The sequence below is a fragment of the Vidua macroura genome, chromosome 3, assembly GCF_024509145.1.
Source record: "Vidua macroura isolate BioBank_ID:100142 chromosome 3, ASM2450914v1, whole genome shotgun sequence".
Classification (NCBI taxonomy): Eukaryota; Metazoa; Chordata; class Aves; order Passeriformes; family Viduidae; genus Vidua; species Vidua macroura.
Genome location: NC_071573.1, coordinates 80,230,026 through 80,302,114, shown reverse-complemented (window position 1 = coordinate 80,302,114; position 72,089 = coordinate 80,230,026). Strand labels below are relative to the sequence as shown.

The 72,089-nt window shown below is 41.2% G+C and overlaps 1 protein-coding gene across 1 annotated transcript; it reads left to right on the top strand.

The window, feature by feature from the left end:
- Positions 1-35,130: 35,130 nt before the first annotated feature.
- LOC128804956 (hormonally up-regulated neu tumor-associated kinase homolog A-like) lies at positions 35,131-69,675 on the top strand. The gene is made up of 9 exons (XM_053973302.1): positions 35,131-35,146; positions 35,368-35,457; positions 40,379-40,632; positions 41,590-41,882; positions 46,083-46,138; positions 47,256-47,394; positions 48,887-49,014; positions 51,194-51,329; positions 69,474-69,675. The coding sequence occupies exons 1-9, from the start codon at positions 35,131-35,133 to the stop codon at positions 69,673-69,675; spliced, it is 1,314 nt and encodes a 437-aa protein (XP_053829277.1).
- The last annotated feature ends 2,414 nt before the right edge of the window (positions 69,676-72,089 follow it).

The following is a 72,089-nucleotide window of genomic DNA, read 5'->3' as shown; positions in this document are numbered from 1 at the left end:
TGCCTTAGGCAGGCTGTTACCTGTCCCCCAGCAAGCGAATTTAAAGCTGGCTTAGCATTTGTGGGTGACAGTACCACACTGTCTTACTGCTTCAATACAAACATGTGCCTAGAAAAACAACGCCTCCCATCTCCCCCACCGCCCAGGTGACCTTGGGGCACGGGCCCTGCACCGCCCAGGTGACCTTGCTGGGATCAGGGTCCACTGTGCTGTGGCAGGAGCATGCTGGCAGCAGCAGAGGGTGTCGCTGTCAGGTTGCAGTCACCCGCAGCTTTCCCAAGTAGCAGCATCATTCGATAATGCCAAAGGCTGTAATTTGAACACTGCAAACTGCAGGGCCTCAGCTAGAAGGGAAACAGTGGAGCAGGAAGAATGACCATCTCTGTACAGATTATGAGAGATAGATTACAGTCAACTGGAAAAAAAAAAAAAATCACAGAGCAGCAGAGAGGTGGCTGGAAACCTTGGAAAAAAACCCAATTCAACAGAACATCAGTATTTTGAGAATCCCAGCCAGGAAGCAGGACACAGATACCATGCAGTAAAGTGCTGCCAGACATGTTGGTTATTGATTTTTCTGAAGATCCCACCTGAACTGAATGTGTGGACTGAATCCCAATGAGAGTCCCAGATGGAGTAGGCAATTGTGGAGGCAATGGACTTATTACTCTTTAGGACTCAAGGGACCAAGATAGGTTTTTACAAGCAGCTAAAACGAAGAAAGAGATCATATGGGAAGGTGCTAGGCTCCTATTGTTTCCGGACACAAGTCCTATAACCCAGGGCAAAAGGGAAGAATTAACTGTGGTTTAAAAAAAAAAAAAAAAAAGAAAAATATTTGAGATATAAAATGTGTCTGCATCAGTCTCTCTGGCTTGCCAAAGTGTACAGTTCACGCAGTGAGAAAACCAGCATCTTTGGAGAGCAGAGGCAACAGAAGTTGCTGTCAAAATCATAGGAGACAAAGAAACTCTGCAACTACTCTCTGCAATGTGCTGGGTCCCCACTGCTCCCCACAGCAGGGAACTAAATACTGGCGCCATGTGGGAGTAGGGGAAAAGCTTATTTCTTTTTCCTTTCTCTTTATTTTATGTCTTGTAGCCTGTGCTTCCATGCTAGCATCTGAGTAGTTAAAAGTACCTGCAACTGCTGCCAGGAGTTTTAGAATAAGCACATCCAGTCCATCACAGAACTGCATCTGGCATTGGTATGTGCAGTGGGTGCAATTCCTGCGCAAACACCGCACGTATGGTTATTTTTTTGGCACTTTCATCCATGTCCTGACTGCGTTTAGTGCGTAACAAAACAATGTCAGTTACATCAGAGCCCCCTGGCTTTTGCAGCAGGGATGAGTTCAAGAGCCCAGAGAGTGTCTGCTTGGTATATCCTAAAACTTAGCCTTGACTATGTCAGCTTAAGTGCCTAGAAAGGTTTGGATTTCAGCATGTCCTCCTCCCTGGAAACCTAGGGGTTTTCAAAGGGGAAAAACATGACTGCTCTCCCTTCCCACGGTACTCTACCTGTAGAGGAATAATCCCAAGTAGCAGTAGAGACTGAGGGCTGACCTGCTGGAGAGCAGCTCTGCTGAGAAGGACTTGGGAGTCTTGGTTGATGACAAGTTTGATGACCATGAGCCAGCAGTGCCCATGCTGCCAGGAGGGCCAGTGGGACCCTGGGGTGCCCAGGAAGAGTGTGGCCGGCAGGTCAAGAGAGGTGATCCTCCCCCCTCTACTTGGCCCTGGTGAGCTCACATCTGGAGTGCTGTGTCCAGTTCTGAACTCCTCAGTACAAGAAAGACAAAAAGCTACTGGAGAGGGCCCAGTGGAGGCCATAAAAATGATTAGGGATCTGGAGCATCTCTCTTATGAGGAGAACCTGAGGAAGTTGGGCCAGTTTAGTCTAGAGAGGAGAAGACTGAGAGGGGATCTCATCAAAACCTAAGTATCTCAAAGATGGGTGCCAAGAGGATGGTGCCAGACACTTTTCAGTGGTGCTCAGTGAGAGGCTGAGGAGCAGTATCCAAAATCTAAACCACAAGAAGTTCCACCTCAACTTTAGGAAGAATTTCTTTACATTGAGGTGGCAGAGCCCTGGAAATGACTGCCCAGAGAGATCATGGCTCTCTTCTCTGGAAACATTCAAAACCTACCTGGATACATTCCTGCATAACCTGTGACCCTGCCTTGGCAGGGGGGTTAGACTGGATGATCTCCAGAGGTTTCTTCCAAACCTAACCATTCTGCAATTCTGTGATTCTCTCTGACTGTGAGGGAGCCTGAGGGCCACTGGTGGCCCTTTGGGGAGATGAAAACCATGGCCTGGGCTCTTGGGGCAGATGAAACTCTAATTAAAAGGCCTTTATGAAGCTGAATGGGTGGTAGGTGGAAGGCCACAGAGAAATTGCACACACACATCCCATTCTCTGGCAGTAGCTCTCCTGGGCAAGGCAGCTGGACACTGCGGGTTGTGAGAGCAGCACAGGGCTTATGCCTCCTTGGTGCCCTGGTGTTCCTGGTAATGACTCTGCTGCTGGCTGTGTGCAGCACCCCTCAAAGCCACCACACTTGAGCTGTTGGCTGGACCCCCCACATCTAAGCAGGACTGCTTCTACTGCTTTTAATCTGTGCATCTCCATCCCTCTCCTGGCAGCTTTCCTTCCATGAACAAGCACGGCTTAAAGCCTGCCAAGAGGTTTGCCACCCCAGTAGCTGCTGCTTCTGAAAACATCCCAGAAGCCACTAACCCTCCCTTAGCCTTTCTCTCCTCCATACATCCTCCTTCTCCTCACAGCAAGAAACAGGCCAGAAGAATAGACTCATTTTTTGATGCTGATTCCGCGGGTGCTCCCGCCTGCGATAGTAGTGCTCCATCATTAGGGGCTGGACTCATGCCCCCAGTTCATGTGAATGCTTTCAAATGTGTAGAACCAAAATAGGAAGAGAGCACTTGCTAATAATATGCATTGAAATACAGTGGCATTTGACTGCCTTCTGCTTAATCCTTTCATTTTCTTCCACAAATGAGACTTGCTGCTGTAGCCCATATTACAGAGCAGTAATGAGTGAGGAAGGAAGCTCCCACATGCAAAGAGAGGCATAGCCAGAAAATAAACAAACAAATCAAATAAATAAAACACCATCCCACATTAGATGAAGTTGTACTGCCACCTCAGGTTTACCATCTGTTTCTACTTTGATTCCAGTGTTTCTTTCAACCATTTTGTCTACTACTTCTGAGTTCAGCTGGCGGCTGTTGTTTCTAAACACAGTGGGGCCCCAGGAGAACCACAGTGCCCCATTCTCCTGGTCCCAGATCCTGGGCTATGATCTAGGAGAGAAAGAGAGAAAGAAGGAAGAAGATAATGAGAGGGTGAAAGAGTGAAAGAAGAAAGAGAGATAAAAAGAAAGAGAGAAGAGAGAAGAAAGAAATAGGAAAGAAGAAAGAAAGTAGGATCCTTCCCACTTTCTTTTTCTTTTTAAAACAACTCTTTGGTTTAGAGGGATATTAAAAATAGAAGAGTGTTAGATTTGGCAATAAATTAATGTCCAGATGAAGGGAAAACAATTACAAATTGGAAACAGATTTATTCACACTCAGTGTATTAATGAAAACGTAAAAAAAAAGCTAAACTGGGTATACTGTGTGGAAAAAAATAATGGCCCAGCAGGTCTACTTTTTATTAACAACTCATCAGTAAGCAGGTTGTAATTCATAACAAAGAATTTACCCCAAGGAACACCACAGGACTGTGAGCTTTTTAGTTTCCTAAGAAAATACATATGTTGTTCCACTTGGTTTCCTTTCAATAAAACCCACCAGTTAGCACTTCATTTTCGAGCTGTTCTGACAAATCAGGTGAGTTAGCTTTGTAGAAAAAACAGAAGCCAACTTTTCAGCTGAGAATTTTAGGGAATTTTTTAATAACTTAAATAAATTTCCCAAACGGCAAGGAAGTATGATAAAAGGCTGTGAAATGAGTTTGTTTGGAACAGCTTGAAAGAATTTTTCTTTTAATTTGCTTCATTAATTTTTCCTGAGGAAATATTTAGGGATACATCCCTTACTGCTAAGGTATGTGTTTGAGACAAAAGGAATTTTTATGATTTTTGTTGTGTTTTTATAGTGTCTTGAAACCTGATTAAAGATACTGATGAAAACCTGCCCACTGGTTTGCAGCTATGTGCAAGGCCTGAAGGAGATTGAGGCGCCAAGAAATGGGTTTTGTGGAGGTCACTCCAATACGATGGGTTTCTTACGAAATAAAATCCTGTATTGTTTCCTTCAGCTGCCCCTATCACCTGCATATAGAAAAGCCCTCTTGAAGGAAGGAAATAATCAAGAAGGCAAGCAGGAAACCAGAGAGAATTATATCAAATGGAAAGAAAGAAAAAAGAACCAAGGTGCAAAATTGGTATGGATTTAAATAAATCACTGCAGTTTAAATTACTACAGTGCAGTGTTGGCCATGACATGCACCATGTCCAGGCTGGGTTCAGTAACAGAGCTGCCACACGTGCCAGGGCCTCCCAGTTGCACCAGTGTCTGTTATATCTGAACAGAATTCTCCATTCAGTTATTTTTCAGAAGGAAAAGAACAGCTTTCCCCATATTTTGTCAGCCTTTCTGGATGGTTTTGGAGAGTGGATTTCTAGTGCAAGGCTCCAAGAGATCACTGAGAGCTTTCCCATCAACTTATCAGTTGATATACACTGCTTATCAAGCACCACTGAAGGAAGAGGAACTACCTGCTCCATGATTTACAAGCATTATACTGAAATATAATTTGAGATGTAGAGGAGACTGTGTTCCTAGTTATTTATCATTCTTGAGTTGATGAGAGAAGCACTGAAAAAACAAAGACTTCTAAGGAGCAGAGATCTTATATGCAAAAAGTGCCTATAGCCAACAGCATATTTACACCGAGTAAATGCAACTGAAAATTCTAAACCTTCTCCAAAAGGAGAAATAATTGTATTTGAGAGTCAACTCTTTCTCTTGCATCTGCTGTGTCTCTGATGACTGTCACTCCCCCGAGTGCAAAGTTCTCTGTGGAAGAGATGTAGGAGATGTACAAAATTACCTGCTTCAGAAACAGTGAGACTTCAGAGTGTGCTGGTTCATGTGTCACTACTGTAACTATGTATGTTCCAAAAGCACGTATATCAAGTGGCAAAAGTCTCTGTGACACACATGTAGATTATAAATCTCATATGAATAAACCCAGGAAAGTTCTCATGCCCAACTGTAACCTTTCAGAAGGACTGACTCTCCATACAGCTGTTTAAAGAAAACTTAAAGTGGTAAAGACTGTGTCTGGAGATAATACTGGAACTGTCTAAGGCAGTGTTCTTAGGTCTTTATCTCCACACCCACTTTGCAGGATCCAGCTGTAGAGAAGGACCAGTCCATCTTGTCAAAAGCAACCTATTATTGTGACTGTTGGGCTGGAGCAGAACATGGACATTGACGTTTCCAAAGCACTTCATCTGAGAAATGCTGGTCAGGCAAGTGGTTAATGCTCAGAGACCTCTGCAGTGACCTACAAATGGAAACAACTTACTCCCTCTTCCATTTCGATAGAAACAGACCAAGGTATCCTCCGTAATTAGAGACACTAAAAGTTCTTAAGGATGCAGCTCATAGCTTGGAAAGTGTAGGCAGCTGAAGCATTTAGGCACATGAAATCACTGCAAGATTAAAATACTTACTGTATTCATCCACTTTCAGCCAATCTCCAATTTGTAATCTGTCCAGAAAAAAATGAGATCATATATCTGCTACTCAAATTATTTTGCTATCTGCCAAAGAATGCTTCTGGGAAGGGTTTTTCTTCCCAGCAGAAATGGAGGAAATAAGTTGGAAAACATTAATTCATATTAATAAAAAAGGCCTGTGAAGACAACAGCTGTTTGATCCTTAGATAAACTGTAGACAGTTTTCACTATTTAAGTCATCATGAGTGATGTACTGTAGCCTTAGAGAGAAAAATAGAGCCAAGAAAAAGAGGAGAGAAAAGAAAAAAGTCTGGAGAAAATATTTGCTTGCATACTTTTCCTAGGAAAATAGAAATGTAGCTAATGAAACAGACTTGTTTAGATACTCCGTAGCACTCCCTGAGGGATCTGCAGGAGATACTTTCCACCTACTCCTGAACTCGCTTCAGCAGTCATGGCTGGGGTTCTGAGGCGAGACCCTCGTGGGCAGGGGCTGTGCAGGCATTTGCAGAAAGTTGTATTTGGGGCACTGACAGTGCCTTTGGAGCTGGAGGATGGCGACGTGGCAGCCACTGATGTTTGACAGGGCAGCTGCTCAGCTGGGAATCCAGCTCAGGGAGGACTCTGCCTGGGGGGAGCCAGGAGCTGCAGGGAGCCAGTAGGGATGGGGTGTCCACATCCAAACAGAGCTGCAGCATGTGAGGGGGAATCCAAAGCATGAGTTAACTTCAATTCTCCTGCCACCTGAGAGGGGCTGTTGGTGCCTTTAAAGGTGGGCAGTGCTCTTGGGCAAACCTTTCTCTGCTGCAGCATTTTTCCCTGTTCCCAGAGGACAGTTCTCAGTAGCTACAATTCAGATACAGGTGACTTTAGATCAGGAAGTATACTGAAAAAGAAAACAGAAACTAGCACATGGTTTCTGCTCCAGAGGCAAGCCGACATGCGTGTGACATGAAGATAACCATGGCCCCTTGGCTGCTCTCCACTGCATTTTGTCCAGGGAAGGGATCTTCTCCCTGATGTGGCATATCCAAAGACAAAAGGGAGGACACTTTCCTCAGGTCCCCTAGGAAAGAAGGTGGCCCAATGCTGTGGTTTTCTCCAGCCTAAGCTCCCGAATGAATACCTGGGCAGCAGGAAATCTTGCTCACTTTCAGTCCTAACCTCTGCTTCTGCTGGTGAAATCAATCTGGGTAATCTCTTTGTGGTTTTTTTACCTGATTGCTCTGGATAGCACATTGGCTGGATGTCTAAGTTTATATCAAATGCAAAAATTCCAGCTTGGGGCGTTGTTTTTTTCCCCATAATTAATATTTATTCCCTGAGGTCCCCATGCAACTCCCTTTCCTGATTGCTTGGCAGATGCTGGGGTTCACTGCAGATGCTCACACAGGGGTGGACCAGGTGACATGAGGAAGCTTTGGGAGGCCTGTTGATACGTGTTTGTCAGTGGAACAGACAGCTCACTGTGGCTCCCATTTACAAGCTTCTTAAACTAGCTTCTAAACTAGCTTTTAACAAAGAAAATGTGTCAAAGTACCAATAAAACTGTTCTAATAAGCCCTCCATAGCAAACTCCTAATTGAAGCTCATAAAGAGAGCTCTAAACAGTATTTAAAGTGCAAAGAAAACATATTGGTCCTCAATGCAAACAAGTAGATGTGGTGCTGATGCTTTTTATTTGACCAACATGAAAGCTGCAGAACACAAAAATGTAGGTGTGGGATGTGTGTGGTTAGGAAACCGATTATTGGACTTAGAGGCAGGTTTAAAACCTCTCCTTCAACAAACAGGCAGTTCAGCTCCAGTGCATTCAACCTGCCTAGAAACTTGAACAAATGCCTATTTCACTTGTACCCTTTCCCACACACATGGATGTACCTGGAAATGCAGGACAGAGCATGCACATTTCATTGAGTACTTACTGATTTACATTTTTATTTCAACTACTGCAAATTATGTTTCACCACTCCATGCTCTTGTGCCACAGTTTAGGCTCTCAATATCAGCACAGAAACTGGAATTATTCTGCATCCCACTGAGGTCATGCAGTCACTCTTTGTGGCTCCTGCTGAAAGCATCTGGAGGGCTTCTAAACAGTCCACTTGGAGATTCCCCCATGAGTGACAGTGGTAAGCCTCCTCTAAATCTATAGGTTTTTCTGCAGCCTAAGGAAAAGAAGCACACACAGATGTTAAAGAGGAGGGAGAGGGAAAGGAAAATATGTCTGAGAATGGTGCAGCTTGGGAGAGAACATAGCATTCATGGTAACCCATCTCACCTCACTGCAACTCCTGCCCCATGAAGAAGCAATATTAAAATACATTTTCCTCCTAGTTGTATATCCAGCTATGAGCTCTACAGAATGATTTTCCCAAAAAAAAGTAATTTCTTTGCTCTTCCAGTTGTTGCAGCGCTTGTTCCCACTGAAGGCAATAAAATTACAATGGCAGGGTTATCAAATGTCCTGCAGGACAAGACACACCCCAGGGTGTGCAGGTACCACTGAAGCACATCAGGGAGCTCCAGCCATGCCTACAGCTTGCATGGCCCTTGGCTTCCCTGGCTGGAAGTGGGAGGCAGATGGAGCAGCTGGGCAGCCACATGTGGAGGGGAGTGGGGATGGGAGTCAGTCTAGGGGGGCAGGGAGAGTTAAAAATACCATGGGATGAAATTTTGGGATCAAAGGAGAGGAAATAACAGACTTTGAAGATGAGGAAGGAGAGAAAAGAAAGACTTAGAAGACACCGTTAAAGTAAAAGTCTTTGAAAAAGCACTCAGACCTTGTACAGCATATTTGGGCTGCGAGGTTGATATACCTAGTGGTGGCATCTCCTGATCTCTGCCTTCCTCAAGCTCTTTTCAAGGAAGAGCTGCATTAAAATCCATTGTGCTGCTGATGAAACACTTTGTGATTTTGCCTCAAGTAATTCACTGGTTTCCAGAAAAAAATAAAGGCATTTTTTATAGGCAAAAGCTGTCATTTCACTGTGCTAAGCTGTTTCTGCCATAAAAAAGGTGTGATTTCACTTCCTGCACATGTGTGAAAATTTAGGATGTGTTCCAGTATAAAAGAACATGTTGCCACATGAAAAGCTGTATTTTTAACAGCATTTGCAAAATCTCACCCTTGACCAAATCTGTCAGTTCTCACAGAATCTTGAAGACCAGGCCATAACCTGGCTTTCTGTGATTGCACAGAAGTGTTAGAATATTGCAGTGATAGGAAAAACAAAAAAGGTGGAAAAGAAGAAAAAAAAAACAAAAATAAGAAGAAAATAAAAAAAATAAGAGAAGAGATGAAAGGGAAAGGGAAAGGGAAAGGGAAAGGGAAAGGGAAAGGGAAAGGGAAAGGGAAAGGGAAAGGGAAAGGGAAAGGGAAAGGGAAAGGGAAAGGGAAAGGGAAAGGGAAAGGGAAAGGGAAAGGGAAAGGGAAAGGGAAAGGGAAAGGAAAGGAAAGGAAAGGAAAGGAAAGGAAAGGAAAGGAAAGGAAAGGAAAGGAAAGGAAAGGAAAGGAAAGGAAAGGAAAGGAAAGGAAAGGAAAGGAAAGGAAAGGAAAGGAAAGGAAAGGAAAGGAAAGGAAAGGAAAGGAAAGGAAAGGAAAGGAAAGGAAAGGAAAGGAAAGGAAAGGAAAACCATATATGCAGGGACTTGACACAATTGTAAGTGTGGAATTTACAAAGAATTTCAGTGGTATGAAGAACATCTACCTCACACAAGGCAGTTGTCCTGGAAGATTAAGACTCTCTTACCCTTCATTCAGCAGGAAATGGGAGCCTTCAGACCTCGAGGGACTGTGGTATGCTAGAGAAGGAGGGGAGGACTCATTCCCTAAGGCACACTGCCCACCTAAGGGATGCTGCAGACTTCCTGTTGCACCCAGAACCTGAAGGATAGAACAGCAGGTTCAAGTGGATGATGAAAGACAAACAAATCAGAATGTTTCCCTAAAATTAGTCACATACTTCTTGTGAGGTTGGACTCAAAAGTCTCTCCGTGTACTGAGAATCCACAGACTGGGATGCATCATGTGGAAAAAGGTTAAGAGAAGAAATGGTTGATGAAAGCTCTGACGCCATCAGTACATCCTATGAAATCATCATGAGACCAAAATAGTTTCTCATTTTCAGCTACAAGTCTAGAAATACTAAAATACAAAAGGTTGATACAATTATTTGGCTACTGAAAACTGAATACTTATGAAGCAGAGAATGGAAATGCAGCTATTTCTCCACACTGAGGGGAAAAAAAAGTTAAATGGGAATTTTAGATATTTATTTACTTCAAAGTAGCCTTGTTCTGTGTGATACCCATGTTCTACATATGGGCTTCAGTATATTCTTCAGTGTCTTGCTAATACTCAGATGTACTCAATGCTTTATAATGCTTCACTGGGAAATTTAAGAAATTATTTAGAACACTGTCAAACAGCCAAGGCACTGCAATAAAATTCACCAAAATCAGCAAGAAATGCTCCTTTTCAGTTGCAATTGTGAGTCCTAATAAATACTAAAGTCAATAGAGAGCTTTGGATCAAGCTGTGAATCAGCTCTTCAAAACAGGTGCAGAACAGTGAGCTGGTCTAGGGCTGAAGTCAATTAGACCCACTCAGACTTGATCAATTAGTCATTCTTTTGATCTGTCAATCTATCAGAAAAGAAAAAAAAATGTTCATTTTTACTCAGTTCTTTAGCTACAGGGATGGGGGATCATCTCTTAGTGTTGAAGCAGAAAAACTTGTCTGGACTTCTTTATCTTTTCTGTCTCACACATTCTTAGGCTTTCTGCAAAAGGACAGGTTTGCAGATGCTGCAATGGAATACTGAGGAACAGGTTCCTGAAAGGCACTGGGGGCAGAGCTTCAGGATATTAAAGGAGAGTAATCTGATGTTAAACCAACATCAACTGCACATGGAATGGCATTGGGCTGGGCTCAGTGATGAGGCACCTAAACTTTCACATACTGCAGCCAGTGAGCTCACATCCTCAGCAAATACTCCTGGGTCCAGTTAAAAGCCCCCACAAAAAGTGTTGCATAAACAGGCTGGGCTTTATAACTGGAAATGACACAGGGAAGAGCATGAAGAAGTGGGTCCAGAGAAAAGGTATAGAATTGCCCTAATGAGTTCCTTGGGGTTCATATCTCCAGGTACAGTCAAGAAAATCACCCCAGCTTCCCTCCCTATCACTCCCTTCCTGAAGCTGCCTGGCATGGCACTTTCCAGCTCCTCAGGGAAACTCTCTCTTTCAAAGTAAAAGTAATTAACTCCAAATTTGCATGTTGAATATTCATTATTTTTAACAAAGTTGTATTTATCTTGCACGGTAAGTAGTTGTACCCTATAAGTTAGTCTTATCCTATGAGAGAATAAAGGAGTTATCCTGCTATTGTTAAATTAATGGAAATGCCCAAGAGAACTGCTATTTTATTTTAGACTAGCCAATTCTGCAGGCTTAGACAAAGCCTAAGACCTTTAATAGATAAAATCAACATAAACATGTTTCCTAAAGTAGAGCTAAAGCACATTCAAGGATTATTTGTAGTAATGAACATAGAATTTTGCATTTGGACACAAAGTACAGTCTGGCTGACTGAAACTGTTGGTAGAACTACGGAATAATTTCCTTCACCCTGGCATAGTATTGTGTACTCAAAACCACACAGACCTGTAACTTCAGACACAGCTATCCCTGTGGAGAACAAAGCAGTGGATGTCTTGAGGATGGCATCAATACAATATTGAGGGCTTGAGCTGCTGGAGACAAGCCAAAGAACATAAATTAAGAAACATTTTACTGTCCAAATATGTTGGAACCTGTGTGCAGAACTGACCCTTTTTAGGGTGATTTGAAAAGCATATGGTTTTAGATTATTTTGGTGGATTAGGAATTTCACTGAACTGTCTGTTTTAGCAGGTTCTAATTAATTTCAAAGACTAAAATTCTATCATATTTAAAATTTTTAAAATATTTGTGTATTGTGGGATAAATGAAACAACTCATAGAGTGAAAACTTGGTCCTACTGAAATCAGTAGGAGTTTTTCTTTTGGAAATTCATGTTGACTTCTAGAATGGCAAAATTTCATCCTTGAGAAAATACATTTCATACAGCATCCTTTAGAACTGAGGAGATGGAAGCCACATTAGCACAATAAGGGTTTCCATATTCCTTCCCCATACAATTTGTTGTAGGAAAGCTGTCACGCAGTATCTGTTGACCTGACAATCACATCATTCAGTTTTTATCTCTGTGTGCACACAACCCTGACAGTCTCAATGTATAATACAGATGACCCTAATAAACTGCAGTTAGTGTATCCATTTTTGGATAAGCAAGAGCTGGTGTAGTTGCAGTGGGCTGGTTGCTAGTGCAAATGTGCATCCTTCAAACATATGTTTGTGTTTCTTCACTGACAATGAGTATCTTGCCATAAGCCAAACAGAAAGGTGGGGAGGGCACAGGCACAGGAAAGTGGTGAAACCACTTTGTGGCAACAAATTGGCCATGGCCCTGCTACCCCTCCAGCTGTGCCCACCTCCCCTGCAGGATGTGGTGGGCTGGGTGAAGGGTGTGGCTAGCTGCAGCTGAAATGGCCCCCTCCAGCCTGAACGGTCCTTTCCTCCATACCATGGCAGCCACAGGGGCCAGCCTTGCATGAGAAAAAACACACCACCTTCCCTGCTGAGTCAGCAATCACTTCTGCCCTTGTCATCTGCCCTTTACCACGCCAGAAAGAAATTTTTCAGGTCAGTAGTGATTTACCAGCAGATGAGAGGCCAGTGAGATTGTCTAAGGGCCCTCTGCACAAATTCATTGGCAAATATATTCCTTTACATTGAAGAAGTCTTGTGTCTTCTGACTTGTGTGCCAAAAATGTGGCTGATCAGTTATCTCTCTGGGATAACTTTGGAATACTATCAGGAAAGTGCTGGGTCTCCTGTGATCTGACCTGATGCCACAGCACTTGACTGCACAATTCCCTCTGGCTTTGGTCAAACCCTAATGGCTCTGGTGAGGTCAGGAAATCCACAGGCACGTCTTTAGTGGTTCTAGGACCAGCTGTGCTGTTGACTCTGGCATGTTTTTATGTGCAAATGCACAGAAAGGCCAGAGCAACACAATAGCTTAAGTACACAACCATCCCATCATATTCTGGAGGTCTGAGCCCAAAATTGATTTCCTGTGAACTGCACTTGTCTGCCCATCCATCCCCTTGGAGACCATGCAGTCTATGTGTCCCAGTATTTCCTGCAGTTAAAATCACTGGCATCCAAGAGCCTGCTGCTAAAGGTAGTGGGGAGTAAGAACAGTCCCTGCTCTGCTACTAGGGACAAATCTGCCCCCATCCGTAACACGTTTCTCACCCATCTGTGTTGGGGGATGCAGATGTTCCCCTCAAAACTGTTGTATGACTAGAAGGCAGGAATGTTTGTCACTAATGTGAGATCCTGGCAGGCAGAGTGTGTAGCACCCATATGAGGAACACACTAGCTAAGAGCTGCTAAGTGGACTGAGCAGCTGAACCTGCAGCTCCTGAGTCTTCTCACTATGAGGGACAGAGGTGGTCAAGCTTCTCATCTGAATACAGAAAGGCTATCTCCATCGCTGCTCCAGGGAAAATGTAGTGTTGCATATTTCAATATTCAGCTGGAGCTTTTCAGTGCCCCCAGAAAATTGAACGGTGGTGGAAAAAATTAGTTAAAGGCAGCAACAATTATTCAAAATCTGAGAGAAGGCAGATTGCTTTTTTCCTCTCTCTACTTCTACTACTCAAAATCCTGAACTGCTTATGAGCTTGTAATAGTGTATAAACTGGTGGCACACACAGCTGTTAGCACTATTAAGGCAGCTGCCACTTTGCAAATGTCCCCATTTGCAAGAGTTAGTGCAGAAACATCTCCCCACCCCTGATCTTATAGTTGTCCTGGAAGGTAGAATTGAAATAAGAAAGCAGCCTCCACCATTTGTAAAACAAATGTCTGTCTTTGCTGTTGCAAGCTGTAGTTCCACTGAGGGTTTTATCAATATACACATTTCCTAAAAGCTACCATACTGCAGCTGACATTACAGCATCAGCAGAAGTCTCTGCACAGAGTCAGTCTCAGAAGCAGCAGAAGTGGGAACTCGCTTTTGCCAGCCCCTGGGGAGGGAGTCGTTCCATGAATTTTGTACATATAGAAGTTGTTGATAAGCCCTCTTGCAACATCAATGCCTTTCCCATAGGCACTGGAGTAACCACTTCCTTTCTTCTAGTTTGCAGCTGCCTGTTTAACTCAAGACAGAGAGCAGAGATTAAGACCAGCTTAATAGGAGAGAACACCTGGAGTAAAGCCTGTTAGCAGCTCCTGCATCCCCAGGAACAGCTCTGTGAAATGAAAAAGCCATGGCAAGGTCCATTCCTTTGACAGGGAACAGTGACATGATCCTAATTGTAATGGGGAATGGAGTGACCCTCCTGGTCTGCTCTACAGAGAGCTTGACCACTATAAATTTTTATTCTTGTGGCATTTTGCTTTCCTGTGCTCACAAAGTTCGCATTTGTTGACTTTGTGTCAGCTGATTAATTGGGTATTAGCAATGCTTTGGGTGAAGTCCTGGTCCTGCCAAGCAGGAGGGGAATTATGCCAATGAATAAACTCAGAGCTTTAAATTGAATTTCCAAACTTTTACTTTATATATGACAGACAGTGTGACAGGATCTCAGGGTAATTCACAAATAGGAATGTACTAATTGTTGCACCCATCGATGGATATGCTAGAAATATTTCACATATTGAAAAAAGAGGAATAATTTGAGGAATAATTTTCCTTGGACGTGAAGATTATGTGACAATGTGCAATGCAGTGTGGAAAAGTCCTTGGCTACCTTCTGTAGGAAGTATGTGTTATTTTATTTATTTCTCAGGGACATGAAAATAGAGCCTAGACCAGGGAGAGCCAGGGCTGCTGCCTTTGTTTGCGCTTGAGTCAGACCTGGCGAGCACACTGCGAGGACTTGCTCTGTCTGATTTCAGTAGCCAAGCTGATGCATGATACACTTCCTTTGGCAGTGAAGTCACATTTTTCCTGCTCCCCTCTACGTGCAGCTGTTCATTTCTGCATCCTGTTTGCCAGCCCTTACCTGAGGAGGCAAGTATGCATGTGGGGACTATGCGTGTTTTAGACTGAAAACAAAAATGACCTTCTCCTGGAAAAGATGTGGTTGGTATTTTTTTTAACCTGGATTGTTATTGTTATTTTGGTTACAGCATGGCTCCCCAGGCCAGCCCCACTGCCAAGGCAACAAGTTGCGAATGGGGAGCAGAAGAAAGCAGCCAGGAACTGCTTTTGTTGCCTCTTCCTGCCAGAGAAAATGTATCCTGAACTGCCTGCAGGCAGGGAAACACCTCATCACTACCTGCTGCAGAGCAGGGACTGGGGATGAGAAGCTGCATATAGCAAAGGCAGAGATGATGTGGGATAAAACATCCCTAGCTTTCCTGAGTACAGAAAATACAGAGTGAGCCTTAACACTTCCTCCCTCATTCAGGTATCCTCCAATTACAGTTTCAGGTAATGAAGTCATATACCTCCAGTTTGCCCCCCCCCCCCACCCCTCAATTCACTTTTGTTTCTGTTTTTTGGGGGCCTGAGGCTGTAGGGTGCCCTTGAATCTCAGGCCTAGAAGGATTGTTTTTCGGACCAAAATGTGAAGACAGTTAACTAACATTCTATCTGGAATTTGGAGTTATACACTAATGCAACACAGGATTTGAAAAATATAAAGGCTAAAATCCTAAGGCATCAGCAGAGGTGACTGAGAAGCCACTTCAAGGGCTGAGAAGAGCACTGACAGGTTACAAATGAATAATGTCAGTATTCCCAGCAAGGTACTGCCAAGGGAAACACTGGACCACACTTGTTCTGTCAGCTTTCCTGATCAGAGCAATCAACACACCACCTGCTAATAATGTTGGTGGGGCTTTCTGTGAGAGCAACTGTCCCACCCAGAAAGATGCAGTTGTTCAGGGCAGCATGGAAGGAGTAAAAACAGAGTCATCAGGGAGCCCTTCAGCTCTACTCTCTAGTTAAATCCCAGTGATGCAATGTTAAGCACATGCTTAAAGAATAACTTAAAGAATAGGTCCCCATAATATTTGCATTTATTTCTTTAAGCCGGATCTTCTATAAATCATCATCACTCTAAAAATTACTACTCAGCTAGGCTCCAGAAATGTACACAGTTTCTTCTAATTGCCTTCCTTCATTGCTTATTAGAAGTAATCACATCTACATTTTCAATCAATGACCTGTGATTTTACTTTGACCAGGTTTCTTCTTTCACCCAAGGATTTCTTTTTGCTCTTGTGTTCCAAGATAGTTTCCCCCTGGAGTTGGAAATTATGGGACTGTTCTTCCAATTACTGTGTGAACTTAAGTTTTTAAAATTCAAAAATATTTGTACTCTATGTGTTTGACAGGCAAGCAAAACCTGGGGAAAAAAAAAGAAGAAAAAAAGGAAAAAAAGTGAAATAACAGCAAGACAACAGTTTCATAAATTTGGAAAGACGGTTTCTTGCCAGTGTGTTTTTATTAACTGTTATATAGGAAATGAGGCTCAAAGTATTGAAAAGATGGTGGGAGAGCAGGATCAGGTAAACAGATTGCAAAGCCACTCCAGACAAATTTAAATTGGTCCATTGAAGAATCAGGCTTCACATGCCTGAGAATCAATAACTGAGAATCACCACTGGCTATAAAAGTGCTCACAACTAACCAGTAATAACCAGTAATGACCATTTGACTTCTTTTTTTCTTCCCACCATAAAACACACTGAAAGAAACAAAGAAAAAAAAAAAATGGATATAGGTTCACGTTGTCAGAGGTCTGCAAGAGTTTCTGCCCGTCAGACCAGTGCTTTGTTGGCTTTCCCTTGAAATGCCAGATCTGTTGGCATAAGCAGAGTTGCAAGTACTCCCAGAGCAACAAGTACAGGAGATATTGAAGGGCACTGCCTCTGACAACTCTATAAACAGCATGCTTGAAAGTAAAACAGACCTAAGGTGGTTTGCGAGGGAGAGGGCATTGGTGAAATCTTTCTTTCTGTTTGGGTTTTGTTACTATGGTTTTAGGACTAGTTATAGTAGTTGGTCATCTAATATCTTTCACAGAAAGTGCTTATTTTTCCAGTTAAATTTACCTTTGATTTCCTTGTAAGCCGTCCTCAGCCCTTCCAATCAAACCCTAATAATTTTGCACCATGAGAACATTAATCTTTTTTTCTGTACTTACTCCACAGAATTTTCATTTGAAATTAGAAGGGATTATTTTGTTGCTTTGTAATTTTTCATCTGAAAAACCCCTATATTAATTTTCTATATGCTATAAATAACAAAACATATTCTTGGATTGAATAACAGTGTTATTATTCAATCTTAGAACTTTTCTGCCATTCATAAAGCCTCAAGTTTTACCCTGGTGGCTCCCCCCATCAGTAGAAGACCGTGATTGAATTCTACCTATGTAGTTAATTAGGGACCACATATTACTCAGGGTATTTCTATCAACAACAGGTTTTGAATGCCTTGAAATATAAAGCAGTTATAGAGGAATAGGATGTTAGTCATAATGAAGATGGTTATTTTTTTTTATATGTTTAATGAGTCTGTTGCATGGCTTGTGGTTTTTTCTTTTTTCCTTATCTTCTTGGGGAAGTAAATCATGACCTGCATGTACAGAAATCATATCTTGTAGATAAGCAAATGCTTTTCAGTTCACTATCAAGGAAGGAATTAGCAGAGAAAAGAAGAAAAGAATGAAGAAAGAAAGGAAGGAGGGAGGGAGGGAATAAGACAGGGAGGCAGGAAGGAAAAATTAGCAATTGAGATGTGAATTAAGCTCTAGTTTTCTGTTACAAAAAAATCTCAGTAGAATTACAAACAGGAAGGCCCTGAGTCGCCTTTTTATTGTTCAAGGTGACAAACATTTTTGCACATCTTTCTAGTTTTCACTGGCTGCTCTGTGCTGCGTGCCCATGTCAGCAGGCAGATTTCAGGGGGACAGTGTATGTATGTAATGGGCTATCATAGAGGGAAGTGGTCAAGTGCTGTCAGATATTTCACAGAATCACAGGAAATGCTGATTTGGAAGGGATCCACAAGGATCATCGAATGCAGCTCCTGGCCCTGCATAGCACCATCCCCAAGAGTCACACCAGGTGCCTGAGAGCATTGTCCAAGTGCTTCTTGAACTCTGTCATGGTTGGTGCTTTGACCCCTTCCCTGGGGAACCTGTTCAGTTCCCAACCACCCTCTGGGAGAAGAAACTTTTGCTAAAATCTAAACTAAGCCTCCCTGACACAACTTCAGGCCATTCCCTCGGGTCCTGTCACTGGTTACCAAGCACAAGAGATGGGTGCTGCCTCTCCTCTTCTCCTCAGGAGGAAGCTGTAACTGCAGTGAAGTCTCCCCTCAGTCTCCTGAAAGCATGAACATGTGCTGTGATGCACAGGTGGGTCCATCACTGAAACTTCAAATGTCAGGGTCTTTATAGGAGCACCTCAATGATTCACAAGCCACGTGGGCTTTCAAATGAAAGCCCTCCTTATTTTTATAGTGGCAAAGAAGATTCACAGTTGTGTTGGGGTAGGGCTGTTTTTAAGAGATTCACAGAAGATTGTCAGATGATTCTTTGAAATATAATCTGAGACATGTTTCTGGGAGCAGAACTATTGCACTCTTGGTATGTAGCAACCTAACTTCAATTTGGTATTGTGATATATAAAGACACATTCCTTTGCTTTTTGTTATTTTGCCCAGGAAAAAAAAAAAAAAAAAAAAATCGTACTCTTTCTGTGGCCTTCAGAAGTGACCTAGTCCTTTTTCGGGATATAATAAAGGAAATAATTAAAGTCCTGGGAAAGGTTTGTTATGGAATCACTGTTTCTCTAGAGCCAGATCAAGTAATAAAGTATTTTACTAGGATACAAAGGGCCTGGTAATTTAAGAGAGGAGCAAACTTTTTTCCAATATAGTTTCAGATTATATCATCTCTCTGGAATCCTTTGTGACTGGTCTTCTATTTAAAGAGAAATAGCCCCAAACTAATAGGATACTTGACCCCCAATTATAAATTGTTCTACTGTCATAGTCAGTACTATTTTTTATTACTGCTCATGTTTTTTTAATTTCTCTTTCAAATAAATCTAGTCTTTCCACTGTTTTCACCAAACATGGGCCAAAAGAATCATTTTTTAATTCCAAATTCTGAAAACCTGATGTCTCAGTTGCTGGTTCCACAAACTCTTCCTCTGTATTATTTTTAATCTTGGGAAAAAGGATCTGTGGCAACAGCCAAATCTTCTGTTTCCTGGGGTAAGAATCTGCCCTCAGTAGATCCCTACCCCTGCAGAGAACTTTAAGTTACTTTCCTGTGTTTATGAAAAGGATTGTGGCAGATTTTTTTGTTTATTTCTGAGTGCTCTGTCAAACCTGTAAGATATGTCCCGAGGCAATGTTCTACTATCACATGGATACATGTATTTATTTGTCTGACATTACTGACCATATTTATGGCAGCAAGAATAATGTCACAAGAAGTTTGTGAGAGCTCTTTGCCTGGGGCCACCCATCCCCTGTAGCTCCCTCCCAGTTACACACACTTTCCATAGGGCAACACAGATGCAGGTCTCAAAATAGGTATTTTGGGGAGGGGCTTGCCTTAAATGTAGTGATTTTTCCTAGCTCTTTGACTTATTTCTTGCAGCATTAACAGTTCAAACCATCTGTTTGTTAGATTTCTGATCCAATTATGATATTAAAGTTGTAATCATGATGTGCACCTAAACCTGACACAGCAGCACAGTCTAAATACCAGCTAGACCAGCTTCAGCTGCTAAATAGGATGAATTCAGTGCAGCACAGTACTAATACAACAATTATTGCTTGTGGTTCAGGTATTATTCTATGTAATTCCCTTATTCAACAGCTTAATTGTGTGTTCTGCATCATGGACTGGCTGTTTCTGCAATACCCATAAAATGTCAAGGAATTTCTAAATGTAGAAGACAGGCACAGATTTTTTTCCCCAAATATTTTATGTTGTAAAATAATAATATTTGCTTAATTTTACCTATGGTTGCCTTCTTCACCACCAAAAGAAGAGATGTATGTTTCTGTTCTCAGGTCTAAACAGAGGGCTGAACCAAGGCCTGTGCCCAGGCAGCTGGGGAAATGCTCATTTTGGGAAAAACACACATTGGGCCTCTGTTGCCCTGTTCTCTTAAAAGTTTTCTATACCTTCTGATGTTTACATATTTCTACTAAGTTCTCATGTACTGTTCATGTAAATAATGATTGTTTTGCATTCTTCTTTGTAGGAGGAGAGAACTGATGGACTGTTGGTTTGACCAGTGTGGTTGGAGAGGTGGCAATTTCACCCTCCAATCCACTGCCACTTTTGGAATCCTATATATTGCAAAGTCAAAAATAAAAGTTACTTCCTTTTACTCTTTTAATCTTAGTGTGAGTGCGTGAGTTATTTCGTGTTGTGGTGCAACAGGCCTCCTCAAGAAAGATCAGAGAGTAAATCCTGTGTCCTGTAAACCAGTTCTGAACCAAGAACACACCAAGTAAAGCAGCTCAGAGCATGCTGCCTTTCAAGGGGAAAAATTGTAGATTCTCATATTTAGTTGCCTTTCCACGTAAACCCAAATTTGACTGTTTTAACCCCATCTTCCCACTTCAACCCATTTAAGCTACTTTGGAGGTTGTTTTTTGAGGATTAACTCACTAGTGTCTCTGCCATATTACAAAAATACAAGGTGGCATTTCACACTCCCTACAAAGGGAATTGACAGGCCTGTCAAGGATTTTTTTCTGCTGGGCTAAAAATATTGTGATCTGAGAATTAGTCAGCACAGACTATTATATACCAATAGTCTGATATTTTATTTTTAATTGAATTGGTTTCAGTGGTAGTTAAGGAGACTCACAGCTATGCAAGAATAGGCACTAAATCCACTTTGCCTACAGAAAATTTATTTTGCTTTGGAAAGCCCCAGTTGAATTTTGAAATGACTTTACAAGTTCACAGGCTGCATTTGTCAGTCTCATGTCTGCAGTGCTTTGCAGAGAAGTCTGCTTCTTGTGTCAGTTTCCTGCAACTGCAATCTCATCTCCTGTAGCATCACTAATGCACTTGATATTAGCTACAACAAGTAAAGTAGTAGCTGCAGCTGCACCTCATCCCCATTGTACTTCATAATGGCTCACTTTACCTAGAAGAACCCTCCAAAGCTTTCACATGAAAATATTTGGATAAAATGTTTCATAAAAAAAAAAAAGAAAAAAAAAAAAGAAGACTGTTTAAAACCAACCTTTTATTGTTGTACCACGTCCAAAACTGAGAACGGCCATTAGCTGGCCTGTCAACCAGACCTTTGTTTGGCCTGGGTTATTCTGGACAGTCTGGAGTGCTCCTCTGATATTTTTGCATGTCAGTATCTTTGATTACACTGTTGTCTTGTCCACATAAATTATCTGAGGTGAGGTATTCTAAACTGCTGTTAAGACTCCATATTCATATTCATATTCAAAGAGCTGTGCAGCTTTAAATGAACTTATCAACACCTATATCAGTTGGGAAAAGATCCTTGTATTACCATCAACATCTCAGAGGTGGCAGAAGTGAAGTCAGAGATGCTAAGACCTGTATTTCTAACACATCTGTCTGAAGTTGCAGAACAAGACAAAAACCCAGAATCTTTAACAACCTTATATGTAAATGGCAAAATAGTCAGTGTTGACATTATGTATCTCCCCTAATTTCAACAAGCATTTAGATAGTGTCTATGAGATGAAGGACTCTCTCTGCATCTGGCATTTGGTATAAATAATAAAAATATTTTTGCAAGGGGCTATTAGAAATGTTCAAGAAATGTCCTAAATCTCTTTCTAAATAAGAAAAATAAAATCATAGTATTCAAACTTTTTAAAGAAACAAAAATGTTTCCAAAAAGAGTTTTCAAGAAAATTTTTATTCTCTGGGATAGAATTACTGTGTGAGAAAACCACCTTTATAAAGCCAAGATCCCCCATCTCACCTTGGATGGGGAGATGTCAGGTCAAGTTCCTCATCTGAACCATTGCCCTATCCTACTAGACTATTAAGCTTCTTTTTAATATGCATATTGTTTTATTTTCTCCTCTCTCCCTTGAAAAAAAGGAAAAAAAAAAAAAGGAAGAAAGATCTCATATTCTTTGTACACTGGAATGAAAACAAATTTTGAAACCACAACATTTTTCACAAAACAGAATTCTTGTTTTCTGGCCAGCCCTATTACTTATTATTATTGACCTTTCAGAGACTCCAGTTTGAAATGTTTAGCTAAGTTTCAGAGGGAATCAGTGCCAGAGCTGCAGTCAGCTCTTCAAAATCCCCAACTGCCCATTCTGCTAGCTCTCTCACACCAAAGATGCCTCCCCTCCCCAGAAACAGCCCAGGAAGAAAAACCACTAATGATCTTCACTCTTGCAAAGCAAACCATCTGAGTATTGCATTTGGGCAGCAGGAACTTCTCCTGTCCTTTCCCATAATAACCTGCTCGGATATTTTTTAAACAGCTGTAGCCGATGCCGTCCTCAATAAAGCAAATGAAAGAGAGGAAAAACGTGCCATGGCACATTTGACAGTCAGACACCTAGAAGAGAAGTTGGTTCAGACCCCAGGGGACACAGCATCGGTGCTTTGCTGCCTGAAACTCCCCACTCTGACTAGAGCTGGAAAGTGTCATGTTTTTTACACCTTTCTCTCAGAAATGCTCCCCTGAGGCAGATGCTGCTGTGTTTAACATTAGGGAAGCTCAGGATGAGCATGACATCATCGTGATGTCATTTCTCCTGTCCCTGGGGCACCCGGGAAGCAGAATTTCCACAGGCACTGCAGCACCCACGAGCGCCTTCTCGGGCGCGTTCTAAGGCAGTGACGCTTTTAAAGCCGGTCTCTCGTCCTCTCACATCCGCAAGGTTGGCGTGAGCATCCGAGCCAGATTTACACTCCCCGTTTTATTAGCACATCGGGCTGGGACATACCCTCTAGCAGAGATGTATGGAATGTAAGTGACTGTGTTACTTGGCAGAAGAAAATTTCTCTGAGAAGCTAAAGATCTGAGGGTTTTTGCAGAAAGCACTTTTTCCCCCCTGAAGAAAGGTCAGAATTGAAGCTTTTGGAACAGTCTAACATGTTTCCCAGATCTGTCTGACATACAGTCCTGTTCCCGTCTTTCTAACCACTAGTCCTCCTCCACCTCATCCCTTGTTGGAAGCTTAAGAACATCTTGTGCATGTACACATAGCTAGAAAGATGCTGAAGCCTTCAAAATAGTCTGTTGACTTGGAAAGGAATAGGGCAGGCAGTGCTTTTTTTCTTGGATCCTCTCCATAACGAGCATTTGATTAAAATGTTCTTGGCACCTCCCTTTTATTCCATCCAGCAAATAAAGTCTCTTTGAAAAAGAGTAGTTTTCCTGTATCAAAACTCAGCACCTTTTAAAGAAAACTTTATTTGCTCCAGCAAAATGGGTCAGGATAATGAAGCACATTAAGGATTGAATGAACAGTGAAACTAGGGGTCATGCCCATTCCTGATGCAATGCAATTACCTGTGCCAATGGTCAGGGGCTGAATTCAACCTCTTAAAACATATATGACTAGATCACTCTTGGGCAAGAGCCCAGAAAATTTCTGCCCTGCCAACTGAAAGCAAAATTGGAGCATGATCTTGTTCTTACTGCATATACCTAAGCATACAGTGAAAAATACTTGTGCCCCTCTTGAGCTGGCACCAGGGAAGATAGACCTGGTGGCTTTTTTAAAACTTTTAAGGGAAGTATTTTGTGAACAACGACAAAAAAAAAAAAAAAAAAAAAAAAAAAAAAAAAAACCTGCCTGCAAACACTCTCAAGGAAACTGAATCCTGGACATTCAGAACCAAATATAGATCATATGTACATGACCAGAACTCCACTGGTATCCGACATTTACCTTGAGTCTGAATGTGTCTCTGTAGGATCCTTGCCTGTAAATGTGGGGCTCAAGACCTGGATGGTTTTAAGTCATTTGCCACTTCTGTAAATGATATAGTTTTGTAGGAGAGATTTCTTCTGTCTAACAGAGTGGCTTTCATATCAAAGGACTACTTTTGGTGTGTCATGCTTTTTAGTCAGTTCAGAGAAGACACTACATGTCTGGCTTATATTTGGCAAAAGAAAGGTAATCCCTGTGACTCACCATAGCTGTTTAGAAAAGACAAAACATTTCAGTGAGCAATGGTCTGTTAAAAAGACCTAATCTCTGGAGAATAGCTTTTCCATAAAGAGAAGGTGGCCACTGGAGAGGAAAAGAGGAGGAGAGGTGCAGAGCACTGTCAGATGTTGAAACCACATGCTGGTTATAAATCCAGAGATATCCTTGGCTGTGATGAGGCTTGGACTCAGAACAATTCCCAACAAGGGGTTCTAGATGCATGTTATTTCAGGATCTTATCTTGACGAATGGATGATGGCACTTCAGTGGATATTGCATTAGCCATTCTGCACTTTTACTGCTAATTGGCTGTAGGGTGAAGACAAATTGTCTCCTTTCCCCTCTGAACAGTGTCAAGATTAAACAGTGAAAGGACATGGAAAGAATAATTGCTTAAGGCTCTGGCGTGATGTTTTCTCCTGTACAAACATACAATTAGGCTGTCTTAACCTCCCAATGTAGCAATAAACACCACTTCACAAACTAATTTACAGGCAAAAGTCAGAGACGGGGCTGGAGCTGTGCTCTGCAAGGCAAGGGCCCTGTCATTCAGCCAAAGGGGCAGTTCCACTAATTTAAGCCAGCAAAAATCTTTGTATGCTTTCCTCCAACTCAAATGCGACTGAAATAAAGTCTATACATTTGAATCATTGAGCAAACTAGCTAATAAAAACTGCTCTTCTGACTGGTCATAAAAAAAGAATGTAATTGGTCATACTCAAGAAACTACTCAGAACAGGGAAGCAAGGGGAGCAAGGTCTTAATAATATTGACTTTTCTAACACTGACATTTTTCTGCCTCCATCACTACCTGTCATTCAGTAACACGTATGGACAGGAACTGCCAGCACACATTTCTTCAGCTAGGCCGATGGCAGGCCTAGGCTTGCATGAGAGACACAGCACTTTTCATGCACCCCACGCTGCCCCTCCTCTCACTGAGGGGTCACTCAAACCACATTCAGTGCTCTATTTGCAAAGACAGGACTGGCTTTTATTTCCTAAGTGCAAAGAGCAGTACAAACTGTGAAATAGGAATGGACCAGCTGTGGCATGGGTTCAGAAGGAATGATACTCCAGGTACTCTCTGGATGGGATGGGGCACATCCATCCCTGTGTCACACTGGGCACCTCTTGCAGCCACTGGCACTGCCTTGACTGTATGGCCACTGAGCCACATACAACTGGACAAAATTCTAAAGAGTTCTTACAAGGCTCCTGGACCCTAAAGCTTTCTGCTCCATTTTCCCTGACTTAGGTGAAAAGAGGCTCAAAGCCACCACAACTTGGAGAGCTGCTCCAGTCTCTTGTATAAACCTGGTGTTAAGACACAGGCATTGCCTAAAACCCAAGTCATGTTGTTTTCCCAGTGAATTCAGATTGAAAGAGCAAAGTTGGATTATCTAGCCAGTGTTAGGAATTTACTTTATTTGGTAATGCTGGACCATCTGTGCTAGATGAAATCTGTTCTGGACCAAGAAATCCACCATGTAAACTTTGAAAATGTAAATAATCCCAGTTGTCACCTGTGAGCCCTGTGGCACAGATTCTCTGTGAACCTGACTGGAATCATAGGGTCACTGGTTACACTGGAAGGAATCCAGTGCATCCAGTCCTTTGGAGTCTGACTTGAGTGTATCTTAGTTTCAGGTTTCGGTTCCTGTCTTAGGTAGCAGATGGAGCTCCCCTCATCTCCACTGCATCTCTGTGCTTGGACTCCACCAAGACCCCAGGTGGAGCTGAGGCTCTTCTCCAATCACTTCTGGGTCACAACAGACTTCTGGGATGGTGTGTGTGGGGAGATGAGCATTCCATTCCCAGAACTAGTATTTCTGGCCACTAACATTCATTTCTGTGGGATCCTTCAGCCTAAGGGGAGAAGAACCTAAGCAATTTAGCTTCCTGTGAAGTTGGACTAAACTCTTTAGGTCTTAGGTTCTCTGCTTAGGAGAAACAAATCATGCACTGTGTAAGGAAGCAACACAAAAATATTCCCTTCCTCAAGGGGATCCTTTCACTGGCTTAGGCAATGTGCATCACGTGTTATTCACCACATTCATCACTGACTATTCACTGCAGTATCATCTCTTTTTTCATATACACAGCCTGCACCATAGGTGTTTTCACTTTCCATGACAAGTCAGGACAATCGATAGTTTTGCCACTTGCAAAGCCATAAAGTACTGACCTTTGTCAGCTCTCTTCGTGTCAGCTTCACAAAAGTATGGGAAGCTTTATTTCATTTATTTCCTCCAATAAGCTGTCAGTGTGGCCCACTGTCCGTTGTCTTTTCTAATGTGTCCCCTAAGGGTAAATATGACTCCAGATGAAAATAACATTTTGCTGAGGCTCCTAACCAGCCCTTTCTGTACGGCTCTGCCTGGTTTTGTCAAAAACAGTATAACTTTCTTCAGTAAAGTATCTTTGAAAAGCAACAGCACCTCTGTATTTTCAAAGGTGAGCCAGCTCTAGCTGTGCTGCTGAGACACTACAGTCTTTCCATTCTTTCACAGCCTCCAACAGTATAACAAACAATAAGGTTACCAGAGGGTATGCAGCTTAATGTGTAAAAAAAACCCTAATCAGATATCTTTATTTCCCATAAACACTTACAGCTGCAGCTTCTCTGCCAAAAATAAAGGGTGGTTTTTCCAATAGGGTTGCTAAATTCAGCATCTCACTGGGAAATTTCAATGGAAAGGAGGGTAAAAGAGCATATGGTTAATGAAGGCAAATCCCAGGAGGAGTGAAGACCTATCTCTAAGTAAAGGCTACCTGTGCTGCTCTGAACTGGAGTTTTACCATTGGGTAAAACAATTGGGTGAGCAAAGACATAACCTAAGAACAAATTTGTTTCTAAGAATTTTAAAATTGATACAGAGGTCTTTTTCTCTGAAATGTGAGTAAAGGTCGTAGGTGATGTCACATCATCAAGGTGGGACAGACCAACTTACTGGTTTTCCCTTTTAAAGACAGCTCCTATCTTCTGGGAATTACTGTTCATCATCAGCTTCCTGGGACTGCAGAGGTTCACCCAAATCACACTTGTGAGGGGTTTCAAGTTTTCATCTCTACTTGTGATAATCAGACGTGTATTTTCTATCTGTTTTCATAGCAAAGGCCTCCTGGTGGAATCCGTATGAAAGGAGTATTTCAGCTCTGCAGGTAAGCGATGCCAGGACACAGGCAGCCAGAGAGAGCTGAGAGCTGTAAGACCTCTGGGAGGACAACCCAGTCAATCTTTTATCCCTGGTGCAGGTGCTGGACATATGGTCTTTCTGAAGAATAGAGCATTTTCCAAAGGGAAACCACAAAGAGACTCAGCTCCCTTGTGTGCCTTCTGCACCCATCTCACCCCACCCGAACATCAGCCATTTGGATGAAGCCATCATGCAGTTGCCTATATAAAATCATTGACTCAGAGGATCTGCAGATTCTTTGAGGTCCTATGCTGAGCTGCTGTGGGAGATGCAGTCACTCAGCTTCCACTGTCTTCCCAGGCTTTGAATTTGGGGGAACGGCATCTTATTCTGGGAATCAGCTTTGCCTGGAACCATGTGCCCTCAGTCCCAGCAGGGCTAGCAAGCTGCTCACAGCACACAGTTTCAAAAACATATGGGCCAAAAGTCAATGAGACTTCTTTCCTGAGTAATAAGACTGGGTTATCCAATATCAACATGCAGCTATTTCTGCAAATGTGTGACAACATGCCACAAACCTACAGAGCAGTCTTCCCAAGAAATGCCACCAATGCATTAGGCTGTCTGCCATGATATTTTGGGCGTATGAACAGCAGCGAGGCAGCCTGGGATCAACTCGAGGGCTGAAGCAAGAGCTGGGGTTTTCCTGTGAGAGACATTCTTCTCCAAATTAAAACTCTGATATTTTATACCGTGGAAGTCAGTCTTGGAAAATTGAGGATTCGTCAAGGTAAGGAACATTTTAATAGTTTAATTATGAGCCCTTTAATGTCTTTTCATAATCAGTTAATAAATACCTTAACAATAAAATTGAATTTAAGCTTTTAATAGGCTGTGTTGGATTGAACCTAAACAAAAGAATTAGCAGCTCCAGGCATTGTGCAATAACTTCTCACTGCTTGGTGCCAGGAGAAACAAAGCATTTCAAGTACATTTTTTTTGTACCTCACTATAATAAACGCTTGTAATATTCCCCAATTTCTGGAGTGCAAGATGCAGATCTTATTTATCACAGTATGTGACACATCTGGCACATGGATCAGGAAACAACTGTTTTACTTCATTTCTGTCATCACCTTCCAACAGATTTCTTTCACATTCCAATTTGGACGAGAGAACTTGGACTTTCTCTCCATAAGTTCTCCATTAACAGTTTCACAGCAACCAGCACTATTGGTTCGTTCTCCTTCCACAGCAATTAGTTACACCAAGCTGCATATTTTGACTTTTACTACAAGCGAACATGTAAAATCGCTGGTATTGACTCCTATCTGCTCCCAGCGCCTCCGTGGCAGGCAGAGAAGAGATATTTGCTGACTGTCATTGCCTCTCTTCAGTTCCTCTTTCAGGCGGCATCGCTGCCTGGGTGCGCCTTGCCGCTTTCTGCCGCCGCCCGTCACTGCTGGGAGCGTGTGTTTTATTTACAGCACGGCTTTTGTTGCGTCGCTGAGCGCGTTTCCCGGCTGGAGGGAGCGCTCTGTCCTCTGCTCGAGCAGGGGCGGGCGTATCAAACTCGCCGAGATGGGAGCTTTGCAAGCTGCACAAACGACTGTGCACTAATAAAGCTTGAAAAGCTTGAATTACACTGGAACCCACAAAAATTTTCAAATTAAAATTCCATATTTAGAGGCCCCCTGTGGGCCGTGATTTTATTTAGTTTAATCCCCTCTTGAGGCCAATTAGGTAGACACTCTTCTGCACATGCACACACTAGCACAAAAAAATAAATATATAAGACTAGTTAAAAAGGAGAGGGTAGTATATCACTCATCCATTCAAAGACCGAAATTCTTTTCCCTTCTGTTGTCCCTGAAAATAGCATGGCTGTCAGAAATCAATAAAAGTACATGCAAACAGTACTCATTTTTTATTTCTAGGCTGTGCTTTAACTTTCCCTTGCTTCTTTCTGCAACATCTAGTAAATTTTCACTGTCGCATACTGTTTCACCAAATGTATAATAAATGCAAAACCTCCAGTGTTACTGGCAGGGAAGTGCTGGATGCCTTGTTTCTTAGCCTGGGAAGTAAAGAGGTGCTGTGAAAATAAATTCCTCAGGCAACTGGTTGAAATTTATCATCGCTGCATAAAGTGCATGCAGAGGGTGGGATGAGGATTCACTCCACTCTCCCTGGCTGAATCCCATTCCCATTGAGTCCAGTAGGTTTCTTACAGCAGGAAGCCCAAAGAAAACCTGACTGCATATGCACAGATTGAATTCACCCATCCCTACAATTTTTTAGGGTTTTTTTTTTTTATAAACAGTTGGGAAGGATCCAGCTTTCTCACTGTCATTCTTCACATCTGAAGTGCAAACTTTGTCTTCTTTGTACCAAGTGGCAGACACAACATGCCCCATGTGAAAAAGGAGTTAATAAAATGCATGCAGAAAGCATAAAAGAAGGTCAGAGGTGATGTTAAGGTAAATGAGGATTTCTCCAAGTGAGGAAAACAAAAGAACGAAGTTGTTGTAACTGTTACAGCTGTCTACAGCAAGGGAAAATAACAACCTGTGCTTTCACTAACAAAGTAGGTTCAGCGTCCAAAATTATAAATTCTTTGATCTTTGTTAGATACTTAGCAACAAAAGCACCTTTCCTGGAGGTAACACACTTGTGTTGAAGTGCTTGCAGGAGAAGGTCTGTCCTGCCTGGATGAAACAGCCACTACAGTGTGCTCTGGACTGAGCAGCCTCATGGCATGGGTGGGGGACTCAGGGCAGAAGCAGCATGAGGGTCTGCAGAGGGTCTTCAGGCATATTTTGGGAACAAACATGAGCTATGACTAGGAGCTGCTGGCTTCCACCATGCTACAGGGAAAGCAACCCCTGGTATGGAAAAGGAAAAGCCAGTTCGTGAAATTCGGCAGCTCAACTGAATTTTCAGGATAAGCAACTTTCTAATCATCCAAGAAACTGCATGAAGTCTGTGCTCAGATACAGTGGCTTAAATCTTTGAGAACAACATAATGAAAGCAAGAGTTAAGGAAATGTGCCTGAAATAAATGCAATTTTATGGCACTTGGAAAGAGATCAGGGCAAAAAGTCTATTTTGTTTTACAGGGGCTCTCATCCTGTGCTCATTGCTACAGCGTTGGAGCAGCATTTCGCTACTCTCACATGTTGATTATTCTCTCATCTGCCACACAGGGGCAATGCATCTGCAACAACAGTCATGTCTGGGGAGGCTTCACTTTGCCTTTTTAAAAGGTTGCATAGAGGCATGGAGGGGAGCACTTCTGCCTTCACAATTGGTTTGGGATTTATGTTTGAGAAAGTCAGGCGCAAAAAAAGAAAGTTTACTAAACAACAACAACAAAAAACCCAACAAAACAAACAAACAAAAAAAAAAAACAAATACTGAATCAAATTCAACCTTTCCCTCTAGACCAAGGCTAAAGCTGCCTGGGAGAAGCCTTATTCAATATGTGCAATGGGTTAGAAAACCTCATCTCATAAAGGGAATAATCTAAAAAGAGTAAAGTTGCCATAACTTTGCAGATGCTTTAAAGCATTCAACAGACATACACAGAAAATGTATATACGCATTGCTGGATCTGAGTCAAAGCCTGGACAAAGATGTCCCTTAGACTCAAACTGAGATATGGGCCAACTGAGGAAAGAAATTCTGCTGCAAAAAATGGCATTTGGGAACTCAGTCACTGTAGTGTAACATAATTTATCCTGGTCTTTCAGGAATCCATCTTTGCAGAGTGCAAGAGGGAGGAAGAGAGGGTAGAAAACATGTCCCCCACACACATACACCTCAAATCAGAGAGAAAATCATGGACTGATTTGTCAGTCTTCTTCTTTTCAGGGTTGGGTTTGGGGCAGTCCCCAGTCTCAGTTTGTGGGCTGAAAGAGGCAGATGCTGCTGTAGTGATATGAATCAACAAATGCCACTATACCAGCACCAGATTAACAGGTAGATTAGATACTTGAGAGAAATTACACATCTCCTCTCTTTGCATATTTCCTCTATATAGGCATAAAGCACACATAATATTAGGAGCATTAAACCCATCTGGCGTAACTTTATGGCAACAATGCAATTTTATTTTATTCAAAAACACAGGAGACCTCACACTGCCTGTTAGGACTGCAAGCACTCAAAGGTTGCAATTTACAGCCAAACACTGTGCTGCTGTGAAGGTCTGCCAGGATGCCTGGAGTGCTGCATGGACACAGAGCTGCCACCCCTCTTGTGCTAATGGCAAGACTGGAACACTCAACTTATTTGCCTGATGTTTTCTGAGGGGCACCTAATGATGACTGCAAAAGCAGTCCATAGGACAACTAACTAGAAAAGATGTTCCGTCTGTGAGTTAGGGAGGCAAATATCTCATTTGTTCCACGGAGAATGCATGCACTAAGTCTTTACCCATCCCCCTCCCATGGAGAAATGAGCAGGAAGCTGCATGCTGAAATTCATTGAGCTTCCTCTACCCTGCATGTGTTATTCCCCTGGAGGGGAGAATGGGGCCCTTTATACCTCCATAGCTCTGGGCTCTTTGAGTAATGAAGGGAACACATTTATTGGTACAAGGTTTGGTGTTTATTGATGCTACCCATTTTTCACCAGATTTAGCACTCTGTGGGGAAGGCACATGGACTTTCCAAAACACATTTTATAATCAAGCCATTTCAAGGTTTATGTGGCATAATACGTTTAACTGTTAAATTGTAAATAAAAGCCACTTCCCAATACTAAGCTTCCTTCAAGACATTAATAGTCAGCTACATCTTAATTATCTGATTTATAAGCAACCCTGTCACATGTGTTACATTCACGTGTTATTTGTCTGACAGAGGTAGTGTGCAAGATTATCCTTCTAGAAGAGGTTGTGGGCTTAACGCGCCTCTGCCTTACTGTCCTGAAAAAGAGATGCCCTCAGCTGCATGGTGTACTGTGTCCCCATGCCCTCCCCAGCCACTGCCCTTCCTCTTGTGACAGCATAGACCCCAAGGAAACCCCACAGCACAGGGGATTTACTCCAGAGAGCAGTCAGGAATACAACACAGCTCTGGATACACGGAGGAAAGGTGTTCCAGGAGGCAAAACTACATGCATGAGCACGAAAGCACCCCCGCCCCGCATCAGACATTCCCAGACTGGATTCCTGATATAAATCAGTGGGGAATTACCTTGCTGTGTGTAAAAACCTTGTGCTGTAGTTGAATGGAGGAGAGCCTGCTGCCCATGGCCCAGCAGGGAGCCCTCTGCACACCCAGCAGAGCTCCCTGGCTCTCTTTGAGGCCGTGCAGAGGGGTCCATGAGGAGCATTAACCGGGTTCACGAGGAGCATTAACCAGGTCCATGAGGAGCATTAACCAGGACCATGAGGACCATTAACCGAGTCCATGAGGAGCATTAACCAGGTCCATGAGGAGCATTAACCGGGTTCACGAGGAGCAGTAACCGAGTCCATGAGGAGCATTAACCGGGTCCATGAGGAGCATTAACCAGGTTCATGAGGAGCATTAACCAGGTTCATGAGGAGCGTTAACCATTTCCAAAGTTCCGCATCCAGTGTCAATTTAGTAGTCTGGGCCTGGCAAACACTGCTAGCACAAGGGAGGTTTACAGGAGTTATTGCTCTGCCCTCAGCTGCCCTTTGCCTGCCAGTTTAGCACTGCCTGCTCAAAGACAGTCAAGTACTCCATCTGTTTACTTAGTGTGTTATTTATTCTCCCTCAAAAAGCAAACCCTCTAATGAAGGAAGAAATTAATCAAAACATACCATCTCAGATTAAGGCTGAGAAACAGGTATCCCATCAGTTTTAGCTAGTAAGTCCAAAACCCAATCAATTTAATGGAAAGGCGTTAAGGGCACAACCCTTAAAAAACATAGAGAATGGGTTAATATTTTCCCTTTTTTTAAACCATTTTATTGTTTTAGTGTTGTTCAGAGATTACAATTCCATGCATGTGAAGCTTAGAGCACAGTACAAAGGATCCTGAAAAATGAGGAAAAGGATCCTGTAAAACACTTGAAGAAGTGTGAGGATAGAGATTTCCACTAAGGCTGTATCCTCTACAACATTCACAGAAAGTTTAGTCTCATGCTGTTATTTGGGGTATTATGTTTTCTCCTAACCACTCAAAAAGTATTGACATCTCTCCTTTTCTCATCTGGGAGCACGGGCAACAATAAGAGTTGTCTCCCTCAGGACAGATTAACCCTCAGTAAGGAGAAAACATGAAAGATGCGCACTCTTTTCTCATTGCAGGAACCAGATGTTGGTAAAATCAAGGGATACATCCTTTCTCCTATCTTCTTACCCTTCAGCCAGGTAAAAGGGACTAGACTCCAGCTTGGTTTAAAAATCATACCATGGCAGAAGCCTGGCTATCACCTGAGCAGGATCTCTTAATTTGCAAGATCACAGCAGGGAACTCACCCTTGCAGAAGTTGTGCAGCTTGCAAAGACAAAGATCTCTGCAGTTTTCATTTTTCCCTGTGCTCAGTGACCATGAAGGTGGTGGCCATCTGGCCTTGAAACAATGCTGCTATAGAAAAGCAACCTGTAAACAGCATATTGCATTTCTTGCAAACTACAATTCAACAAAGAGAAGATGCAATTCAATATAGAGCTCAGCAGCAGATGGACAGCCAAGACCACGGATACTGTAATATAATTCTTTGTAGTGTTGACATCACAAAAACATTGATCTTGTACAATTTGGTACCTTTACATATTTAGGATGTCAGTAATCTTGGGTGCTGGGCAGAGGGCATCACTCCTACTCCTGCATGCCTGAAATCTCTGGATGGTGAGGACTCAGAGAGCAGGAAACCAAGGAGAAATCTCACAAATATATGAACTAATGGCTCCCATTTGTCTCTTTTCTGCCAGCAGGATATTAAACCTCTGAACATAAACAAAATATCTAAGAATTTTTAATAATTGTCCACCCTCCTCTTGGTCTCCAACGCTCACTACTAATTGAAAGTCCAACATATGTTTGCATTAAAGTCTATCAGGAAATGGTATGATCTCCGCCCATCTTCAGTGGGATTTCATGACTATTTATCGCCATGATTCTGCTCCCATTTCAGTGAGAGGTAGTTTTTCATTTACTTGAGCAAGGACAATGTTAGGTCTATACTGAGAGTTTTAAGGGAGAAAAAAAATAGCTGATTACAGCAGGATCCAGACAATAATAGTATCACTTTCTTATATTCAGAGAAGTAAAGCAAATATAAAACAAGCAACAAAAAACTAACAAAAAAACAGAAGTTCATTCTAAGTTCAGTTCATTAAGAGTTGCTGTTTGATACTCTTGATTTCCCCTGAGTTCAATAAAGACAAACTCACAAAAAAAAAAGAACATATCTATCTTTTTCCAAAAGACATTAATAGAGAAAGGTAATAATGAAATCTGACTTTATCTAATCAGTGAATAAATAGCCCCAGCAATACAACTTCATCTCCCTAAGTCATCAAGCTGCTGACAATCATAACGTTACATGTAAAACTTCACAATGCTGCAGTGATAAAAGCCACCTTTAAATTAGCAGGTTATCAAGGGTAAGGGATTATCTTCACACGCACACACTTAGTACACCGAGGAGTGGTTACTGTCTGAGATCAAATTTCCTACATGGAAATTCCTACATGCAAGAAGAGGCTCAGAGTTCCTGCTGTATTCTGTGGAGATCCCAGTACAGTTGGAGAAACCCCAGTGGTGATTAATCTCATCCTTATCTTGGCACTGAAAGATCAGCCCCATTGTCTAACATAGCTGTCTAGCGTCACTTAAGACACTGCATGGTATCCAACACACCCCCTGGGGCTGGCAGATGTGACATGGGACCCTGGGAATAACCATGTCTATCTTAAGCAGAATCTGAATGCCGACAGGATATCTGTGGGTAATTCAAACACCACTAAGTGCCTAAACTTTACTAACAGACCCCCTTTACTGGCCCCCATGAGGACACCTAACTGTAAATGAGCAAGTTAAGCTGTCTTATTCTTGAACTTTTTTCCACCAAAGTTAGATGGAATTACTACAGGTCAAAAAGTAAATAATCCTAGCAAATAACTAGACTTATTAGGGTTATTAATAACTAAATAACCCTGTTTCTGAATGCATGATAATTGGTCCTTCCCTTCATTAGGCTACAGGCAAACAAGTAAAACAACCCAGATGCTATAGTATTTGCAGCCACCTTGGTAAGTATCTTGTCCCAGTCACAAAAAAGCCTCAACAGACCCAGCTCTTCACAATCTGCACTAAATGCTTATTATTTGGGGAGTAAAAATAAATTGATATAACAGGGGGAAAAAATTATATAGCCGAAAAAAAACCCCTCCAGTTTCAGCAAAATCTTTGATACTCTTTACTTCTACCAGCAATCTGAGTCCACCTTATACCTCTGACCACACTTTCTTAAAACCTTAGTGAGAAGAGCAGGATATCTCAGTTCAGTTTCTAAAAGATTCATATAAACGTAATCTATGGGCACTTCTGGAGGCAGATGCCAAATACAATTTGAGTTTATTTGGGAATTTGGGAAATTTACTCTTGCCTCTACCACCACTGTTCCCTTCAAACCAAATTGGAAGTAGATTGCAGAGATACTTCTGCCGTTCCTGGTCCATGCACAAATGAAGGACTAGCACTTCTCATCATAGCATAACACTGAAGAATATGTTGAATTTAAGGATAAAAGCTGTTTGGGTTTGAAAGGGTTTGAAAGATACCATTGTAAATAGTGTTGCAAATAGTCAACAGAACGCACCTTTGGCACATGAAGGCCGTGAGTGGGCAAGTGGTTGGAGGCTGGGATGTGTTTCTGAGAGGTGCCACACAGGCTTGGTCTGACATGCTCAGCTCCAGGTACCTGTTTTTGGCCTTGCTCACAGACTTAGGGATGCTTTTTGTATTTCATATTCATGTACGTATGCAAGAGCCTGACACAATACTGAAACATGAGGTTTTATTTCAGATGCAAGGCTATCTCAAGGAATAAAGTGAGGATTAGCAGACCAAAGTTGTCAATATGTTTGAAAAACAGACACCCACACTTGGAGAAAATACATGTCTGACATAAATAGTTCATCTAAAATATACCATGAGCTCAGGGACAATTAATGAAATACGCAAGATTTCTTTCCTAGAAATGGAAAATGATCTTAAAAGAAATATCAACATGCATGAAAAAAATTTTGTAAATCTAGTAGGCATATATTGCATTGCAGAAGACAAAGACTATCTGCAAAGTAAACCTATTCATCTTTAAATTTAACCACTAGCCTAAGGAATCCATACAGAATCAGATGTAAATTTAGTGGTGGTATGGATGGTATGAGTGAAATATGTTCACAAGTGACATTTTGGAAATACATGAACTAAAATGCAATATATTATGGAGAATAAAGTCTTTTGCACTTTAACAGCCTGACCCAAGCCCTGAAGACAAAAGAAATATTCCCATTCTTGTGTGAATGCTGGACCAGATTGATACAGAGAAAATAACAGACCATATGTTTCTGATTCCACTGGTCTTTGGGTGGTGAAGAACAGACACTTCTTTGACTGAGGAAGTACCAGGACTCTCAAAGAGAGCAATCCCTGATTTACTCCATTCTGGGAGGAGAGTGTGACCTGCTCTTGAGTGCATGCTTTCTTAACTCCTTAACACATGGCACTAAGTAAATCCTGTAGAAAAGCTGCTGAACTTGCACATGCAGGAGCTTCTAAAGTAAACTCCATGGCTGCCAAAAAGTGTATAAGTCATCAGAAATAACTTACAATATGGCAGGTGTTACAGTGCAATAAGGGTATATCTTAGGTACATTATAAAACACAGACTGAAGTGGTTCCAGGATCTTAGAGTTATGACGATAGAGACTGTGTGGTTGCTATTTAGATTAAATTTCTCCTACCATGTCTTCAAACCAATTTTTCCCCCCTTATTTGCTCCATTCACCACATTTAGGCACCACCATCTTGGATTTCCTTCTCAGTAAAGGAAATCCCCACTTCTCAGCACAAAATCTGAAAAACTTTCAGTCATAGAAAGAGCTGCTGAGCCTACATCCTATAGCCAGGTAACCTAAGCTGCATGGAAATATGAACCATTCACAACCTTCAAGACCTTCACAGTGGGCCAAGCTCAGGATTTAAGCCAGCACCATTAATACCTCAAGCAGCAGACAGTGCCAGTTAGTGGGGAAGTAGGAAGCCAAGGAAGTGAGGACCATTGCCAAAGCACCAAAGAATTTGTGTGCCTTAAAACACCACTCTTGGAAAAGAGATGCTCACTTTAGTTCTGCACATGCTGGTACATCTCCATGACAATGTTGACCCAGAAGATGCTGACTTTACCCTGCGAGCAGGATGCTGTCTCCCAGTTAACCAGACCTGTCTTCAGTAGGATGCTGGCCCCTGACTAATGAACCTTGTTTCCCAGTCCACTGCAGCATCACTCCTGCACAACAACACAGACTCCACAAGCTGGCGTGCCTCAGTACCTGTGGAAAGCACACCTCTAGGTAGGGCATATGCTCTGCAATCCCAAAAGTCCAGGTTTTGAGGCAACTCTTGAGTCAATGGAGAGGGACTTCAAAGCTCTAAGAATCTGACTTTTTGGCCCTTTTGAAAACTCTCACACTAGATCTTACAAAACTGGCAGTATTGATGAGAGTATAAATTAGGACTTCAAAAAGAATTCCTCCAAGAAATAAACCCCAGCCTTTCATCAAGCCAAGGCTCCATCGTGCAACAGCAAAATCCACAAACCAGGACCACTTTTCCTTATCTCTAACGTAAAACAAGGAGATTTGGAAAGAGCTGCAGGCAGAATTTTTCTTTGCAGGAGGAAATTCAAGATGGTGTCTGCAAAGTGACACATTCCTGCTTGTGCTGTTTAATTTCTGCTGAACCAAATGAGCCTGTTTAACGAGCCTGGCATTAACATAAAGTGGCCTCTTGCACCTAGATGGCCTCATGTTTTTTGGATCAGTAGTGCAGGTATCATGAGAAACACTCTTCAGTTTCCCTAGAAGGTAGTAAAAATATGGAGTGATAAAGCAAAGGTTTTCTTCTTAAACATGGAGCTAGTCTCCAATTAATAGAATTTTTTTTTTTTTCACTTGTTGATAGCAAAACTGTAGGCCTTACTCAGATCTGCAGAATTGTTCCTTTGGTTTGTTTTATTTCTCAAGGAAGCAGAACTCTTTCCCCTCCCATCATACCCCTAAATGAATGCAAGGTGGTTACTCCACAGGGCTTGTTTGGGAAGGAAAGCTGTTTTTTTATTGAAGCCACTGAGGCTGTCATTCCTTCTGTGGTCATTCCTTCAAAAGGTCATTCCTTCCTTTTTCCTTCTCCTTGTTGGAGATAATTCCTTACTGGCACCTTTCTTCTGTCAGAGATCTGTTCTGTTTGGCCTCTCCTCACACTTTTTTCACGTTGCATTGCAGCACATCACATAACAGCTGAACCACAGAGCAGAGACACAACTAGCACTGGAGGGTGGCTCCCTTCTCATCCAGCATTTCAGCTTCATTTGGCTTGTGATCAGTAGCCATTGACTCCCTAACAGAGAGATGGACTCTCTTATGCTCCTTCTGCCCTACCCCCAATTTTTAAATCCTCCACTGTGCCAAAAAAAACTCCAAACTTTGAAAGGTATTTGGAAGCTTTTTGATTTCAACATTTTTAAAGGTGTTGAGCTGGGACTTTCCCCAAAAATAGCAATAGTTAAGTTAGCTAGCTATCATGTTTTAAATGTTTGTTATATTTTTAAGAGGTTTTTTCCTTTCTTCTGAAATGTGCCAGAAATATGGGGCTTCTGTTCTAATCAATGGTTCCCCTCACCTTTATTGTTTTTGGTAGGAACAGTGATTTAGGAAAACAGCAAAGAGGCAGAGCAAATAGTAAGCACAAATCAGGGACAATTTCCTTGTTCTTCCCTTAAAAAAAGTCTCATTTGTTTCAGACTTTCTGTAATGAATAGCTAAAAGCATCCTAAGTCCCATTCCAGCAGGGCAACAGATATATCTCAAAGTGTGACAACCTGTTCAACCTAGTGGGACTTGATCTGTTAGTTAGACACTAAAAGGCCCTGTGTCTGCAAGCAGCTGTGTACAAGTGGCGATGCACTGAACTCACCCAGGACAGCTTGAACTGCAAAGCAAACAGTAAATCCATTTGGGAGTATAAACACTTATTTTAAAAAAAAATTCATTCTAATTTTCACTCATCCTGGGAAATTTTTGCCCTTCGTGAGCTTCACAAGTCAAATCAGGCAAGTAGGATACTGCTTATTTTTCAACTCCAAGTGATGAAGGGTGGAGAAAGGATTTGTCATCACATTAAGTTCTGGGAAGGGCTTTGGGTCCCAAACATTGTAATCAGTGGAGAGAGACGGCAACTCCCATCTCAAATTGAAGGTATGTGAAAGTACTCTTTGGAAAAGCTCTTTTCTCTCTCCATGACTTTGGAAAGAACCCGGGTGACGAAGATGGATACAGATAGTCAACAGCTGTAGGAAAGAAAAAGCCTCTTTCTTTTTTTTTTTTTTTTTTTAATACATCATTGTTGTACAGAAGAAAAAGCTCACACACACATATACACACAGATATAAGAATTATATCCCGTGAAACACAAAAGACCTCTATGCGACCTAGACCAGTACTTAAATGTGCTACAAGTGCATAAATAGTTATATGTTTTACACAGCAAATATGTAAGTGCTTGCATAGCATCAGGTACATAACTCAGCTTTGCATTCATGTTACCACAGTGTTTTTAGAGTAAGCTTGTGTCCTTGCACACCAGCCACATGTGTGTCAGGAAAATTGTGACTCAGTTTAGTTTGGTGCAGCTTGCAACTTGCAGTGTTTAGGGAAACATTGTAGGAAGAAGAGAGCCTTATATTCCAGGCTAAGGTTGGGATTATGTGTCATCTGACTTGGCAGCTCTGGGGCATTAACTGACATCACATATCAGGTTAGGTTAATGATCCACCACTTGGTTCTGCTTGAGCAGATCTGTGTGCCCAAACTAGGGATCAGTTGACAAACCTGAAGTCTCAGAGGAAAAGGATTAGTTGCTCTGTGATCAGCGGGATGGCTCTTGCACTACGAGATGTTCAGACCTAATGCCTGGATCTGCAGTGAATCAGAAGCTACATCTGGAAAAGAGCAGTGTAAGTCCAACTCTCCAGGGATGCTCATGGCAACAAAAGCAGGCTTGGATGACAAAATGACAGATACTGGCAACTTGGATGAGATATTACCAGAATGGGAGAAAAACTTAAACAATATAAAAATACCTCCTTCTTTTACCAAGATGCTCCAAGAGACTGGGAAGACTTTCCCTCACTCCAAACAAGTCGGGAATTACCTAGTAGGCAAAATGATCAACAAGGGCTCCTTTGCCAAGGTGATGGAGGGACTGCACATCCCCACAGGGGAGAAGGTAAGCTCGTAAGAAGAGGGTAACATGCACTAGGAATCGCAAGTAACCTCACACTAATTTATGGCAGAAAAATTCAGACTGTTTAATCTGAAAACCACGATCTACTCAGTGAATTATCCTCTGAACCTTATCCTCATAAATTAACCGCCTAAATTCAGTTTATTGCGTATAATCAATCACATGTGTGAATATGTACTGAGTGCAACTATTTCCACAATTATAAAATATAGACAACAAAGATATCCTCCTGCTGAAAGAGAAAAGGATACTGGCATAAAGACAATTTCAAATCTGCTTTGCCTAATACTCCTCATTGAGCAATTAGTGCCATGCATCTGATCTTTAAAGTTATGGACAACACTGGGTGAAAAGCCAACCATTCCAACAGCAAATATTTATATGGCAGGACATGGATGGCATAAGTTATCTCCAGATAACTTAGTTGGGCTAAAATAACACACCACTGGACACAAGTGTGGAAAGGTGGGTTACTCTCAAGTGACTTTTTGACTTTAACTTTTCTTTTGGCTTCAGTAGCTACACTGTCTGACTAACTCCCCAAACTGCAAAGAGCCCAACCCCAGCCCATAATAGCCAGTATCTGGAATGGCTTTTAGACTAAGTCAGAAGGGAGCATGTTAGGAAAAAAATGTGGTATGTTTCAGATGCAGTTACAAGTCAAACATGAAGGGATTTTTGCATTTCAGAATATTTCATATATACATCTTTATTAAAGCAATGAGAGTGACAGATATGACAGACTTCTGTCTTCTTGTTTTAGCCTTCAAGAGAAATAAAAAGCACATTCTTCCATCAGGAACATCTCCCTCTGTGATTCTGATTATCATCACCATGTCCAAAAAAGCCTCTCCCCCATGTCATCTTATTCCATATCCTCCTGAAAACTAATCCTTGTTGCAAAGCTTGTTGCTAATTTGCAAATATCCTGCCATTTAGGTAGCTATAAAAGTCATTGACAAGAGGAAAGCCAAGCAGGATTACTATGTTTTAAAAAACATGAAGCGTGAGCCACGGATACACCAGATGATTAAGCACCCCAACATTGTTCAGCTATATGAGACCTTGGAGACTGACAACTCCTATTACATGGTGATGGAGCTGTGCCTCGGTGGGGATCTCCTGGACAGAATTTGTGACAAAAAGAGGCTGGTGGAACAGGAAGTAAGGAGATACACCAGGCAAATTCTGTCTGCAGTAGAGCACCTGCATTGCCAGGGGATTGTCCACAGGTAAGACGTTGCTCCTCTTTCAAACAGTAAAAAAAGGAAGCATGCAAGAACATAGGGTGCTTTTCTTCACCAAGAGCATTTCTTTATTTTTCCGTCATAAAAACAGAGATTACAAAGAAGACTATGTTCTCTCAGCTCATATTAACAAAGCATTTTATTCTCAGTAGTGGTTAGTACTGAGTTGTTATGAACTCCTTGAGCACAACAAACCAGTACTTTGCCACAATTATCTCAGAATTAGTTCATGACAAATGTGTACCTAATTCAAATATTTCCGTTTGGTTATGCATACAAATATTGTTGTCCTTTGGTTAGCCACAACATATTAAAATAACCATACATCACTCAGAACAGAAATCCAAGCAATCACAGCCCACTGCTTGTCAAGAGGACATGTCCTGCAGATCTGGGTCTGTTACAAGTTGGTGATTCTCCATGTTGGCTTTTGCATTAGGAGGACTGGTCATGACTTCAGTCACTGCTAGAGGAACCTGAGCAGCTCACGCAAGGAGAGCTGATCTTCCCCTCTATCAGGGATCTTGGCACATATACCAAGAGCAGGAGAAAAAGACTTCCATTTTAGCTAGAAGAATAGGCAAGACACAGCTTTTTCCCACTGTTTTTCTGTTTTGCTTAATGATTCACAGTCAATCAGATTCTTCATTTTAAATGGTAAATAGACTCACCAAGAAAACCCATAGGACCTAAAAAGTAATCCAGTTGACTCCATTGTTACAGCAACCATGAAACAAATACGCTGTAAATGTGATGTCTCAGCATTTACAAGTGCTTTGTGGCTCGAAATGCTTGCAATCCAGCACTTCATTATACTGGATTTGTCAATTAACAGGGAATGGTCAAGAAAGAAATAGTCAGTGTCTGAACTAGAGAATTTAAATGAAAAACAACAAAAAAAAACCCCAGAAAACAAACCCAAGGAGCTTCACCCATTTAGTCCATCCCTCACTAATCTATTTTACAGCATTTCTTCACTGCTCACGATCATAACATTTATGTTCTTCCCATGATGACATTCTCCATTAATTTCTCAAGTCCTGTTCCCATCTTTTTGTTTGGAATAATTCTTCCAGTGAGCTGGAGACTAGCCTGACTTTTTGCCCTACTTCTTTCGTTTTCTGTTGTCCAAGCTTTGCTGGAAAAGCTTTGTGAGAGAGAAGAATTTTGCTGCACACCCTGAGAGTAGGCAGGTACAAAGTAGCGTGAGCTCCTCTAGTGACTTGATTTACTATCAAACTGCCCTTACCAAAGGAAAATTCATGCCTGGCTCTCCAGCACTTTGTCATAGGGTTTATGAAGTTCCATGGTCTGGCAGGAGCCCAGTCACAGGTGTAGGTTCAGTCAGCAGTACTACTCGTGACCTGCTGCTAGTTTTGAGATTCAGAGCTGTGGCCTTGACCTCTTACCAGAAGCAGATTGGGAAGGATCGGGAAGGGCTTCCCTACCCAGCTCCAGCTGTGGTGATTTGTTGCAACTCGCTGCAGAGGTTAAACCAACAAGGATAATTTTGGGTGTATCCTCTTCTGAAAAGAAGGCATCAACGTTTCCAGAAAGATGAGTGAAGAAGTAGGAAAGTTACCTTACAAATACTGTCTGGTTTTCCCATCTAAGCCCCGAGCAAAGCTCAACTCCTTGCACTGGTTTAACACAAGGAAAGGAGAGTTCCCAAGCTGTCTGTTGGGAACAGCTGCTGATCCATGGGGAGGATCCTGGTAGAATGACACCAGTTATGAGTTCATGAGATGGATAATTGTGTGCCAATGCTTGGGTCTATGCCAAGAATTGAGGCGTCTGCTGATTGTAGGGTGTCATCCCATAGCTCACCACTTAGGAATGTGCTAATTTAATTGACTTTTCTCAAAAGTGTCTTATGGGCATTCCTGATTTTTAACCCTGTATGTATCTCAGAAAAACAATGTTTTCTACTGTCTTAACAATATACTTGATAAAAATTGGCCAAATTTGTAGCTGTTTTTAGTCCAAATCGACATATCTCAACAGAAATTCGACAGTGTTCAGAGAGCTATTTGGTTTCTTAACCTTTCCTTCTCCAATTTATCACTTAAATCAGTACTGATGCAACAAATCCTTACAAGCTAAATTGAGTTCACATTTCAGAGTAAAGGTAGTAACCTTTCTTGTCCATGCAAGATCATGGCTGATCTTTGCTCACAGTCACCAAATGGCCCAGAAGACAGAGCATCGACTCCCAGCATTTTACTGTGCCAGATATAAGAAGGCTCAGGCACAAGATCTGGCTCAACAGCTCCACAAAATAACACTCATCAACTAAGTCCTGCTTACTATCCCTATGCCTGCCCTGGACATGGCCAAGTGGTGAGGTAATGCATCTGAGCTGAGAAACCTCAAATAAAGTTGTGTAAGCTAAATCCCACTGCCTTGCAACTGGATTGGGGTAGCGCGTGCGCAGTCACCTACCAACCCCTACAGCTGGCGCTTGCGAGGTGACAGCAACTTACTTGTTTGTACAGTTCCTAATTTTTCCTGGCTGTTTTTCCTGGATATTTTCCCTTCCCTCTTATAAAAATGTCATATATCCCTTTAAATCCCTACTGAACCAAAGTCCTGGAGAAACATCACAAGCTGCCCTCTAGGCTGTCTCTCTCTGAAGTCCCCATGGGAATGAGGAGGAAAGAAATCATGGTGTTGCTTAAATTTACAACATTCCTCGGAAAGTTTCCTTTGGGAAAAAAAAAAGAACATGATGTATTTTTCATGTAAGATAACTTCTGACATTATGTAAACTTTCATAGTGACCATTATCAGGTTTTTCAGGCAAGAAAATCTACATTTTTTTAAATTCTCTGAGCAGTCAGCTCAGCCTGTAGAACAGCAGTTGTAGCAATCCAACATAACATTATTTAATGGCAGTAAGTAAAAGTCATCAGAGTGCACTGTGAGGTGCTAAATTTGATAGAAATGTCAGATTTGCAGTAGCCTGAAACACAAATAGTTTTAAACTGCAGCATTTCAGTGCATACCCTCGCATAGGGTTATGACATGGGCAGGCTATGAACAAATTTGCTTTAAATCTACCTCCCAGCTTTTGAGCACTGGCTAATTTGCCACTCCAGAAAACATGCCATTCAAATTAAAACTTATTAAAGAGATATCATTAGAACTATCCTCATTCCCATTCTCAGCCTGGGGCAGCAGAGGGTTTTGAATTCAGTGCTGTCCCGTCCAGAGCCACAGAGTTCAAAGGATGCTGCCCTAAACCCACCCTTCCTGACCACCTCCAGGCTTGATCCCCCGCAGGAATGCAGTGCTGTTCATACAGCACCAGTCCATCCAGCCCTTGCTCCTTGTTCCCACCACTTCTTTTGGTTTGTCCTCCAAGAGCTCACAAAAGCACTTCACAGCTTCAGAGCACATGGGAGGGAAATCCAGGATTTAGCAAAGCATCGCAGGCTCTTCGACTGGCTCCCAGCTCTGAAACTACACTGGCTGAGAACTCCTCTATGATGAAAAATATTTCAGCTGCCACTTCAGGCACTCCCCACACTGAGACATTATTCTGGCTTTTGCTTTTTATTTGGAAATATGTAAATGTTCACACAAGTACCTGAGCCAGCATTTTTCTTGCAACTTGAATGACATCCTCCTGGCAGGGGGTGGCTCATACTGGTTGATCCTGTTTACACAAACATCACTGAATATGTCTCCACTTTCAGGGTAGCTGTCTCCAACACGGCTTTGGTACATCTCCCCTCTTCTACAAGCAAGGCAAATCTCACTTTCCAGTTTCTCTCTCATCCTTCAGATTTCCCAGGCATGATTTACTTGCAAAGAAATCAGAAATATTTGGCAGTGCTCAGTACTTCAAAAAGACAAAAGAATTGTGGTCCAATATGTGCAACTTTTTTACTCAAAAGAAATAAAGGCAATTAATTTTAAAAAAAGTTGAAATCAGTAGAACAAATGTTTCCTAAACATAATACTTTATTTTAAATATATATTAATAAAATATTCCCTGAAATACAGATAGTTTCCATTTTCCTGACTGAAAGCTTCAGGAGGGAATAAGGATCTTGTTACAACTGTAGGCAGAGCTTTGCAGAACTATTGTTAAAATTTCAATTAAATTTTACCCAAAACTGTCTGTAAATGTTTAGCTGGGAAATCAGGCATCATAAAGTTTGTTTTCTGTCTTAATTTCAGGGACCTAAAAATTGAAAATTTTCTTCTTGATGAGAACAACAACATCAAAATCATTGGTAGGTACACCACTACCTGTGAGGCCTGTTTTCTTCTTTTTTTGGGTGTGTGTAGCTTCAGATACTGTTCCAACACCATACTTGATGAGTGAGCTTGTGATTATTCACTAGACATATTTGAGCTTTTAGAATGAATTCAAGTTATGAAGTATAACTAAACAGCTTGTTTATTTGAAGTTTGGCTGAAACATATTTTTAAGAGAACAAGGAAAACAATTTTGCCTGTTGTTTTTCCCTTGTGTATTGCTAGCAAACCAAGAAACAATTACGACTTTTATGTGTAGAAAGCTGTTCCTAGCAGAAGTGATTTGTAGACAAAGAAATAAATCTTCTGGGGTGAAACACAGGTATGGACACATTTGTTTCTGTTGAGTCATTACTTCAGCTAGAGCCCTCATCATTTGGTATGTGGTAAAAAAAAAAGTTTTGGTCACTAACAGAAATCTTGCTAGGCCTGTGAAGCAAACATTTATAAAAATGAGAGAATTTGCACCAAGCAGTTAACACAGCTCAGAGAAACATTAATTTTATTCTATGGAAACCTCAGAGAAAAATCCCCACAAGGGATGCTAAATCTTAGAGAAGCCACATGTTTAACCCAGTGTTTCCCAAACTTTTAAAAGCTTAACACCTCTGAGAAAAAAAAGGCACCAACTCTTCACCCCTGTTTTATAGCCAGCCGGTCCTTTACAATCACACCTTTCTCTTTCCTCCCCCTTACACACATGCACATACACAGAGAAAAAGGCTTAAGTTAGCACTTTTCCCCCCACATTTACCATGGGCTAAAGCACAGAGAGCTGAGCCCAATGTCATAGCTCATTAAGCCATGCTAATGTGGCTGTGTTGTTAAGCTCATGCACTCAACAGAGGTAAACCAAAATAATTAAACCAAAATCAACCAGACCAGGTCCATGGCTGGATAACTTCACTCTAAGGCCCCTGCTAATTCATGGCATGTTTATTCAAACACAAATTGTCATCCATAGCTGAGACATCATTAGATGCTACAACTAGCTGCTGGTTTTGTCTTTCTCCTATTTTGGGAGAATTGGTAAAGTTATAGTAATTTGAAAAGAGACTAAAACTTATTTGCCTTTGGCTTTGTTACCATCAGATTTTGGACTGAGCAATACTGCAAGGTTTGAGGGTCTCTCCCAGGAGCTGTTACATACCCAGTGTGGAAGTCCAGCTTATGCTGCCCCAGAACTCCTTGCTCGTAAGAAATATGGTCCAAAGGTAGATGTCTGGTCCATGTAAGTAGATCTAAAAATGTACTTATTGAAACACTCACAGCATGAATTGGTTTAGATAAGACTGATATAAATGGGTTGGTGGCATTCAATTTTGGGGCATTAAAGGCAAAAGCAGAGATATATCAGGAAAGGGTTGCCAAAAAAAAAAAAAAAACAGAGTATCTTGAAATGTGCCTCCATTGCAAAACACTGGAGAAAAAAATGAATGATCAATACACATGCTATTCTAGAGAGACCCTGTGCCATGAGAAACCAGCAGAAGGTAGGGTATCTGCATGTAGGAACCTGCTCTTGAAAGTCAGAGAAAGAATTATACATATCAATTGTCTCTAATGACCCCCCTGCCCTCCTGTCCTGGCAGGCAGTTTCAGCTGATAGCTGAGTAACTTCTGTCAAAATCAGACTCCTTGAAAGCCCTGGACTGACAAATGGGCATTTTCTGTCCAAGGTGTATTTTGCCTAAAAAAAGAAATCTATACAGAAAAATTGAGTCTCAGGGATACACAAGCTAAAGATATGGCTATAACAGAGCAACAGAGCTATGAGACTTTCACCCATACCTTAGTGAGGCCCTTTATAATTCCTTAAATTATTATCTCTGCTGAGCTCAGTAGAGAAATAGTGAAGGACAGTTGGAGGGAGGTCTGAGCAACCGGGTCTGGAGAAAGGTATCACTCAATATCACTCAGCAGAGGTATTGGAGCTGCATGATCTTTAAGATTCCTTCTGAGCCAAGCCATTCTATGGTTCAGTGATTCACTCCATGGTGAAGAACAGTTCTGTTGTGGTGGTGCAGTTCAGCTGGAGCAAGGAAGTACCATGGAGAGTGTTCAAGGAAGCCTCCCTATTCACAAACTCAGTACAGCTAAGCAAGTTTTCCAAATGTTGGTACTTTTCCAGACTGAATGGCAAACCTTCACAAAGCTTGCTGATTGCTGCTAGCAGACTGTTAGTCTTTTGCAAGAGTTAAAGATTTAAGTCTTTAGCCAACAGCAAGCTGTTAGCAAACGAAAGCCTTCTAGGCATAAGTCACACCTAATTTAGCAATCTGAGCAAAGCAAGAGAACTGAATTACTATTTGGAACAAGATCTATTGCATCAGTCCCAGTTCCGTGTTGTCACTCAGCCTCCAAACCAAAATGCTTTATTCTGATGGGCTGGGTACATTACACTGTCACTCCAATTAGCTTATTTTTAAAATAAACAGCAGGTCTCCACTTTCAACACTGCAGGCTTTCCCATCACTCACTGTACACTCTATTTTATGCACACTTCCCACAACATTCTTTTCTAGATAAATGGAATTTACACAAAGAAAAAAAAAGGCATAAGATGTGTAGTCAGTACAAATTTCTGCTTAGAGGTAATTTGTAACCTCATTTGTGATGCTGAAGGCAACTCTCTGAAAACTGACTCATAGCTTTGTGAGATTTTAAAATAAGTGTTTATTAGCATTATACGGAACTCTGATGTTTGTCTTGTCTTTTGACAGAGGTGTGAGCATGTTTGCTATGTTAACTGGCACATTACCCTTCACGGTGGAACCTTTTAATATCAAGCAACTACATCAAAAGATGTTAATTGGAGAAATCAGCCCTATTCCATCAGATATATCCCCTGGTAAAGCACTTCAGTTTTTATTAAAAATACAGATGCAGAAAAGTTTTAAGCCATGTAATTATGTGAATTTAGCCATAACGCAGCCTTCTGAAAATTAAGATGTACCTTTCCCAGTTGCTTTGTTTGCATTTAGAAATAACTTTTTTGAGGATGTGGCAATATCACTTTATCTCAGGCTACAAGAAAAATAGCATTGTTATCTTTTGAAAAGACCATTATTCTTGGTTCTTATTTACAGGAGGAATAAAATCTACATTGCTTTTACATAAGTGGAGCAGATCTGTAATAAATGAGAATGAATGAGAACACTGCCATGTTTAGTATGTCCCATGCTGTGCGTCACAGCCAGGCATTCTTTCCTGTTTTTCTCATAAATAAGTTATCTAAACCTTAGATATTTTTTCCTGGAGACCTTATCTTTTGGCTACTGACAGACCCTACAACACTGAGATTATTAAAGACATGGGAGGGCTATTTTTGTGAAGAGTCTGTTCATATTTTTCATGAGAAAGAACCAAAATGTAGTATTTTTCAATTAATTCTACTGACAATCTTTAATGAGGTACAGGCAATGAAGTATTTTTGGGACAACTGAGAAAGATCTCAAAAATTCTAGCCTGAATTGTAATCCATGGCTCTACACCCCAGAATTCACATTGGTGTGAATTCACTCTCAGTCAGCAGTACAAGCTTTACTCCCCCAAAGTTCAAAATTCTGCTGCTTTACAATGATTCTTATACACCTCTGGCTTTAATCCCTACTTTCTCTCCACCTGGAGCAGCATCCTCTCTTTGACCATCACAGGCTTAGGCCCCTTCTCACAGCTGTTATCTTCACTGACCAAGTGGGAAAGAAGAGCAGGATGAGACATGTTTTGCCCAGCTATCTACCAGCAAGAGTTCAGATCTCCCCATGGTTTTGAGCACTGTGGCTGTGATGTTAGGCAAGAATGATCCTAGGAACCAGGATTAGCTTCAGCAGCTGCCTGCTGCCAAGCACTGGGAAGCAGCAGACAGTTCCAGACCAAGCTAGCTGGATCTGGTCTGGAGAATTAAGATAATGTGGTGATTCGATTTCTTTCTCTCCCTTCGTAAATGGAATAAGGATATCTACCATTGCTGTCAGGAATGTCTGTGCATTAGTCTCTCATTTCTCTTTCTTTGGAGATCAGTTGCCAGATAGCAGCTTCATTTCTGTAGAATCCCTCCATAGCTACAGTTATTTTATTTCTTATTTTTCTTATTTATGTTATTGTTATAGCTTCTACTAATAAGTGCATTATCTCTGCTTTTCTACAAAGCCCACACAGTTAGTGGAAGATTGTGGATAACTCCATTGTTCTCTTGACCACTGGGAATTCAGTGAGAGAGTGGTAATAAACTGGCTTTGCATACTTTAGATCTAAATTCTTCTGAAGGAGATTACAAGTGAAAGGAGCAGTATGTTCCCAGTTTAATGTTCACTTGCCATTTGTTCATTTCAAAACTTCTACACTTCCCCAAGGAATATGGAAGAATTCAGTAGTTTTCCCAAGAAGAAAAAAAAAACCCTAAAAATAAAATTAAAAAAAAAAAAAAATAGGTACTTTATGCAATGTTAGAGCTGAGTGATTGACATACAGGAATGTTTGAGCTCTCTGTTCCAGCTCCAAGAGCCAAAGGACAACATATCATGTGAGCATAGGAGTCCGTCTCCATCCCTCATTACAGAGAGTTTTATGCATGCAATTGTCTCCTTTGGGTGAGGAACATAACTCACCCAAAGGAGACAGCTGTGTAGTCAGCTGGCACAGAAATGCCCCTTCTCAGAGGCCTGATCAAATGCTGAGTGAGCACAATGCTGAGATTACTGCTGATGTCATTGGCTGAATTCACTGGGGTAAATCAAGAAAATTAGGAACTGAATTCCAGTACTGTATCTACAGCAGCATCCAAAGGTCCCTTGCAGGCATCCCAGCATGGTTTGGCCAGTGATGCCCACCTTGTTCTTGGGGGAAAAAGGTCACCCTACAGGGTTGCAGCAGACTCAAAGAAAAGCCCTAGAGACTGAATTCTGCCTGAAGCTCTTACAATGTGAGAAGCAGGGCAAGTGCCCCGTTTCTGAAACAGAAAAAACATGCAGTGGTCATATATTGAAATATTACTGGCAAACAAGTCATTTTCTTGGAATACTGCACAGGAGCTGTACACTTCATGCAGTCTCTACTTGAGCCCGACCCTGCTAAGAGGCCTGGAGTCATAGAAGCAAGACAAGACAAATGGTTGAATGAAGGTTTCACCAGGAAAATACTGAACGCTGCTGCCTGTGAGAACAGGTAACACTTGTGACATCAGTCTTCTACCTTGGGATTTCAGGATTAGAGATTTGGGAGGGAAGTGTTTTTAGGATTCTTTTGTTTGTTTGTTTTAGAAGATTTTTGTTATCTACTATGTGCTGCTCCAAAATGACAGTTTTACTTCAGAAAACACCACATCAACACTTCTAATTATGGGTAAATTTTATTTAAGGGGAAACATCCTTATAGAAATGTTTATATCCATTGTATTAATAATTTTGTTCTTGACATGCTTCACAGCTGCTACTAATTTCAGTGTGCTTCTAATCCTTTCCTACAAAACTAGTCTCACATGTCCACCTGAGTAAATATTTTTATATTGCACCAAAGTTCTTGTTATTCCAATAATTTTTATTCTCGTCCATCTTTGTAACTGGTTTTAACTAGTCTCCATTTTTTCTTAAAGCAAAACTTTATGGTTTAAGATTATTATAAAAGTTTGAGGATATGTGCAATGTAACACTTCACACAAATGTTGCCAACTTTCAAGATGTTATTCATCTTTCATATGGGGAAGCTGCAAAGCATACTTTTCATGTCTTTAAATGCCTAAATTCGGTGATGGACCTTTTACATCATACTCACAGCTGAAGGTAGCTAGTAATGGGTCACATCTTTTATTCCCAAACTGTTCTGTAAAGGTCAGTATTTCAAACTAATTGAAAAAGAGAAAAATTTGGCCTGTGTAATCTGCACCATCTGCATTGGTGTCTAGAGGACACTTAGCAGGTTTTCCTACCATGGTGATCCACTGCCAGTCACAGCCAGAACTGTTAGAAATCTGTGTGCAGTTTCTGTGAGAATTGCCCACTGCTCCCGCCTTTGCCCTCCTTCCTTCCCTCACCTGTCTGTTCTCATTCATTCTGAAGTTTGAAAAAATGTCTCAGGAGTCTTATAATCTAAGGATGATTTCTATAATGCCTTTGTTAGACTTTGCTACTCACAGCAGCCCATGAGTAAAACAATTATCCTTATAACAAAACATGGTTTATTTCACAATCCGATTTAAATAAAAATTAGAATCCTACTGTACTTTCTTTCATTCTCTTTTGTCCTCCTAAGTTTTCCTGCCCTTGCTGCTTTTCTGTCTTCTTACATACATGCACACACACTATCTCCCTTTTAATCCATTTGAGGCTACTGTACTGAGAACTGAAATACACACACTTGATTAAAATGAGAAAATGCTGTTTTCCATATTTTGATTTTCAGGTTTAATCCTGGTAGGTGTCCTTTCACAGTAATCAATTATATCAACAATAGGATGTTTAATGATGCAGTAACAGAGCCTCAGCCCAGCAGTGAAGTTAGCATAGCCAGACAAGAAGATTATTGCACAACTGTGCACCATAATTTGCCTGTAAAAGCAGCTTAGCCAACTCCAGCTGCACCACAAGAAGTGTACTGTCTACTTACTGTAAATTCTGATATTGTACCTGGTCACATCATTTGTATTAAAATACTTTTTCCTAATATTTTAGATTTTGCCCCAGTGGATTGAATCCTGTAGTTTTAAACTACATGACAGACGTTATGGAGTTCAGTCTTTCAGAAGTTGTCAACAGTTTAATAAATAACAGACCCTCTCCTGCCATGTCTTCTTATTGCTTATTGCTGAAGAAACTGCTCAGGTACCAGAAAGACTGCAAAAGAGCCCAGGTAAGATATTACTGACATAAGAAGCATAAAGTGCTCCCTGGATTTTTATAAGGAACAATGCAGCAGCTATGTAGCACACATGAAAAAGGTTGTTATCCAAGGAACGGGGAAAAATGCATCAAAAAATAGCTATGAAATTGCAGATCCAAGTGCAGTCTCAAGAAACCTACATTCTGGCATTCTCAGAGGTGATTAATTTATGAGATTTTTTTATTCCCAGAGATAAATACATCTTTTTTATGACTAATGAATTTTTTAAATGAGCTGCTGGTCGTAATGGGATTGAGACTTATTTTGTTTTACATATAAGATTACTTTTCCATTGGGAAAAGGAGCATTAGCATCTCAGTGACCTCTCCATCCCTTTCCTTTCTGACTGGTCTGTGAGGGTTTAATCCAAAGTCTGGGGAGGTGAGTGGGAAGCTGTGAAAGTTGTAAAATCTTTTCCCAGCTTTTTTTTTTTTCATATTTTTTACCCCTCTACCTTATTCTCACACTTCAGCTCCAGCTCACTCAGGAGCATGGAGTGAGATCAGAGGGGATAAACATTTTAAAAATAAATTCAAAAAAATTATGGTAATCATTGGTAAGGCCACAATTAGTCAAAAAGGCTGTAAGCTTTTCTTTTACAACCGTCTCCACTAAGGGGTTCACAGCTCAGCCATAAAAATTTTGCTTCAGGCAGAAACTAGGCAGACAGGAAGCCAAATTCTAGCTTCTAACACACAAGTGCAATGGGAAAAGTTTCAGCTACAAAAACACACACATTAGCGATTAGCCTCCCATTCAAAGCCTTCACCCTGGAGAAGCTGTATTTTGAGAAGGTCCAGTTGACTCCTCTAGAAATTATTCAGATGAGCTTGAGCAGATCCAGATCTCCATGCCAGCACACAGCCCCAAGGTCGCAACAGTCTGTGCAGTGTCTGCAGACAGAGCCATAACTCAAAAATATGAGTTGGAGAGTGTGTGTGTGCATGCTCAGGGAGAGGAGGCTTTTCTTCACATATGTGAATTTTTTCATATTACGATTTTAAGTAGGATCTGCTAACTCATAAGTCACTCAAAAAGACCCACATTGTGAAGGCTATTGACCAGCTTTCTAATACCTCTGGATATCAAGCTGATTTACAGCCAGCAGAGCTCTAGCCTTCCAGGCAAGTGGCAGTGTTTCATGTCCAGTATGACCTCTTTCAGCATCTTACCCTGGTGGAAGAGGGAAATGATCATGGACATAAAGTTGCAAGCTGATTAAGGGTCTGTGATACTTCCTGCCACTCCTGACATCCAAAATGCCCTCTTAAGGTAGAGGCTCAAACTGAATTCAAGCATGGACCCTTAAATTAGCTCTGATTGTAAGTTAATAACACTAAAAAATATTGTTTTGAAGTCCTAGTAAATACATTTCCCAGGCAGAATGAAACTTTTGGTAGAGCAAGGAGGAAAAGAGGGGAAGTTTAATGAAGAAGTGAGTGACATCTTCTCTTTCTCTTTTTTCTCTTCTCTTCTCTTCTCTTCTCTTCTCTTCTCTTCTCTTCTCTTCTCTTCTCTTCTCTTCTCTTCTCTTCTCTTCTCTTCTCTTCTCTTCTCTTCTCTTCTCTTCTCTTCTCTTCTCTTCTCTTCTCTTCTCTTCTCTTCTCTTCTCTTCTCTTCTCTTCTCTTCTCTTCTCTTCTCTTCTCTTCTCTTCTCTTCTCTTGACATTTTTCCAGTTAAAGGTTTGAAACCAAACCAGTGTTGATGCAAAATAATCTGACCAGCTTCCAGCTCAAAACAATAATGACTTTCAGAGGGAAACTCTTGTGTGTGCTTCAGTCAGTCTCTCAATCATCTCTGTGGCCCAGAACTCTCTCCAGTATGTCCATGTCTCTGCTACTGAGGAGCACAGAACCAGATGCAGCACTCCAGGTGTGGCCTCACCACTGCTGAGCAGAGGGGCAGCATCACCTCCCTTGACCTGCTGGCAGCACTGGCCACTCCTATTGCAGCCCAGGATACCATCAGCCTTCTCTGCAGCAGGGCCACGTTGCTGACTCATGGCCAACTTTGTGGTGACCAGGACCTCCAGCTGCTTTCCAGCCTGGTGGCCCCAGAGTACACTGGTGCCTGGGGTTGCTCTTCCCCAGGAGCAGGACTTTGCACTTCTCTTGCTGGACTAAACTCAGCAGGGGCACATCTAAGCTTGTAAACTGGATATGCACCCTGGGGTCTATTAAATTGTGTCATAGCACAGCTCCCCATTTCTACCCCTTCCCCGTAACTCCCAGGTGTGCAGAGCTTTCTTCTGCACCACAAAGCCATGCCGGTCTGCAAATTTTTACATGCTCAGTGTGGGGAGTTCTTAAATTTGCAGACAAAATCTCCCTTTGATGGTTGCACAGGGAAATGACTCACTTTTAGTCAGACATCTTTGCTGAGAACTTGAAATACAGGCACAAGATAAATGTCTAAATTTGGCAGAGTGGATTCTACCACAAATAATACCTTCCAATATCTGTTGGACCAAGACATACAAATTAGGAAATTAGAACAGACCAATTTATACCATCTTTTCATGCTGTTAAAAGTTTCTTTCCCTTTTTCCATCAGCACAAATTTTGTAAATGCTACCTTAAAAGTCATGAACACAAAGCCTGTTACTAGCACAGTTTAGAGATCATTCTGTTATCTAAGACTTTGGTAAACTCACTGTTTTTTTCCCTAGATAATCACTCTACATAACTTTTTTCTTATTTTTGTCCTCTATTCCCTCTTACATTCTTCTCTATTATGAAAATTAATATTTCTCCCTTTCAAGTTGTTAGGCTCTGCAACTTTTTGCAGATAATAATGATCTCTTGATTGTTTCTTATTCAAGCCTTTTGGATAATTAACCTGTGCAATCTGCAAACCTGTGCTCCCCAGGAGCTCTTTTAAATCATGGCTATCAGTGCTACCACTTTATACCAGTTTCTCCAACATTCAATAATATTCGTATTTCCCAGCAAGGCTGGAATTTGTGCAAAAACCGGGAAGAAAGAGAGGAAGGCTGGCTAAGAAATCAAGCTGGGCATTCTTACTCAATCAATGCTCATATTTTTCCAGTATCCTCTGGCCTGTTCTTCAGCTAAAGCTACTTTATGCACATACTTGCACAATGGCAAAACTTAGCCCTAAGCATATGCAAAGTATATAGGGAAAAGAAAGAATGCATCTCTTGGATGCCAGGGCGGAGCCCTACACGGGTGGCATGACGTTTTTGGGCAGAGGCAGAGCCAAGAGCAGCCCCCAGCTTCCCTGGAGACTGGCCCATGCTGCGCTGGCACAGCTCTCGAAAGAGGCAGCTGGAACGGGATTATCTTGTGGGGAGGATTCTCTGCTTTGATCTAAAAGAGACCAAATTCAACCACCTCTTTGGCAGGCTGCAATGCACTTCTTTGACCACCCAGCCACAGAGAGCTGAAACTGAGGAAGAAGAGTAAATTGTTAACTGAATGCAAGCGGGAAATTTCCCACTTTTATTCATCTTCTTCTTGAGATCCTGATGTTACTAGAGCTTAATTACAACAGCATGAGCACTTGATATTTGTGTTATAAATTATGCCAAGGATATTTCTAAATGCACAGATAGATGTTCTCTATATTCTGTATAAAGCCAACTATTTGCTATTTATTACTAGCAGTGTGTGATCCGTCTTTAAATCACATTATTTCCTTTCAGCTCTCCAGATCTTGCAAATGTATGCATCTGCTTTAACTTTAAGGATATGGATAGTTTCACTGAGCTCAACAAGACAGCTTGTGTGTATAAATTTAAAGCAAAAAATTAGAATTTGCATATAGATCAAATCTAAATTATGGAAACAGACAAGTAACAATTAAGAGCCACAGGTAAAATGAAGCAACCTGAAAACTAGTTGCCATTTATTTACACTATTTCTTTCTAGGACCATAAAGATTATTGCATATTTCTGTCTGCCTATGAAAAGAGATATTTACAGGAAGAAAATATCTATAGAAGGGCGAATTTATAGTGAAAAAAATACTGTGATATTTTTGAGCATATTAGAAACCTCTTTTCCTCTAAGTGACTAGTAGAAAAAGTTGGTATCTGGCTCTTCTGAATATTCTGTCCAAAAAGAACAAAACATATCAAATATCAACACAAACAGAAAAGTAATTGCATTCATGATAATGCCTATGAACAAAAAGCAATAAAATATTCTACCAACACAATCAGCCTAGACATTATTTGGGATTCAAATGCATATTCACAAAACAGTACATTCAACCCATTCCAGGCAGCAGCATATGCCATGATTTTTCACACAATACCAAGAAACATACAATTTCCTGAGGAAAAAATTTTCAGAAGAAATTCTAATCTAAAACTGAAAAAGGTTCTTGGAAATTACTTTTCATGTGCAAACCCCCTGCACCGGTTTTGAAAAACCAGTATGAGTCATTGTATTTGCACCATCTCCTTGTATACAGAAATTAGCTGTTGAACATGCAAATAATAGTTGTGTTAGATGCAAACAGATGTGATTCTCATTTTTCTGACTGCAATTAGAAAAGTCTGTTGAAAGCTTTACCCTTAAAAAAGCATAAGATCCTTTCCATGTTCAAATTTGAGCCATAAGTCATTGGATAAACTTAAAACACAGCCTGTCCTTTTATGCATCGTAGTTTCTCCAAGCAATGTATTTACATTTTATGTGTTCTGCTGTGGAAGAGGGAGCCTTAATGATTACAATTTGCCATCCAGAACTTTATAGCTAGTCCTTGCAGAAAATAGCATTTCTGCCAAAAAGCTTCCTGCCCAGGTGCTTAACCAATTAGCTCTTAAGAGGTCTGGCAGTAAAACCAGTCATGGCAAGTTTTCTGATATACTGTATATAAGGTGACAGCTTGCAAAATGTAAGATGAAAATTTGTTTTCTTAACTAGCAGTGTGTAAAATCCTGGGAGACTATTTGATTGCATAGCCTAAAATACTTATGACATCTCAAATTCCCAGTTGATCTAGTGTGGTTTTAGCAATATGTTGTCAACTTAAACATATTTTGTTTCTTTTTATAAATACTCTTAAAATTATTCCCCTAATTTTGATCGGGTAATACAAGTACATAGGAAGGATGGGGTGATCCCACAGATTTGAGGTTTGGGGCCCTTCAAATTTTTCCAAACATTTTTGCTAACTCACGAAATACATTCAACCTATCAAAAGTGCCTTTTCTCCACAAATTACACCCACTTTTTAAAATGACATGTTAGATTAAAAACATGTTTTTCATAAGGGGAGCACTTTGCAACACAAAGATTAGAAGAAAACCATTAAAAATATAAGTGCACAATAATAAACTTAATTACCTCTCTAATTCTGGAAGCAAGAAGTTTGTATTATGTGGGGATGGCAGTAGAAAAATCAAGTCACTAGAGATAATCCTTGAAGTAGTAGCCATGTATGAAGTGGGTCTGTCATAGATGATATGGAGTGCAACAAAAAAAGCTTGGTATTGGACTGGAATATCCATGTGGGTGGTTGTCTTGGTTTCAGAAACTACATTTCAGAAATTTCTTTTTCAGGGGTGCCAGACCTGAAGGGAGATGTTCTATGAACAAAGCAGCACACAGAGCAGTCAGCTCACCACAGGACTTGGTTCTGTAGGAAGGGATTTCTTTCCTCTATTCTTTGCTTTGCATAGTGCTCCCCTTGTGAAAAAAATATTAAATAAATTTTAAATCTAACATTATAGTTCACAGCCCTTGCATTTTCACAAGGTTTTGATAACTGAAACTCAGTGTGCATGAGGACTCTGAAAATTTGGATCATAGGATAGGCAAGGGACCTCCATATGAGAACCTATCCCTTGTGCATGAAAGATGCTTGTAGGAGTGAGGGAAGTGGCACTGCTGCAAGGAGTGAGTCCTGAAGCCCATGTTCTTGTTGGGATGAACGGTCCTGTTACCACAGCCCCATGGAGGTCTTCCACTGCAAAACCTCCCCAGATCTGTTCTAGTCTTGTGCTGACTACTTGCCCTCGCAGCAAACGGCAGCTTGCCCATGACAATCTTCCTCCCAGGTCAGGGAGTGGCTCACAGCATTCTGTGATGTTTCTGCTTTGCAGCATGAGCTCTGTGGTGCCCTGACCTTCCTCACAAATCTTGGGAGACTCTGTGAGTCATAAGCCTCAAAGGAAGCACCATGGGCTCTCCAAAGATGATATTCTAGTATCCAATGGATTTTCATTAAAACTTTCTCCCTACAGCCTGCGTGGTAAAGAGAAGGGTCTGCCAGCCCATGTACAGCTGGGGTTCAGGAAAAACCTCTGGCATAGGGTCTGTTCAGATGAAATATTGATGTGTGTAACTAAGGCTTGTGTGAAGACAAGATTTCCTATTATACCTTATAGTGTGATTTCTTTTAAAGTTTAGGTTCTTTTTTTGTTTCCTTCAAATCAAATGGTGTCTGATCATTTTACAGAGGGAACATGAAGCAGAAAAACACAGTATTAATCCTGATAAACAGCTGAATAAGGAGTCAGAAACTAGGATTTCCCAGAAGGCTGAAATGGACACTCTAGAAAACCTCAGAAATTATGGCAATAAGGCATTTCCTACTGTACAAAACCTAGCAGTGGCAAACGCTGTTCAAGAAGATGAGATCACAATTACACTGGAAAACCAAGAAAACTTGTCAAAAGGTACTGCTCTGAAATAAGTCTCAGCATGTTAGTTCAAAAGGGTAAAAGCGTATCTGTCTGAGGAAAAAAAGGGAACACAGTTCCTGAAAATGCTATAGAAATATCTTTGCATTTTGTTCTGAAATTGTGAGTATTTTGATCAATTGTTTCCCAGGCCCAAATCTGGTGATAGATTTAATTTCGATCAGGCGAAGTAATTAGCAGATGAACACCTGATCCGGTGCATACTCTGCAGATATGGACCACATGTTCCATGTCCATGTGTAGGTTATTTGTGCCATGTGTAGGCACTTCCAAGAACAGACATTTATAAGTAAAAAAGAGCATTTATTACATTTCCAGGATGAACATGAGCATGGTACAAGTGTCACAACTTCACTGTACTCAATGAGGGGTTGTACTCATATTCATGAGATCATTTTCCACAGTCTCAAAAATAGAGAAGATGCCCAGTACTGGATAATCAAACTCCATATCTGAATTTATTTCTGCTCCAGTTATTGCACCCTCACTACTATCTAGATATGTGCTATGTTTCAAATGATGTGATAAATATCCCCAGAAGCATACATGCATTTGTTGCCCAGAGAAGCTGTGGATGCCCCAGTCCTAAAAGTATTCAAGGCTGCATAGGATGGAGCCCTGAGAAACCTGATCTACACAATGGTGAATGGGGATTGGAATAAGAACTTTAAGGTTCCTTCCAACCCAAAGTATTCTATGGTTCTTTGATTTCATTGTACTCAATAAAATTAAGCCAGACAACTTTATGCAGAGAGGCTTATTTCAGACTGTTCAGCCAACCAAAAAATTCACAATTGCCTACGTGCAAATCACCATCTGCCTGAAATCATCGGTGCAAAATTGCTTTCTGTGTCAAGATTTACTTTTATTTATGCCTTTACAAATACTGATTTTATTGTGGGATGAAGCTGATTTGATAATAACATGTTATTTTCTTGCAAATACCACTCCAGCAGAAGCTGATCTGATTTGTTCTATATTCTCTTTAGTTTCCAAGTTTGCAGGCAGAGAGTTGGTCTGCTGTGGGCCTCCTAAGTCACCAAGAAAAAGTATGCCATGTGAGCCCATTTTTCAGCCACTTTTGGACTCTCAGAACAATCAGAATGGTTTTGAAGACTTGACAGAGACCAGAAAACCATGGCTTCATGAGAAATTCCCATCCACACCAGCAAATAAACAATCTCCCTTTTCAAATGTTCAAGCAATGCCAACCACAAGCAAAGTACCTCCACGGTCTCTGGTGGGAAACAGAATTATTACCAGAAGTCCTTTGCCTCGTCAGGACATGAGGTTTAAAGACCTTCTGAAGGTGGTGTATGACAATATTCACATCCCAACACAGAGGCAACTTGATAAAGACGGTGCTGACCTCCTCAGGACTGACTCTCCCCCCTTGTCACCCTTCCCAAGGCTGCAACAAGCTACTCTAAGAGAAACCCTTCCTAGAAAGATTTCCTTGCTGGGGGCAACACAGGAACATACAGATATCTGCCCTCTTGTTATAGTCAATGGTTCAAAATCACCAGCTTTCCCCATGGCCCAACAGCAAAAGTTTACCATGGGAAGCATGAGGCAGTTTAAAGAAAACCCAACTCATTTTTTCAATAAGAAAACTAAGAAAAACTTTATTCAGCTCAGACACATACCTACAACTACAGATGTAAATCTTCCAGTTTTATGTCCACCATATCAAACCAGGTCAGGTAAAAAAACAGAGACTCTAAGATTAAATTTTGCATAAACACCCACAAAGCATCAGAAGAAAAAAATGGTGAAGGAGCAGGTAAGAAACAAAGGTGGACAGAAAGGGAGAGCAAGAAAAGGAAGGTGGGAGAGATGAATTCAATATTAAAATGAGAATCCTCCAAACACAGAAGAATTATATGATTTGAGCTGTGTATCTTCTGGTATCGACCAAACACCATGCTACAAATTTTGTGAACCACACCAAGTAATCAGAAAAACAGATGTCACTGTAACAGAACAACATCATGTAAATTTAGGCACAAAAGTGGACGTTGAGGGGAGAAGATGTGATTTTAAATATTTTGTACCAATATTGTCCTAAACTTGTGTTACTTGTACTTATGCACTTCATCAGGGAAATAAACCCAGGCAGGCAATTTTTATTAAGCTGTGAACATCATGCAGAAGGTAAAAAGGCAGCAACAATGAGGGAATAAACAACTGGTGGGGGAGGGGGAGGGGACAGGGTGTGTGGGGGGGGGAGATTACCATGACACAAAAATAGTCATGGCAATGATAAATTATTTGTTTGTTTCTTTGCTTGTTTATTAGTTTTAACTGTGTGTATTACAACTAATGAAGACCATACAACATAACCCCCCTGAAAGACAGTTAGTTGCATTTCCTCTGTAAATTTAACAACTTAATTAGTATTGCCTATTTGTAACTGTTTGCCTTCCAATGTTTGTGCCTTTCTATTGAAAACATGGATTTGCTTTCAGTTTCAATGTATTGTGGATCACTTAGATTGTCATAGTACTAAGCTTTAAGGCTGTTTCTGTACTCAAACAAGTTCTATATCAGTTTAAATCCCTTAAGCTCAATGGATTTGAACTTGACTGACACCAACAGAGGTGAGAATACAATGGGAATCTTCATATTTGCTGCTCTGTAAGCTCCCACATAAAAGATGTGCAAAGGTTTTTTCTCAGAAAATCTGATTTCCTAATAATTTAGGAAATGTTTATGCCTTTAATATGTTTTAAGCTTTGAATTGCCCTTAAAAACATTTTTCTTTGGACATACATTTTGAAACAAATTTATTTAGCTAAAAGTTTACATTTCAATTCACTGTTTCCTTTAAAAATGCTGAAATGCTTCATTCTAGACATAAATCATAGAACCATAAAATCATAGAATTTTTTATCTTGGAAAAAAACCCTTAAGATTATCAAGTCCACCACTAAACCATGTCCCAAAGAGTCACACCTACACATCTTTTAAATACCTCCAGAGATGGTGATTCAACCACTTCCCTGGGCAGTCTGTTCCAACATTTGACAACCCTTTCAGCAAAGACATTTTTCCTAATATCCAGCCTAAACCTACCCTGGTGCAGCTTGAAGCCATTTCCTCTTGCCCTGTCATTTGTTATCTGGAAGAAGAGACTGACATCCAGCTTCCTTTCAGGTAGGTGTAGTGAGCCACATGGAATCTCCTTTCCTCCAGTCCAAGCAACCCCAGTTCCTTCAGCCACTTCTCACAAGACTTGTGCTTCAGACCCTTTCCCAGCTTTGTTGCTGTTCCCTGGACATGCTCCAGCACCTCAGTGTCTTGTAGTGATGGGGCGCAGAACTGGACACAGCATTCCAGGTGTGGCCTTACACCAGTGCCAAGCAGAAAGGGACAATCACTGCCCTGGTCCTGCTGGCCACACTATTGCTGGTACAAGCCAGGATGCCACTGGCCTTCTTGGCCACCCAGACATGCTGCTGGGTCATGTTCAGCTGGCTGCCAACCACTACCCCCTCATCTTTTTCTGGCATGAACTTTTCTCCAAGCCTGTAGCACTGCATAGGGTTGCTGTGACCCAAGCATAGGACCCAGCACTTTGCCTTGTGCACGTCAAGCCTTATAAAATTGGCTTAGGCCCATCTCTCCAGCCTGTCCACATCTCTTTGCAGCTTCACATAGGTTTGCTGCTGGGACGACACTGGATCTGTCTTCAGGTCCTTCAAGTCAGTCTCTATAAGTGGGTCCTGCTATTTTCACAGTCTGTCAATGCAATCACAAGAGATTCCCAGACCTCAGTTTCATAGGATTTCCATTTACACATAGGAAATGACACCTTTTACTTCTATCCTGTTTCTGAGTCATATTAATAAGTTCAACTGCTTTATGTATTACCAGTTTTAACGCTGATCTGTTTTTCAAATCACAACTGTTTTCATGTCAGCAAAAGAATTTCAAACCACAGGAAATTCTGAGGATAAGGTACAAATATACACTTGGAGCTATCAGGAAGCAGAATCAAACCTGCAGTTGGAAAAAATATTAAAAGAATGCCACCACTTTCATACTCAACTTTTAATTTCATCATTCTTTAAATACATAAATGAACAAGATTAATAATTCAGACAGTAAAGGAAAGCCTTTGAAAATTCCTGAATAATTCAGAAGTTCTGACATAATATAGCCTTTGTCATACTGATCCATCCAACCTGGGTAAGACACTGAAGAGAGAATGAAGTGACTATCCAATTCTCTTACAACCCTCTCATATTATGGTTTAGGAACAACAAAACTCTGCAAATCAGAAGGTCACAAAAAGAGAAAAAGCAGCTCATGTTTACCAGTGGTCTGTACCAGCAAGATGATGAGAAAGGGCAAACAGGAGCATTATAAACACAGTGTTAAAACTACAACACCTGACCTGCAGCCCAAGAAAACACACTCCTGTGTGTACACCCGGGCTGTAATCATAAGGTATGTGAAAAGTTTAAGAAATTCAGAAAATACTCATCATACAAAAACCATTTAAGAACAAATCAAGGTTTGCCAAAGTAAGAGTAAGCCTGAGAAAAATATAAACACAAATTTCTTTCTATAAACCAGCACTTAGAATTGTATGTCTCCTGTAAGTAATATCCATTTGCCTCATCCATTTAACTAAAATTAAAATCTTTCAGTATTATAATGTTAATGGACTATATATACCTTCCTCTCTTTCACCTCTTTTCAGTTCTGGTCAATATTTTGGGTCATAGCTCATATAGAAGGATACCACAGGAAAATGTAAGTTAATGAACTTAAGAAACCTTGTCTTCTTAAGAATAAATATTTGAGATTTTTGCTAGGATTCCTGGCATAAAATATTCCAGAATTCCATCCACCATTTGCCTGGCTGTAGTATTTGGGCATGAGTTGCTTATAAAACACATATTTTGTGGCTAATCCTTTAAAGAGAAAGCCAGAGGACGCTTTCAGAAAAGAGTTATTTCCGGCTAGGAAGCTGGAAACTTCCTAAACACCCTGTCATAGATTTTAAGATATCTGCCACCACTCAGGAGAGTGGGCTGAGGGGCAAAGGGATTTAGTAGAACTAAACACCACAAGGCATACTCAGGTTGATATTTTGAGGAGCAAGGAGGTTCTGCAGCAGCACTTTGCTAACCCAGCATTAAACAGAGGAGACATCTCTGACTAAGGTGGTTGTCCAGACTCTTTTGTAATCACTTGAGATTATGAACATCTGGAAAAGAGGGAAAGTAAACTTGATTTGGAGGTCCTTAAGCAGACTCTTCAAAGGTTGCCTGACAGCACTTCCATAAGGATGACTCGATCCAATATTTCCAGCTTTGAGTTTCCACAGACTGAGGAACAGGAACTGAGCATTCATGTCATCTCACGAAAACTTTAGATGGCACAACTCTTTCATGACCTCTGCAGGAGCTCAACAGTAAAGGGTTTAAGTCTTTATCTGGAGCATATATCAAAGGCTCAGAAAGGTGGAAAGGAGGATCAAATAGGTGCTTGAACCTAATCAGCTGCAGCTAGGCAAGCAGATATTTCACTTGGGACATCTGGATTAGTAATGGTAACAGCCTTCTGAAGCCAGGAAGAATACTGAAAACCACTTTTTACAAATCCTTTCTTAGAAAGTAAGTCTCTGTAATGCAGAATGGAAGTGTTCCTTCAGACAAAAGAAGGATTTGAGTATCAAGCCCATCCATTGTAACAGTTCAAAAAGGCAATGAAAGCACGAGGGACTATGTTACATGAGTCTTTTCTAAGCTAATAAATACTTAACTCACATCAGCAGCTTCTACAGAACACTTCAATGGGACCAGAAAGGAAAGCAAGTGTTCCCCCAGCAAAGGAGGAGCTCTTTGGTTCAGACCTTCAGATCGTCTTTCCAGTGCAGCTCTGCATGGAAACTCGTGTGGGTATGGCAGTATTTCAAAATGCTGAGAGGCCTTTTTCACAGAGCACAGTCTATACATCCACCAGACATCCACTCTTAGCTGGCATAGACCCTTTCCCAGCAGGACTGTGAATTCCCACATCATGGAGACCCTGCTCTTCCTAGGCATTTCTACTTGCTCCTTCCCATATGCTTTGGTAGATCAGCATTTCTTCTGCTACTAAACTGAAAAACAACTCCCTGAGATGATTGACATCTAATTATTTACATAAATGTACAGGCCTTTGCACACGGGATAACATAGAGAGGTGCAGAGGATGTGCTATTACATGATGGATGTGAAAGATCAAACAACACACATTGCGTTTGTTCATAATGCCTCCCTTTTATTGCCCCAAGACCATCCCTTTCCTCAGACATCAAGTGAGACAGACAAGCCACAGAGATGATGATACTACCTTGTTATTACAACCTTCTAGAGAAAGAAAACCATGCTCTAGTCACTGCACTATTTTCATCAGGAGTCACCGACCCTATCCTGCAGCTGAGAAGAAAATTTATGTTTCAGAAAATCCACCACAAACTGTTGGAAACACTGTAAGTATACTCAGCTCCAATGTGCCTGATTTTCTTCCAATAAATTAATTATCTTCCTTCCACAAAAAAAAAAGCAAGCAAGCATGCCTTGAGTTCCCAAAGACAATCCTTTGAGAACAATGGACATTTGATCGACTTCTGTGCTCATTAACTATATAGTAAAGATGGAAAAAAAGCCTGAAAAATATTTAACAGTGACTGAAAGTCAGTAAAACCATGACTGTCATATAGCTATTATGCTATCCTGATAGCTCTCAGTATGTGAAGCTACCAGCTATTGAATATCTGAGCTCAAAAGTACAGCCTCCAACTACAGATTATATATTACACATCTCTATGCAATACCAGAAAGAATTCACACTCTACCATTGCTGCTGTCTCTGCAGGGATCCCTCTGCTTCTATGTCTAATTCTGCTTTTGCCCTGTGGATATCACACAAGAAATACCAAGCACAGATTTCAATGCATAAACATATTATGTGGCATGGTAAGAGAAGTACCTCATAATAGCCCAGTGTGGAAGTATTTACCAAAAATTTGGCTTCCTAATAACGAAGAGCTGGGACTTTGAGCCTTGTACAGAAGCAAGGAGAGCAAACCATGGCTTTAGGCTTAACCAGTTGTATTGAGCTTAGCACCACTCCAGAGACTGAGCACATTTGTTATGCTTTATGCCCTCACAGCCTGTGTTCTCTGCAGATTTTTTAACTTTGATTCACCATGTGAAAAGGAACACCTGCCCACTGCATCCTCTCTTGCTTCACTGTGTCTATCCTTGACTCAGAATTCACATGTTGGAAAAACCAAGCTCAGTGCCTGAAATAAAAATAAAAATAAAACCTCCCTTCAAATGGCACAAAGCTGCTTAAAAATGTTAATCTCCCTTATTTTTATGATGTGTTTAATATTAAATGTTCCCATATGGGTACAACACGGCAAACCATGTCCTTCCATTTAAATAGCCTGTTTACTTTAAAATCTGAAACTTGCTACAAATTGAAACCCTTTTTGGTTTTGTCCACCTGGAAAAAATTATTAAATTCTTAAGTCTGCATTGTAATAGGAGCAAATACTAAAGAGTGTGAATTCTTAAGTTTCAATATCTATTTTTAAATTGTTTTGCATGTAAGCTTTTAATTTAGATTTAATAAGATTCTAATTGCATTTTTTCAAAAATACCAGTTGATTATTGAAGACATATTTCTGTAGGATTAACTTACACAGTTTAGACTTTTAAAATATTGTTTTAAATAATAATTTAGTATTTTGTGATTTATGCTACTAAATTTAAATATAGTTAATGTAAAATAATTATAGAATGATTGCAAGAAATAAACTTATTAAAGATTAACTGTTTTATGAGAGATGCACATCTCCTGTGTCATTATCCCATGTCATTAAGTGCCTTCAGAAAGCTGTGGGCAATTAATGTAAGAAGAGTGCTTAGTTATAATTTCACATATTGTGCAATTAGAGCAAATCAAAAGTTTTGCAATTTTCCATATAGCTCAGAAACAGGAAGAAAATGTATTAGCCTGTTAAACGAAATAAGCTGTGCAGTTTCAGTTCTCAGGTCTCAGCTGCTTTTTGCCACTTCAACAGTGCAAAAGAGCCAGAGACCCAGCAGTCTTGCTCTCCTGATGGTCTTTCCTCAGGGGAAACACTGGGTAATTCAAAGCAGGAATAGTGGCTGCATGCCACCTTCTCTTCTTCAGCTGGAGGGTGCAGTATCAATACCACATTCCTCTCTTGCTGCCAGATGTACTCTTCAGGGTCACAAGTAGCCAAGATTAATTTATAATAGCTTTACAGCAGCCTAAAGATCTATAAAGTAATTTTTGCCTTGCTAATCTGGCACTGACTGCTGTGGAGGATCTGGGCCTTTAAGCACAGCAAGGTCTCAATTAACTGTTGTCTTGGGCTAACTGTAGGCTTTAGACCTGGATTGAAAAGGCATTATGGTCACCTGGAATCCGTTCCTCACCCTCAATGGCAGCAGCACAGACCCTCACCGTGTTGCATGCTCCATGGAAACACGGTGCTTTTGGCAGGCAAGCATCTCCTGGAACAGCTATTTTAACAGATATTATGGAAGGACTACACTAGCAGAGAGGTTAATGAGATAACCTCTTTCTTCTTTTTCACCAATTTATTTGTATGTTCTCAGAAATAATATTTTCCCACTCACTATTGTCATGACACCCCTCACTGTGCCCCCTCAAATATTAGTTAGAACATTCTCTTCAGGAGTTTGAAGGTAGAGACTGTCTTTTGCTCTGTTCAGATTAAGTCAAATGTTTTGATTTTTACTATCAAATTTATGTCTAAAACATGATCAAAATCAGGCATCCAAAAGCACACCCAGCATTTAAGAGGCACTGAGCATTGAAAGAACCAATAAAGATAACATCTACCTTTACTCCTGTGAGTGAAACTGCCCCAAAAAGAACACCATTGCAGAACAGCAGCAGAAGAATGACTTCCTTTAAGTGCTTCTAAATATGTTAGAGGCACCTTCTGTACCACCTTTCTTTAGTGCTAGTTCATAAGAGAAATTAAATGTTTGACACCTTTATTTGACTTAATACCACTTCATGTCAAAGTTAAACTTACAAAACTCCTATATGTGACAAGTAAGTCGAGCACATGAACCTCTGCACACCATCAGGAGCCTCCAGAGAGCTGGAAGACTTCTGGTGATCCACATTATCACAGGCTCAGTAACTGCTTGAGACTGCACTGATAATGGAGCTGTGTTCCCCTGTGGTAGTCTGTTATTTTACAGTTGGTTCTTCTTTAGTAGGTTTTAAATATTCCTTGTTATAAGTTTGCAATGGTTCATTCTATGTACCCCATTTGGCTTCCCTAATGGTTCAGTCCTAAGTTGTTCACCACAGTTTTCCCCACCAAAATGTCAATCCACATGTCAATCCACCTGTATGCCTCCCTCGTTCCCTTGTCTCACCCCTGTCTGTCATAGACAGCACACTCCTTTGGCTCTGGAGTGTTCCCTGTCTTTCATCCTTTCCTCGAAGCAGAATTGGATTGTAAGGATTGCTCCCTCCCCGTGTTGGCTTCTGTTGGGGAGCCCTTACCCTGCACCCCTCCCCTGATGCCCTCCTATTGGGCAAAGGCTGTGTCCTCCCCGTGTTCCCCCATCCCTATAAAAGTAGCCCCTTCAGATTCGGATTTGGTTCACTTGGTCTGCCCCCACTTCGGGATTAAATCTTTGGAGACTCAGACAAGTGTCCCTCCCTTATTCCTGTGCCTCAGTTTCCTCGTGCCCTGTGCCTCTGCTGCGCTGCCCACGCCGCAGCGATCACCGCCACCCGCAGCAGTCTGGGCAGAGACTCGGGAGCGGCTGCGCGTGTCTGCCCTGCGGCCACAGGCGGCACAGCGAGCCGGCCACCTCCATCCCGTGGCCGCCGAGAGCCAGGCACATTCCCCTGCCATGAATCACTCTTCAAATAATTAAAACCATTATTCAAGTCAGTACACAACAAAGAATAAAAGCCTGGAACCCCTGGTTTTGATACTTGATCAAAGCCCTTGCTTCTTGTGCAATGTGGTGGCACTAGCCTGCCGGCTGCTGAAGGCAGCTATCACTCACTGCAAATATGCCAACAGCCCAGTGCAGGTTGGTAATGGTAACAATCATTCACAAAACAAAGGGTTATTTGGAGCTGAAATACGATTGATGTCATTGTTTTCTAGGCTTTTCAAAATTAATGAAGACTAAGCTAATCAGCCTGCTCTGTCTTTATATTTATTGAAGAGAAATACATCCAGTTGGGCGTGTTGCTCAGTAGAGTAAGAGACTGAGTAACAACAGGCATGAAAAGGGCAGAGGTTCTCCATCTCTTTTTTTCTCCTCATTTTTCACTGGGCTGACGTGCCCCAGGCATTGCAGCCCCCAAAGGCTACCAGCAGAGTCTATGGGAATGACGTGGAATCTGCAGTAGAGGAAGGCAGGGTCAGGGACAACTTCTGCAAACTGAGCACATGCAGCCCATGGGAGCAGATCAGCTGCATCGAAGGGTGTTAAGGGAGCTGTCTGACATCACCCTAGAAAGAGATGTCATCTTTGAAAGGTCACTGCACTCAGGGGAAGTTCCTGATGACAGAAAAAAAAGACAACATCCCACCCATCTTCAGAAGGAGCAAGCAGGGTGATTCAAATCAAATAGCCTCACCTCAGTTCCTGGGCACATCATGGAGCAAATCTTCTGGGAAGTCATTGCTGATCACACAAAAAGCAAGAAGGTGAAGGGGATCTAGCAAGGGCAAATCATGCCCAACCAATCCCACCAATTTCTTTGATGAACCGATGAGCTCCATGGACAATGGAAGAACAAAAGATGTTGTACATTTTGACTTCAGCAAGGCTGATACTGTTCAGTCTTTACTAATAACTGAAGACACTCAGCCTCTTTGCAGGCAATACCAGAAAATATGCAGGAGCATAGGCTGCAGTTCAGAGGGACCTGGACAAGCTGAAGGAATTGTGCTGATAAGAACCTTATGAGGACTAAGGCAAAGTCCTGTATCTGTGAGAGAATAGCTCCAGGCAGCAATAAGGGCTTGGGCTCAAACATGTGGAAAAGCTTGGCAGAAAAGGACTGGGGCACCCTGATGGACAATATGCTGAATGCAAATTGGCAGTGTCCCTTTGCAGCAAAGGCCAACTGAACTCTGTTGGCAAGAATTAATACTGTTTCTGCAAGTCAAAATGTTTGCCTTTATTTGCCCCTGTGAGACTGCACCTGGAGTAGGGCACCTAAGTTGGTCAGTATCACAAAGACATGGATATGCTGGGGTGAGCCCAGTGGAGGGCCAGAAGGATGAGCAGGACATGAATGCCCAGGATGCACAAGAAGAGGCTGCCTGAACTGGGTTTGTTCAGCTTTCAGAACAGAAGGCTTGGGTGGATCTTACTGTTGCCTGTAACTAGCTCAGGAAAGAGAATAAGAAAGACAGAGGGAGCCTCACCTCAGGGGTGCACAGGCACAAAATAAGATGTAAGAGAAGCCACTTGGAGCTCAGTTGAATCAGAAATTCTGATCACATAAAAGGAGAAAACTTTTTACCACAGGATGATCAAACACTGTTTTCCCAGGAGATTTACAAAAACCAGGCTGGATGAGCAACCATCCCTGAGCAACTGGCCTGATTTTGAGCCAACTGGATTAGATGAACTCTAGAGTTTGCTTCTAACCTGCACCACTCTGGTTCTATTTTAGGAAAAGACAAGCACAGATACCTTTGCTCCCTGGGGATGCCCTTTTTTTTCATTGAATATAAATGGAGATGAAGCTGACGAGGTTACTTGTACACTACCCACATTTGGATAGGGAAAGTTACAAGAGAGAAATATCACTTTTAGAACAGAAAGCTTCAGTAAAATAGAGGCACTGTAGAGCATTATTGTTTAGTAAAGTACATACTGCTAGATACATTTATCCTTGAAAAAGTTCCTAGTTGAAGGTTTCCAGGCTTTAACTGTTAGTTACACTCAAGATACGAGAATTCAATGGTAGTATGGGCTTACAAAACCAGAAATGTGTTTGAAAAATATAATGGTGCACTCTTCTCTTGAAACATTTTGCTTTGACTATCTAATTTGGCCCATTTCCCAGACCACTAAACACTTTTTAGACTTGGGTACAATTTTCTCCATGATGTCTCCCCGTATTTCCTGACACTAGCTAGAATGTGGAATTGAATTATCGATAAAGCTACAAATCACTTGCAATGTACTTACCCCTCACTCCCCGCCCCCCAAATAATTTAGTATTCTAAATATAACTTAATAGAAAAAGCTTCTTACAGTATTTCCAGGGTAGTTTTGCATGCTTTGCATCTTGCCCTGCTGGTTTTATCTGTTAGAAC

What these genes read in the sequence shown, in the direction of transcription:
- LOC128804956 (XM_053973302.1), top strand. An exon ending in ACATCCCCACAGGGGAGAAG is followed by an intron (nt 40,633 to 41,589) that starts GTAAGCTCGTAA and finishes CCTGCCATTTAG; the next exon opens with GTAGCTATAAAAGTCATTGA. An exon ending in TCCATCAGATATATCCCCTG is followed by an intron (nt 49,015 to 51,193) that starts GTAAAGCACTTC and finishes AATACTGCACAG; the next exon opens with GAGCTGTACACTTCATGCAG.